The sequence below is a fragment of the Oryza brachyantha genome, chromosome 11 (assembly GCF_000231095.2).
Source record: "Oryza brachyantha chromosome 11, ObraRS2, whole genome shotgun sequence".
Classification (NCBI taxonomy): domain Eukaryota; kingdom Viridiplantae; phylum Streptophyta; class Magnoliopsida; order Poales; family Poaceae; genus Oryza; species Oryza brachyantha.
Genome location: NC_023173.2, coordinates 9,295,575 through 9,367,663, shown reverse-complemented (window position 1 = coordinate 9,367,663; position 72,089 = coordinate 9,295,575). Strand labels below are relative to the sequence as shown.

Sequence of the window (72,089 nt, the reverse complement as noted above, 5' to 3'; positions counted from 1 at the left end):
GGATGTTGCGAAGCTTGTGCACCAAAAGTAGCAATGTAAGGATGATGACGATTTCTCCCATGACCTCGATTAGCTAACCAAGAACTTACTCTAGGAGGCATAGCTCTAAAAACAAAATGGTAGATACAATGAGCTTAACCACAGGTTCAGTAATCATAAAGGAGGAAACACAATTATTATATAGATATGTAGTGGCAATAAATGCATAGAATGAACAATGGACCCCATCCTATTGTGCACAAGTGTGTCAAGTTGTTTAAACATATCTCATTGATTGGTTATGTAACCTATTTCACACTTCTTAGATACTCCTCATGGACCTACAACCCATAACAAAAAGCCTAAAAGCACTAAGACTTCATACTTTTTAGAAATTTCAGCAGTCTCCCTCTGTAAGTAGGAATATCCAAGCATGCAGTTATAAGAAAATAAAGCAGCAATAATCACCACATAACTTAGTTCACCACGGACACCACCACGACCATAAATAACATGACCACACACTTTATACGCCTTATACAAGCCCAAACCACAGCTACTGCTAAACAAAATTATAAACTGAATCTAAGTTTGAAATTGTGATGTAAAAGGTGAAGATGAATGGTGCTACGCTCAACCCATACATGTCTTTGTCATTTTGTATCTAAAACCAAATGAAACACAAGGACGAGTAAAGAATACTCAGCAAGTACAATATGGAACTTGGAGAAAAACTAGGACATCACATTTACAAGGAGAAACAAATTAAATTAAGATGTATTCTTTTGGAAAACAAGCCAAGAAATAGTAGTTCTCCTCCCGGGCATACATGGACATCCTTTAGCATTACCGATAAGCTGAGTGCGGGCCCGTACTTACTTCTAGGATCATGAATGAAGAATCAATTGAACAAATGATAACATATTAAAGAAACATATATATAATGGAACATGAAGTATAGCATGGTCGATAACCGAGAATTTATCAAACCATTGTGATTACATGCACACAACAAAGGGAAAACACATAAATTAAATCAGAACATACATCACAACACAAAGTTCATCATGTACTTGCCTTAGCCCTTTTGATAGTCTGGTTCAACACCTCCTATGTTGGAACCCTCAACACCTTTACAGCAAAACTATATATAAACTTCTATACGTGACTACCTACTGGTAATTAGAATTCTTAACGTATTTTGTTCACAATAAAATAAAAAGAAAATCTATTTATTCCATCGACCCGTAACTAACTGCCCGTACTGATACCATCACTATTTTATACATGATTTGCAAAACATACAATGAAAAGCAGCAAATGATATCACTTTGGATATCTAGAAAAAAATTTCTAGAACTTTTATTTTGGGAAGAAAATCATGAGGCCTCTATCCATCTCAATTAAGACGAAACAAAAAATACGCTCCACCAGTTTCGAGCAGCAGCACTATTTTTGGCGTTTCTCCTAAACCGTTTATCAGAATCGAACAAAATCAACGGCATTAGAAATATATAACTTTATTTAGGTCACCTAGCCTGATTCTTGACCAATAAGTCCCATATTTTAAAAAAACAGGTTCAACGCAAGATGAAAATTATATACTCGCACAACTGATAAACCGATTGGTGTTATATTTAAAATTAATTTAAACCAACATGAACTAGGAGGAATTTAAACTTGCGGAGCGGAAGCTCAAAAGGTGCAAGCATTTGAGGAACTCACAAGAAAATTCCAAATTTCTTTCTCTTCTCTTCCTCTTTTCCTTATCCTTTGCCTCGATTGTAAGCAGCAACAATAGATTACCAACGTCAGCCGATCACATAATAGTTCAGCAAACAAACGCCTACCGGTAGGAGGAGCAACAGATCGGCACGACGGGTGGCAGATCGGCAATGAGCGGCGATGGAGTAGGAGCAGAAACGACTGCTTGGGCTGGCTTCTACAGTCTCTCTCCCTCTGTCTCTGTCTCTCTCTTTTTGGTCAGCACCGATCTCTAATTTGGCTGATCGCTGATCGATCTATCGATCACATTATTAACATGGCAGGATCGATCTCTGAACTTCACGTAGCAGGATCAATCTCAAATCCATTTTTCCTATTTGTTAAATAGGAATATTAATGAAAATTCAATGGTCTAAATTAATTTGATTAATTTGATGACTATTAATTCATCTGAAATCTCATTTTGGTATCAGAGCCACGACCGACTGTAGAAAGTCCCTAGAAAGAATAGTCGTAAAATGGTATTCTCAAAATTATCTTGGAAAAAAATTATTTATGAAAACCCTATTTCTAGAATTCCTACTCCTTCTACGTGATACTTTATTTTGAAAAACGGTTTTCTCTCCTCTTGATTCTATAGGCTACGAGAATCTCATATACATGCTTCGATCTGCAAATATAGCTCTCATTCAATATAATCAACTTAAAACAAGTGCCGACTTAATTAGAAACTGAAATGAAAAGCTTATGCAAAACCCTCCCATGAGAGACGTTTGTTTTTACCAAAAATGCTTAGGTTACTTAGTTAAGCATAGGTTTTTGAATGGCTTGAGCAAATAAAATTTTGCTAAAACTTCTAGGATGAGACGCTAGGTAGGCCGTCTCAGGTTCAGCAATGAACCCTCACAAAAAGAATTCTAAATACCGAAATAAAAACCGTCTTGACCTAGCATGGGTAGAATGGGGCAGGACGGGTATCCAGGATTTTGTTTGCTTTCTGTAACTTTCAACAATACTCACCCCTGAACCAGATTAGCTTAGTATCAACTTAGCTTCATGTAAAAAAATTTTCATGATTTTTGGGCAACTAAAACATGGCTTAGTGAATTATCTAGCAACTAACAGTTATTTGTCAGGATCTGGAGTCAGCAGTTTTAATCTTTTTGTACAGGATAGACCGTAAGTGGGAAAATTATGAATCTTGGCCAGTTGTTACAAGACCCCTGAAGGATGTTGCTTGAATATTTGTGTGATTTTATCTTCAGTTTTACATGGTCTAAAAATTTGAGCCACCCACTGAACCCCGGGAAAAACAGAGCTGCACCCTTTAGCTTAAAATTTCTTGTAAGTCTTAAAACTTGCTTAAAAATTTGAGGGGGTAGATAACCTATGCAGAAACTTAGTTGTGCAAAAATTTTCTTTTTAGCAACCACCTAAATAGGCTTTTTACCCCTGTTGTTGCTGTGGTTTGCTCTTGTCCAGAACCTGAAAACTAAGTTTTCTTGTTCCTCCCTTTCACTTAAGGTTTCTAATCTAGATAATCTTGTCCTAACCTTGTAGATGGCTTCCTTGGAACCCTCTTACTATTCCGGAGGCTTCATGGCAGGCACCATGTAGCAAATACTCTGGGAAATGATGCAGCACGCCGGCTATACTCGGCGACCCCAGTACACTGTCTTCACGCGAAACTATAGCGCCTCTCAAAGGAGCTATCAGGTTGAGCTAGTCCTTCCATCGAGGGGCAATGACAGACACCACACGATGGTGTATGGCACTGGGTCGACTGCCATGGGAGCCATGAATGATGCTGCCTACACTGCTACCGACTTTCTCCATGACACGAGCCCGGAGTGCGCTGTTGTCACACCCGGAGTTTCGTCCTAAGCCAAAAATCGTAAAAAGAAATCCGTAATTAACAATTGGCTTAATTAACTCAGGAAGAATCCCTCTAAAAGAAATTTATTCAATTAAATCGAGGCTCGCAAATCGACTAACTGGATTTAAATTTAAATTGCAGAAGTATAAAATTTGGCCAAACAAATTAACTTAAAACTCGGCAAAAGTGGGGTTTTTCTTTTTCCTCCTTTTTCCTTTCTTTTTCCCATCCTTCTCAAATTGGGCCGAAGTCCAATTTTCCTCCCTCCTTTTTCTTTTTCCTTTTTCTTTTTCTTTTTCTTCCTTCCCGGGCCGGCCCAGCCGAGCCGGCCCACCGTTCCTCCCTCCAGGCCGGCCCAGCCGAGCCAGCCTCCTCCGCCCGCGCGCGCCCGCCTGGGCCGCCGCCCGGCCCAGCTCGCCGCGTCGCCCGCGCCCGCGAGTCCACGCCGCCTCCCTCCTCTCTCACGCCACTGACAGGTGGGGCCCACCTGTCAGTGACTGTTTCCCCGCACCCGCGCCGCGCCGGCCGAGTCCGACTCCGCGCCGCCGCCACAATGGCCGCCGCCGAGACCGCGTCGTCCCCGACTCGGTCTCCAACCTCCGCCCGCCCTAGCCGGTGCCGCCACCCTATAAATCCCGAGTCGCCGCGCGCCGTCGCCCACTTTCCGCCTTCGCCCGAGTCGCCGCCATGCTGTCGCCGTTCGACGCCGCCGGTTGACCTCGCCGCCAGCCGCCGGTCGTCGTCGTCCAGCTGCGTCACCACCCCGCCTCGCTGTCGCCGACTTGCTGCCGCCCTCGTCGTCACCAGGGAGCTTCCCCAGCGCCGCGTGTTCCCTCTCCGCCGGTCGCCGCAGCGCCTCGTCGCCTCGCCGTCGCCCGTCAATCTCCGCCGCCGTTGCCGATCTCCCGCTCCTACCCGCGTTGCCACCTTCGCCTCGATCTCGCCGACCCGTCCGCGCTCTCGCCGCCACCGGTGAGCGTCCCCATCCTCCTCCCCTCTCTCTCCCCCTTCCCGGCCGACCGCCGCCGAGCCGCACGCCGTCGCCGGACGGGTGCGAAGCTCGTCCTCGCCGCCGACCGCTGTGGTCGTCGTCGCCTTCACGACGCCGTCGTCTAGCCGCCGTCACCTGCGCTTGGGCGTGCCCGCGCTCGCCGCTCGCCAGTCGTCGCAGCGCCAGCCGTCGCCGCTGCTTCGCCGGGTAGCGCCGCGTGCGTCGCCGCCTCGGCCGTCGTCGCCGTCGCGCCATCGCCGAACGCCGGTCGTCATCGTCGTCGCCGTCGCCGTGCGCCGTCGTCGCCGTCGCCGTGCGCCACCGCTGCCGCGCCGCCCGAAGCTCCTGTCGCCGGCCGCGCTCGCTGCTTCCTCTCTGTTCCCCTCTCGCTGACGAGCGGGACCCACCTGTCAGTCACCCCGTGCCCTCCCTTCCTCTCCCCCTCCCCTGGGCCCGCGTGTCAGTCTCTCCCTCCCCCTCTCTCTCACCGACAGGTGGTCCCCACCTGTCAGCCGTCAGCCTCCTCTCTCCTCGCTGACGTCAGCAGCCCCATTAATTGCGCAATAATTGATTTAGGACTTTTCTGTTTAGCTAAAAAACCTAGAAAACTTCTAAAATTAATAAGTAATTCATCTAGTCTCCGTTTAGGTCCATTCAAATTTCATTAAATTCATAAAATTGTCAAGAATCCATTAAAAATAGTTTCTTTTGCTGTTTCAGTAGAGTTTGTACCTGTTTTATTTATTTTTGTGCTTTGTCGCTTAGATTCGGACCCCGCCGAAGAGCCGGTTTACTTCGAGATCGTCGCTGAAGTTCCCCAGGGACCAGAGCAAGGCAAGTGACACTCATCCTTGAACATATTGAACCCATTATTGCAAATTCCCCGCTTTATTAATTCAAATATGCATTGTGTTGATTAAAGTATTTACTGTATTTATTTTCTTCGGGTAAACCTTATTATCATGCCGTTGTTTATCCAACTTTATTCACTGCTGGACCAGGGGTAAATTGATTAGAGTTAGGCCTAGGTTAATGCTTAGCCATGCTTAGAACAAGTAGCTCATGGGATCACATTTAATCATGCTTAGTTCTGAATAGCTGAGATATTGATTCACTACCCGGTTCGGGTTAATGTCAACTAAAATATTGATAATGGTGGGCGGTGGGTGCATGGTTTTGAGAGTCGCACCCATGGCATTTAAGGACCGGTTTACGGGAAACCCTGGAAGTAATTAAGTGCTAACCACATGCCGAAATGGGTAAGGTGGGATTTGAAGCATGACTTCGAACTATTTGACGTACCCAGGCAAGGGTCTCCATTGTCTTTTTGTGTACCTTGGCTGGTCTTGGACAGGGATTTAATACACAATTAAGTTCAGAAATTCGTGTGAGGAATTTCTGGGCGTGACAAGTTGGTATCAGAGCCACCTTTGACCGTAGGATCAGCCCAATGGAGACCCTAAGAGCCCTCTGCTTTTCATGTTTGTGCATGGTTTGCGAAAGTTAGTGTTTTGAAAATGGGTTAGTGTTTTTCAAAAGCGTGAGTGATTTAAAAAGACAAAACCCGTTTGGTTGAAAAGTGTGAGTAAATCGATTTATGGGTAAAACTTTATTTACTTTGTTTCTTTTATGATTTATTTATCTTGAAATAAAATTTTGCATCTATTGATTCCAAATCCTTGTGCTCTTTAGATGGCTGACCACCCCTTGTACCATCGTGGAAACGGAATGGCTGGATTCGTGGCAGAGTTGGCAAGAGTCTCGTTCACGGCAGGATACCCCTATGAGCCGGAGTACACTACGATCCACCCTCTTGAAGGCGAGTTTCCCCACCGAGTCAGATTGGAGCTACATGGAATCCCCGGTTTCCTCCCTAACTTGGAAGCAGAAGGAGCCGGAGGCTCGCATGAGCATGCCTGCCAGGAAGCTGCTTACAGTTTGATGATAACGCTCAGGGCTAGGCACGACCTGACGTTTCGGCATTCGGCTTACCGGTATCACCCTGGTCGTGGACCCAATTCCATGGTCAGTAGGTTTCGGTCTGCCCGAAGTGAGCAAGACCCTACCTTCGGTAGGATGTGCACGGTGCTGCAAGGCCTCAACCAGATGCATCACGATCTCCACGAAGCGTCCAAGGCCTTGAACGACGCCAGGCTCACCCAGATCGTCCGTCTGCACGATGAGATCGACCGGTTGAAGAAGGAGAACGCTAGGCTTAAAGGACTCCCAGAGCCTGGTGGTGCAAGGCTTCGCACTACGGCAAGGAAGCGAACCCGTGGGCCGCCAAGAGTTCAGTCTTACCCCGGTGCCGCAGATGAACCAAGACCCTTGATGCAGATGGTGCCAACCTCTCCGACCCCAGTGCCCGAGGAAGGTGTCTCCCCGTTCAACACAGCAAGGAACCGCAACAGGATTGTCTCGATCTCTAGCAGCAGTGAGTCCGCTTCTGGTGAAGATGAAGATGGTCTCCCCAGCATTTCCAGGAGCCGCTCTGAAGACGAGGAAGAAGATCCGTCTCCTGTCGTCGATCGTCGCTCTCCTTTCGTGCCCTAGACGTCGCCCTTAGTTTCGTTCTTAGTCGTTGTGTGCTAGCTTTGGTGTGTTAGGTTTGCTTCGCTTGGGGCTAGTGGTGAACCATAGCAGTAGTGGGGTTATGGTCGTACCGCCAGGAGTTGTGTGGTTTTTAAGTGTGTTTCTTAAGCAAGACAACTACAGTTCATTAATTAAATAAAGCCCCTGTTTGCTTAGCCGTTTCTTTTTCTTCTTTCTCTTTCTGTTCCCTCCCGCTCCTGCAGATGGTGAACACCCGCCACGCAACCGCGACACTGACCAGTCCAGCACCGTAGGACCGCCCCCACCGCCTCCACCAGAGAACCCGTCGCTCGTCCAGATTCTTGCTAGCCAGACTCAGATGCTCTCTTGGATGATGCAGCAGATGCAACAGCAACAGCAGCAACATCAACAAGTGCTACAACAGCTCTTGAATCAGAATCAGAATAACCAGCAACAGCATGGACCACCCCCAGTGCAGTCCAAGTTACCAGAGTTTCTCCGTGTTCGTCCCCCGACCTTCTCAAGCACTACCAACCCCATGGAGGCAAGTGATTGGCTCCATGCTATCGAGAAGAAACTCAACCTACTGTAGTGCACTAACCAGGAGAAAGTCTCCTTCGCCGCGCATCAACTAATGGGTCCCGCCTCTGCTTGGTGGGATAATTTCCTGGTTACCCGCACCGCTACCACGGAAGTGACTTGGGCGGAATTCTGTCTTAACTTCCGCAAGGCCCAAATCCCTGATGGGATAGTCACTCAGAAGAAGCGTGAGTTCCGCGCTTTGCAGCAAGGTACCAAGACAGTGACAGAGTACCTTCATGAGTTCAATCGCCTAGCGCGATATGCTCCCGAGGATGTCCGCACTGACGTCGAAAGACAAGAAAAATTCCTCGGAGGTTTGGATGACGAGTTGAAGAAGCAGTTGCTTTCGGGCGACTATGCTGACTTTGAAAAACTAGTGGATAAAGCCATCCGTCAGGAGGACCAGCACCTCCAAATGGACAGAAAAAGGAAGGCTTCACAATTCAGGTCTAACCAGCCGCCTCCTCAGAAGCCCCGGTTCCACACCAGCTCCCACCCTCAGAATCAGCAGCACGGGCAATCAACCTTTATTGTCCGCCAACATCGTCCCTACAACCCTAGCAACTTCTCCAGTGGTTCGTCCCAGCGTGCTCCACCTCAACGTGCTCTCCCAGCACCAGCTCCCCGGCAACAGAACGCTCCTCCACCGACAGCTCAACCTCCTCTAGCCAGGAAGGATGCAGGTGCAAAGCCTGGAGTGTGCTACAACTGTGGCGACCCAGGTCACTTTGCCGACAAGTGCCCGAAGCCGAAGCGCAGCGGGCAGAGGTTTGTACAAGCTCGTGTGAATCATGTCACCACCGAAGAAGCACAGGCTACGCCAGAAGTAATACTGGGTACGTTTCCTGTCAACTCCGTACCTGCTACAGTACTTTTTGATTCTGGTGCTACACACTCTTTTATTTCAAGAAAGTTTGTGGGATTGTTTGGGTTAAGAAGGGAAAAGTTAAGAGACCCGATGCGGGTTAGTACTCCAGGGCATAGTATGTTTTTGGACCTTTATAGCCCTAATGTGCCCATAGAAATCCAAGGGACACCCTTTCTAGCCAATCTCATCCTTCTCGAATCTAAAGACCTAGATGTCATTTTGGGAATAGACTGGCTTACCAAGCATCAAGGAGTGATTGATTGTGTCAAGCGTACAGTCACCTTGACCAGTGAAGGTGGTAAAGTGGTGACTTATCAGTCGCCGGAGTCAGTGCCAATCAGGACTTGTTTAAATCAGATGGAAGCCGAAGAGCAACCCTCGGAAACAGTCAAAGATCCGAAGAAGTTGGAAGACATACCAGTGGTTTGTGAGTATCCGGAGGTGTTCCCAGATGATCTCACAACAATGCCGCCAGAAAGAGAGATCGAGTTCCGTATCGATTTGGTACCAGGAACCGCACCGATCTATAAGAGACCCTACAGGATGGCCGCCAATGAGATGGCAGAAGTGAAGAAGCAAGTGGATGAATAGCTTCAGAAAGGTTACATCCGACCGAGTACCTCGCCTTGGGGTGCCCCGGTTATTTTTGTTGAAAAGAAGGACAAAACTAAGAGAATGTGTGTGGACTATCGAGCTTTGAACGATGTCACCATCAAGAATAAGTACCCTCTGCCAAGGATTGATGATCTGTTCGATCAGTTGAAGGGAGCCAAAGTTTTCTCCAAGATCGATTTGAGATCGGGGTATCACCAGTTGAGAATTCGGGAAGAAGATATTCCCAAGACGGCATTCACTACTCGCTATGGCTTGTACGAATGTACAGTAATGTCGTTTGGACTTACCAATGCCCCGACATTCTTCATGAATCTCATGAATAAGGTGTTCATGGAATACCTGGATAAGTTTGTAGTTGTCTTCATCGACGACATTCTTATCTACTCCAAGTCAGAAGAAGAGCACGAGCAACATTTGCGGATTGTGCTAGAGAAGCTAAGAGAACACCAGTTGTATGCCAAGTTCAGCAAGTGCGATTTTTGGCTGCACGAAGTGAAGTTCCTTGGCCATGTGATCAATGCGCAAGGTGTAGCAGTGGATCCCAGTAATGTGGAGTCAGTGACAAAGTGGACCCCGCCTAAGACGGTTTCCCAAATCAGGAGTTTCTTAGGACTTGCGGGCTATTACCGCCGGTTCATTGGGAATTTGTCGAAGATAGCCAAGCTAATGACACAGTTGTTGAAAAAGGAAGAGAAGTTCAAGTAGTCAAGTGAGTGCAATAAGAGTTTCGAAGAGCTCAAGCAAAGGTTGGTTTCGGCACCCGTGTTGATTTTGCCGGATCAGATGAAGGACTTCCAGGTTTACTGTGATGCTTCCAGATCAGGACTTGGATGTGTGCTAATGCAAGAAGGAAAGGTGGTTGCTTACGCCTCTCGCCAGTTGAGACCACATGAGGGTAACTACCCGACTCATGATTTGGAACTAGCAACTGTGGTGCATGCCCTAAAGATTTGGCGACACTACTTAATTGGTAGCAAGTGTGAAGTGTATACGGACCATAAGAGTTTAAAGTATATCTTTACACAACCGGATTTGAACCTTCGCCAGCGAAGATGGTTGGAATTGATCAAGGATTATGATTTAAGTATCCATTACCACCTAGGCAAAGCAAATGTAGTTGCAGATGCTTTGAGCCGAAAGAATTACTGCAATGCTGCGGTATCAACGGAAGTTTGTGAGCAGTTACAACAGGAGTTTGAACGACTAAATTTGGGTTTAGTCGAAGAAGGTTTTGTGGCAGCCCTAGAAGCGCAGCCCACCTTGGTAGATCAAGTTCGCCAATCCCAAGCAAATGATCCAGAGATAGCCGAGCTCAAGAAAAATATGCGAGTCGGTAAAGCTCGAGATTTTTCAGAAGATGAACATGGAACAATCTGGATGGGAAACAGGTTGTGTGTACCAGATAACAAGGAGTTAAAGGAGTTGATACTCCAAGAAGCTCATCAAACTCAGTACTCTATTCACCCCGGGAGTACCAAGATGTACCAGGACCTCAAAGAAAAGTTTTGGTGGGTCAGTATGAAGAGAGAAATTGCAGAATATGTCGCCTTGTGCGATGTTTGTCAACGAGTCAAAGCAGAACACCAAAGGTCAGCAGGACTATTGCAACCTCTCCAGATTCCAGAATGGAAATGGGAAGAAATTGGGATGGATTTCATCACTGGTTACCAAGGACCGCTGCCGGTCATGACTCGATTTGGGTAATCGTGGACCGATTAACAAAGGTCGCTCATTTCATACCAGTTCACACAACCTACTCGGGGAAAAGATTAGCTGAGATTTACTTGGCTAGGATCATGTGTCTACATGGAGTACCGAAGAAGATCGTTTCTGACCGAGGAAGTCAGTTTACCTCAAAGTTTTGGCAGAAGCTGCAAGAAGAATTGGGAACCCGACTGAATTTCAGTACGGCTTATCATCCCCAGACAGATGGTCAGACAGAGAGGGTAAATCAGATTCTTGAAGACATGCTCAGAGCTTGCGCTCTCGACTTTGGTGGAACTTGGGATAAGAATTTGCCGTATGCAGAGTTCTCATACAACAACAGTTATCAAGCCAGTCTGCAGATGGCACCTTTTGAAGCATTGTATGGGCGAAAGTGTCGTACACCCCTCTTCTGGGATCAAACAGGAGAACGTCAAGTTTTTGGGACTGAAGTTTTGAGTCAGGCGGAGTAAAAGGTCAGAATAATCCGTGAAAGGTTGAAAACAGCCCAAACCCGACAGAAGAGTTATGCAGATAATCGTCGAAGGGACTTAGCCTTCGAAGCAGGAGACTATGTGTACCTCCGCGTCACACCTTTGCGAGGAGTACACCGGTTTCAGACCAAAGGAAAGTTGGCACCACGTTTCGTGGGACCATACCGGATAATGGAACGTAGGGGAGAAGTTGCGTATCAGTTAGAGCTCCCCGCTAACATGGCCGGAATCCATGACGTGTTCCATGTGTCGCAGCTCAAGAAGTGCCTACGTGTGCCTGAAGAACAGACCAACTCCGAGCAAATCGACCTACAGGAAGATCTAACGTATGTGGAGAAACCAGCACGGATTCTAGAAACCAGTGAAAGGAAGACTCGGAACCGTGTGATCAGATTCTGCAGAGTTCAGTGGAGTCACCACTCAGAAGAAGAAGCAACATGGGAAAGAGAAGATGAGCTCAAGGCCGCCCATCCGCACCTCTTCGCCAGCGCCTCCGAATCTCGGGGTCGAGATTCCGTTTAAGGGGGGTAGGTTTGTCAAACCCGGAGTTTCGTCCTAAGCCTAAAATCGTAAAAAGAAATCCGTAATTAACAATTGGCTTAATTAACTCAGGAAGAATCCCTCTAAAAGAAATTTATTCAATTAAATCGAGGCTCGCAAATCGACTAACTGGATTTAAATTTAAATTGCAGTAGTATAAAATTTGGCCAAATAAATTAACTTAAAACTCGGCAAAAGTGGGGTTTTCCTTTTTCCCTCCTTTTTCCTTTCTTTTTCCCTTCCTTCTCAAATTGGGCCGAAGTCCAATTTAATTCCCTCCTTTTTCTTTTTCCTTTTTCTTTTTCTTTTTCTTCCTTACTGGGCCGGCCCAGCCGAGCCGGCCCACCGTTCCTCCCTACAGGCCGACCCAGCCGAGCCAGCCTCCTCCGCCCGCGCGCGCCCGCCTAGGCCGCCGCTCGGCCCAGCTCGCCGCGTCGCCCGCGCCCGTGAGTCCGCGCGGCCTCCCTCCTCTCTCACGCCACTGACAGGTGGGGCCCACCTGTCAGTGACTGTTTCCCCGCGCCCGCGCCGCGCCGCGCCGGCCGAGTCCGACTCCGCGCCGCCGCCGCAACCGCCGCCGCCGCAACGGCATCCGCCGAGACCGCGTCGTCCCCGACTCGGTCTCCAACCTCCGCCCGCCCTAGCTGGTGCCGCCACCCTATAAATCCCAAGTCGCCGCGCGCCGTCGCCCACTTTCCGCCTTCGCCCGAGTCACCGCCGTGCTGTCGCCGTTCGCCGCCGCCGGTTGACCTCGCCGCCAGCCGCCGGTCGTCGTCGTCTAGCTGCGTCACCACCCCGCCTCGCTGTCGCCGACTTGCTGCCACCCTCGTCGTCGCTAGGGAGCTTCCCTAGCGCCGCGTGTTCCCTCTCCGCCGGTCGCCGCAGCGCCTCATCGCCTCGCCGTCGCCCGTCGATCTCCGCCGCCGTTGCTGATCTCCCGCTCCTACCCGCGTCGCCACCTTCGCCTCGATCTCGCCGACCCGTCCGCGCTCTCGCCGCCGCCGGTGAGCGTCCCCATCCTCCTTCCCTCTCTCTCCCCCTTCCCGGCCAACCGCCGCCGAGTCGCACGCCGTCGCCGGACGGGTGCGAAGCTCGTCCTCGCCGCCGACCGCTGCGGTCGTCGTCGCCTTCGCGACGCCGTCGTCTAGCCGCCGTCACCTGCGCTTGCGCGTGCCCGCGCTCGCCGCTCGCCAGTCGTCGCCGTGCCAGTCGTCGCCGCTGCTTCGCCGGGTAGCGCCGCGTGCGTCGCCGCCTCGGCCATCGTCGCCGTCGCCGAACGCCGGTCGTCGTCGTCGCGCCGTCGCCGAACGCCGGTCGTCGTCGTCGCGCCGTCGTCGCCGTCGCCGTGCGCCGCCGCCGCCGCGCCGCCCGCAGCTCCTGTCGCCGGCCGCGCTCGCTGCTTCCTCTCTGTTCCCCTCTCGCTGACGAGCGGGACCCACCCGTCAGTCACCCCGCGCCCTCCCTTCCTCTCCCCCTCCCCCGGGCCTGCGTGTCAGTCTCTCCCTCCCCCTCTCTCTCACCGATAGGTGGTCCCCACCTGTCAGCCGTCAGCCTCCTCTCTCCTCGCTGACGTCAGCAGCCCCATTAAATGCGCAATAATTGATTTAGGACTTTTCTGTTTAGCTAAAAAATCTAGAAAACTTCTAAAATTCATAAGTAATTCATCTAGTCTCCGTTTAGGTCCATTCAAATTTCATTAAATTCATAAAATTGTCAAGAATCCATTAAAAATAGTTTCTTTTGCTGTTTCAGTAGAGTTTGTACCTGTTTTATTTATTTTTGTGCTTTGTCGCTTAGATTCGGACCCCGCCGAAGAGCCGGTTTACTTCGAGATCGTCGCTGAAGTTCCCCAGGGACCAGAGCAAGGCAAGTGACACTCATCCTTGAACATATTGAACTCATTATTGCAAATTCCCCGCTTTATTAATTCAAATATGCATTGTGTTGATTAAAGTATTTACTGTATTTATTTTCTTCGGGTAAACCTTATTATCATGCCGTTGTGGAATTTCTGGGCGTGACAGCTGTGGAATACCGCTTTGTTCCCTCTAGGCCGGGTGCTCGTCGCTTTGTCACCTACCTTGGTCTAGAATCTCCTCAAGGGGAACCGCCCTCCCCTCACCTCTGTTTGGGCTACTTCGTTAGGTCCCAGGAGAGGATCATCGAGGATCTGATGCATGAGCTCCATTGGGCGAGGCGGCGCATCGCTACTCTGGACCGTGAGGTGGAACCCCGAGCTGGGATTTGGGGCATCCCACCTGAGGTTGTGTACGGCGAAGACGCCATGCTACCAGCTGAGGAGGAGCTGCCCCCTCCATCAGGATACTTCCAGTTGATTACACCTCCCCTATGGTCAAAGGGCATGGTGGTAGTCACCGGGTTGTTGCTGATCTTCCACCCCCTTCCGGCCTTCTTGTTGAGGGGCCAAACCACATCCAATATTACCACGGGAGCTGTTACCGTTCGGTGATGCAGGCACCTCCACCTCTTGAGGATGGTGCGGAGATGACTTCTAGCTCTTTAGGTTCTCCTGGACCTTCTGACAGCACGTAGGCTTGTTTTAGCTAGGTGACTTAAATAGTTCAGTAGCATGAGATGTATGATGACCTCTGATGTACTCCCCTTAGCCACATTTTGGATGTTTGTGCGTTTTGTAAACGTGTTTTGGTGGCTATTTAAGCTCTTTTGTATGGAACCTTTAATGGAATGGATGGCGCATAATAAGCACGCTTATGAATCATTTTCTAGTATCCATGCTTGCTGTCCAGAAATTCTAACTGTGATGATTTGTTGTTATCAAAGTTATGTTAGTGCTTAAATACTTGCTTTTAAGTGCCTATACCTTTTCGTACTTTTGGATTGGGTTTACTTATTGCAATTCCTTTAAGCACTACTTTTATATTTCTATCCTTCCTTTCAGCTTAAATCATGCCAAGTCTATCAATCTCAACAACCTTTTCCACTTCCGTGTTTTGTGTGCAGAATGCCCGTTACCCGCTCTAGGAGCATTATAAAGGCAATCTTAGCAGGAAACCAAAACAACGACCACAAAAACTCGCAGCCTCCACCATCTCCCCCTCGGAATTCAGGAGCGAGCGGTAGCCATCCAACCGGCGAGATGGATCCCACTTTGGCTCAGATTCTCGCGGCGCAGAATCAACTTTTCGACCGCTTGGTCACAACTCAAGAGTCCTTAGGCAGTGCTCTCCTCTAGAACAACCGTCAGCCACAGTCTAAGCTGGCGGAAGTGCAGCGGACACAACCACATGTGTTCTTTGCTTCTGCTGATCCTCTCGACGCAGACGACTGACTCCGCGATATCGAGAACAAGCTTAACTTCGTCCGTTGTGATGATGAGGAGAAGGCGACCTACGTCGCATACTACCTTCAGGGCACTGCAGCTGCCTGGTGGGAGACTTATAAGTCTACACTTCCCCAGGACACCGCCATCACCTGGAACTGTTCAAGCAGGGCTTCTGCGCTGCTCACGTCCCAGAAGGGCTTATGAAGGCCAAGAGAAAGGAGTTCCTCAATCTCACCCAGGCGGACTTGCCTTTCATGGAGTTCCTCAGTCGCTTCAACTACCTTGCACGGTATGCGACTGATGAGCTAGGTACTACTGAGGCGAGAAAGGTGCAACTTTTCCTTGATCGCCTTAGCCCGGAGCTGAAGCACGGTCTCTCTACCCATGAGATCAACAGTATGAAGACCCTTGTTGACAAGGCCCTCCATTGGGAGGGAAGTGAGAAAGAAGTAGTTGTGGATCGCAAGCGCAAGTTCATGACGCGCAGAGCTACTGTCAGCCGTCCGAGTCGCCCACGCACTTGGCAGCCTGCTCCAACTGCACGTCCCACTTCTGTTCCACCACAGCGTCCCCAGTACGCTGCTCCACGCCCACCTGCCGCTGTGCCACTACAGGCCAACCGTGGTGCACCGCAGCCCGAGGGCTACAACCTTGCTGCAAAAGTTAACTGCTTCAACTGTGGGAAGTTGGGACACTACTCCAACAACTGTCCTTACCTGCATCGCACCAGTGCTCCTCCACCACGCCCCACAGCACCGCAGCCTCGTCCTCCACAAGGCTGTGGTGCCCCTACTGCTGCTCCACGTGGGGGCCGAGCCGCTCCCAAGCCGGCTCAGAACTTTGGGCGCGGTCGTCTCAACCACGCGACCGCAGAGGAGGCTATTGACGCACCCGATGTGGTGCTAGGTATCTTTCTTGTTCACTTAGTTCCTGCTTTGGTGTTATTTGATTCTGGTGCATCTCATTCCTTTATATCCACCAAAGTAGCGAAACAAAACAACATACCCACCACCCTTTTAGACACCCCCATGATAATCCAATCTCCTGGGTCAACCTTCAAAACCAAAACAATATGCAAGGATGTGACTATTGTCATTGATGAGGTAGAGTTCACAGCCGACCTAATCCAAGTAAGTTCCTTAGGATTAGATGTCATTCTAGGCATGGATTGGCTTTCGAAAAACAAGAGGAATATCAACTGTGCTTCCAAAACCATCTCTTTTGTCAACACCGATGGGAAAATAGCCACCTTCACTTCCAATAAAGCCACCACCTCAAAACAACTATGTATCAACTCTCTCATCAAACTTGAGCTTGAATCAATACCAGTGGTGTGTGAATATCTTGATGTCTTCCCTGATGAGCTACCAGGAATTCCACCCGATCGCGACATTGAGTTCGTGATTGATCTTGTTCCTGGTGCGGCACCTGTCGCTAAGTCCCCCTACCGTATGACCAATGAAGAATTGGTTGAGCTCAAGAAGCAAATTGATGAGCAATTAGAGAAGGGTTTCATTCGACATAGCATCTCTCCTTGGGGATGTCCCGTTCTTTTTGCTCCAAAAAGTGATGGTACGGTTCGACTATGTATTGACTACCGTCCACTAAATGAGGTGACAATCAAGAACAAGTATACACTCCCCCGCATCGATGATCTCTTTGACCAAATGACCGGTGCGCAAGTATTCTCCAAGATTGATTTGAGGTCTGGACATTTTCAACTCAAGATCAGACTGGAGGATATTCCAAAGACAGCTTTCAGAACCCGCTATGGTTTGTTTGAATACACCGTGGTTACTTTCGGCCTAACCAATGCTCATGCAACTTTTATGAACTTGATGAACAAGGTTTTCATGGAGTACTTGGACAAATTTGTGGTGGTGTTCATTGATGACAGTCTCATTTTCTTGAAGGATGAGGAAGAACACGCACAACATCTAAGGCTACTGCTTGACAAACTTCATGAGCATCAACTCTATGCAAAATTCAACAAATGCGAGTTTTGGATGAACGAAGTGGCCTTTTTCGGTCATGTGATATCCGGGGGTGGTATCGCAGTTGATCCAAGCAAAGTGGAAAGTGCGCTTAACTGGGTACAGCCTAAGACTGTAACAGTGGTTCGAGCTTTTCCTGGCTTAGCTGGTTATTACCGCCGGTTCATTGAGAATTTCTCTAAGATTGTTAGACCACTGACCCAACTTCTCAAGAAGGAGAAAAAGTTTGTATGGTCAGAGGCATGCAAGGCAAGTTTCCAAGGGTTAAAGAAAAGGCTCACAACGGCCCCAGTGCTTATAATGCCCGATACCCACAAGAATTTCGATGTCTATTGTGACGCATCTCACAATGGCCTCGGGTGTGTACTGATGCAAGAAGGAAAGGTTGTGGCCTATGTTTCACGTCAGTTGTGCCCTCATGAACTCAATTATCCGACCCATGACTTAGAATTGGCAGCCGTGGTTCATGCCTTGAAAATCCGGTGCCACTACCTTATCGGTAAAAGATGCGAAATCTATACCGACCACAAAAGTTTGAAGTATTTCATCACCCAACCAGATCTGAACCTAAGGCAAAGAAGATGGTTGGAACTCATCAAGGACTACGATCTTAGCATCCATTACCATCCCGGTAAAGCCAATGTTGTAGCCGATACACTCAGCCGAAAACTTAACCACATTTCTGCTTCCGAACTTGTTCCACAACCGGAGTTGTTATAGGAATTTCAGAAGCTCAATCTTGGTGTGGTTGAAGAAGGTTTGGTTGCTGGCCTAGCACTTCAACCGACCCTCCTTTCTTAGATAAAAGAGGCTCAACTCACTGACCAGGAGGTAGTTGAAATTAAGAAGGAAATGGCAAGTGGCAAGCCAACTATCTTTTCCTTGGATGATGATGGTGTTGTTGTTCATGGGAAGCAATTGTTTGTCCCCGACACTCAACATCTTCGAGAGCTTATTCTTACAGAGGCACACGAGTCTCCCATGTCCATCCATCCAGGTTGCACCAAGATGTACCAAGATATCCGCTCTCTTTATTGGTGGCCTACCATGAGGCATGATATTGCTGCATATGTTGCTATTTGTGATGTGTGTCAGCGTGTCAAGGCTGAGCACCAATGTCCCGCAGGTTTGCTTCAACCCTTGCAAATTCCTGAGTGGAAGTTCGATGAAGTTGGAATGGATTTCATAACAGGTCTTCCTAAGACTTCTAATGGACATGATTCCATATGGGTCATCGTTGATCGCTTGACCAAGGTTGCCCATTTCATTCCGGTGAATGTCTCCTACAATGGTGTAAAGCTGGCAGAGCTCTATTTGACTCACATCGTTCGCTTGCATGGGGTACCGAAGGCCATTGTATCAGACCGTGGTCCCCAGTTCACTTCTCGGTTTTGGGAGAATCTTTATGAGCTCCTTGGTACTCAGTTGTTCTTTAGCACAACTTTTCACCCACAGACTGGAGGTCAGACTGAGCGCACCAATTAGATCTTGGAAGATATGCTCAGATCTTGTGTCCTCAGTTACAACACCAATTGGGAGAAATGTCATGCCCAGAAATTTCTCACCCGAATTTCTGAACTTAATTGTGTATTAAAATCCTTGTCCAGGACCAGCAAGGATATACAAAAAGACAATGTTGATTACATAACCATCGTTCTTAGAAACAACTGAAAATAACATTTATTCTAACGAAAATGCAGCGGAAAGAAAGGGCAGACTAGCTCCAGCGGGTACGGCTCCAGTCCACAGGCAAAACTTCGACGGTAGACCAGCTCACTCCTGAGAGTCTCCTCCATCAGACTCAACTCCTAGCTCTGAAGGGGGAAAAAGGGCAAGGCTGAGTACAAACCACCGTACTCAACAAGCAGCACGAAAAAGAGGGTAACAAATGATACATAGGGATAATCAAGGGCAGGCTAAGAGCAAGGCTAATAATATAGCCAACAAGCCGGCTATAAGACTCCTTGTAGTCTTCTTATAGCCCATTCATATAATGGTTAGCTCTTCATCTTTAATACAGGACCCACATGTCTCTCTCACATGGTGTTTTGGTTCTTGTGTCTGAGTTGGCTATAAGCTTATAGCCAGCTTCTCTATCTCTCCTCCCTTTTCTCTTCCACGTCAGCATTTAGCTGGCTTATAGCCAGCTATTATGCTTGCTCTAAGGATAGTTGCAATAAAGCAACATTTAAATAAACAACAGAGATTAAAATTGAATAAAGGTAATTAAATAACTTAAAGAATAAGTAAATAACAATTGTAGAATACCACAACACTGTCTAACGTTACACCCCGTTGCGACAGGCCCAACCACTACTCAACGTTACACCACGTTGTAGTAGTCCCAAGTGAAAACCAGTTTACCCAAGTCATTAAAGGTTCACTAATCACAGTGAAGCTGGGAGTTCGCCCGTAACCGTGGGCACGACTATTCGAATAGATTTACTCTGATCAGAGGTGTACTACTGTACCCACAAGACATAGTCCGACTACACTTAAACGTGCGCCGACATACCACCATGGCATACCGGAAAGGGAACTATGATAGGACCCGTCGCATAACCCTCCCTATTCAATCGCACCACACTTCAGGTTTTGCCCCCTCCTTTAAACCAAGTCGGGCAGCCCCCTCTTGTGCTTAGGTGAATCTGGAAGCAGCATAGGCCATCGTTACACCACGACTCCCATCCATACTCCATTACGCTCACCCTTGCCTGGGTACGTCGAATAGTTCGTGATTACGCCCCAAATCCCACCGTTGCCCAATCTGGCTTGTGGTTAGCACGGAAATAACTTCCAGGGTTTTCTGCGAACCGGTCCTTAATTACCATGGGCGTGACTCTCAAAACCATGTACCCACGGCCCACCATTAGCAATATTTTAGTTGGCATTAACCCGAACTGGGCAATGAATCCTTATTACCGCTATTCAGAGCTAATCATGATTATTAAATGATCCCATGAGCTACTTGATCTAAGCATGACTAAGCATTAACCTAGGCCTAACTGTAGTCAAGTTACCCCTGGTCTAGCATGAATAAAGTTGGATAAACAACGGCATAATAATAATGATTACCCGAAAAATAAATACAGTAAATACTTTAATTAAAACACTGCATGTTTGAATAAATAAAGTGGGAAATTTGCAATAATAGGTTCAATATGATCAAAGATGAGTGCTACTTGCCTTGCTCTGGTCCTTGGGGAACTTCGGCAACGATCTCGAAATAAACCGGCTCTTCGGCGGGGTCCAAATCTAAGCGACAAAGCACAAAAATAAATAAAACAGGCACAAACTCTACTGAAACAGTAAAACAAAGTATTTTTAATGGATTCTTGACAATTTTATGAATTTAATGAGATTTGAATGGACCTAAACGGAGACTAGATGAATTACTTATGAATTTTAGAAGTTTTCTGGGTTTTTCAGCTAAACAGAAAAGTCCTAATCAATTATTGCGCAATTAAATGGGCGCTGACGTCAGCGAGGAGAGAGGGAGGCGCTGACGGCTAACAGGTGGGGTCCACCTGTTAGTGAGGGGGAGAGGGGAGGAGAGGCTGACCAGCGGGCCTGAGGAGAGGAGAGAGGAGAGAGGGGGGAGAGTCGGGTGGCTAGCGGCTGGGGCCCGCACGGCAGAGGTGGAAAATAGGGGAGGGGAAGAGGAGTTCGGCTGGGAGAGAAGGGAGGCGGCGGCCGGCCGAGCGGGCGGCAGAGGGCGGCGACGGCGACGGCGATGGCCGGCGGCGCGAGGGCGACGACAGTAGGAACAAGCGACGGGGAGGGGCGACGGCGGCAGACAGCCGGTGTCAAGGCGCGATGACGGCACGACGACGCTCGGCCGCATGGCGGCGACGACGCGAGCGACGGCGGTGCGGTGGATGGCGGGCGCGCTCCGGCGGCGAACGGCGGCAACGCGGCGGTGATGGCGAGGCGACGAGGATGGTGGGTGATGACGCAGCGGCGACGACCGGCGACTCGCGGCGCCCGGCGTCGGCGACGCGGCGAGGGCACGGTGGCGACGGTGGAGGGAACAGGAGTGGGAGGAGGGGAAGCGCTCACCACCGGCGACGGAGACGGTGGCGCATCGGCGAGAGCGAGGCGGAGGTGGTGACGCGGTCGAGTGGCGGCTTGCGGCGTTCGGCGGCGAGATCGGCCGACGACGGCGAGACGACGGGGCGTGGCAGCGGCTCGAGCGACAGGCGAAAGGTGGTGAGGCGGCGCGGGAGAGGGGAATTTATAGGGGAGGTGGCGCTGGCTAGGGCGGAGGCGGCGGTTGGGGAGGAGACCGAGTCGACGACGGCCGGATTCAGCGGTAGCGACGCACGGAGCTCGGCCGGGACGCGGCGGGGAGGCGACGCAGAATTGCACGGTGCGAGCACGGGCGAGCTGGGTCGAGCAGCTGCCCAGGAGGGAGAGAGGAGGGGGCACGCGCGGAGAGGGGGCGGCCGGTCGGCGGGGCCGGCCGAGCGGGGGAAGTAGGCCGGCTCGGCTGGGCCGGCCCGGGAAGGAAGAGGGGAAAAAGAAAAAGGAAAAAGAAAAGAGAGAGGAGGAAAATTGGACTTTGGCCCAATTTGAGAAGGGAGGGAAAAAGAAAGGAAAAAGAAGGGAAAAAGGAAGGCCCTACTTTTGCCGAATTTTGAATTAATTTGTTTGGCCAAATTTTGTAGTCTGCAATTGAAGTTTAAATCCTGTTAATCGATTTGGAACTTTGATTTAATTAAATTAATTCTTTTAGAGGGATTTCCTGAGTTAATTAAGCCAATTATTATTTACGGATTTCTTTTACGAATTTAGGCTTGGGATAAAACTCCGGGCGTGACAAGAAATGTCTGTCCTTTGCCGAATTCTCCTACAACAACAGTTACCAAACTAGTCTCCAAATGTCACCCTTTGAGGCTTTGTATGGAAGAAAGTGTAGAACCCCACTCTTCTGGTCAGAAGTGGGAGAAAGACGACTCTTTGGTCCTGCCGTTATCAAGGAAGCCGAGCAAAACGTCGCTCTCGTCAGAAACCGGCTAAAGGAGGCACAGTCACGCCAAAAGAGTTATTCCGACCGTCGCCGTCGCGAATTGAGCTTTAAGGTTGGTCACTATGTCTATCTAAAGGTCTCGCCGTTGCAGGGCACTCGTCGATTTCAAGTGCATGGAAAATTGGCGCCTCGATACATTGGTGCATATCAAGTTCTTGCCAAGAGGGGTCAAGTTACCTACAAGTTGCAGCTGCCATCTCAACTCTCAGATGTGCACGATGTGTTCCATGTTTCGCAACTCAAGAAGTGCCTTCGAGTTCCTACGGAGCTCACTCCATTAGAAGACATCAATCTCCAACCCGACCTCTCCTACCAAGAGTATCCAATCTGATTCTTGAGGAAGCCGAGCGACACACGCGAAGCCTCTCCATCAAGATGCTCAAAATTCAGTGGAGCAACCACACTCTCGAAGGAGCAACATGGGAAAGGGAAGACCGCTTTAGAGCCAATTTTCCTAGTTTCTTCTCGTAGATCCTATCAAATCTCGGGGTTGAGATTTTGTTTAAGGGGGTAGTTTTGTAACATACCCAAGCCCGTAAACCCCAGAACTAAATTTAACTTAAATGCATCATGTGGTTGTTGAGTGGTTTTAATTGTTTTTGGATCTTAATCATCTTATCATCACATGCAATAATAGGCCTAGAGTCACAAAAATAATTAATCTGGTATTTATATGCATCCAAAAATTCTACAAAAATTCTGAAAAATACCTTGATATGTCAGAAATCAACCCTCAAATTTTCAAAAATTTTCTTTAAGGTTTGCTAACTCTTTGATTTATTTTAATCTCTCCAAAATCCTGAAAAACTGCTTAGTAGATTCAAACTTGCTATATTTTTGAAGTTTGGTTTCAGCCAAAGTCTTCTACCAACTTTCTTCTAACACCCTGAGAAGTGGCACACCTGGGATCACTCTCTAAACCTTTCTTCTCTCCCTCCAAAAATCCAATCGGCTACTAACTGCACTGTCAATTGCTGCTAATCACGCTGTCAACTCATGTTCATCACTTCATTAAGCCTAAACCAGAGACTTCTAACCCAAACTACTTTAGCACTTTTACTCTCCACATCACCCACGACCAAGAGGATCACTAGTCCATGTTTCTCGCTGCACAAAATCTCTCTTCAATCCCCTCCAAAGATCCTTGGCAGACAGCCTTCCTTAACTTAGCCTCCAAGCCAGTTTTCAAATTTCTTTCAATGACAAGTGGGCTCCACACCCCCTAGGACCCACATGACAGCCTCCCACTCTCTCCTCACAGCCTCCACTGCCCTCCATGCCCAATAGAAGCCCAAGGAAAACCATGATTGCACCAGCCACCTTCTCTCCCTCTTCCAGTCCTTGTAAGAATTTCGTCGAACACCTGGCGGGCGTCTTCTTTGGAAGTGGAGAAACAGCACCCCTAGCCTACCACCATGCCAAGCCGGGCCTTCTCCGAAGCTATGATGTTAGCCGACGCTACTGGTGGGTTTAGACACTGTGTCTCCAAACCCATCGTCCACCTCGCGCCATTCTCCTCAATCACTACCCGAGTATAACTCCATTGAGGGTAGACGAGGCTATTCCTACCAAATCTTCTCCTCCACTACTATTCCACGGCACGCTGCATAGGTCCTGACGTGCTCCGCCGCCCCGTTCCATCGTCGCACGGCTCAAGAACGCAGAGACAGAGCTTAGGCCATGGACCGAGCTCACGGGCTTTGCGTCCAAACTCCACCTTTAAACCAGCCCATGCGCCAATAGGCTCTCCTACCTCACCTCTTCACGTTCCAAGCGAACTCCGGGAAGGAAACCCCTTGCCAAGTGTGGAGACAATGGCAAGATTCTTAGATGTAGTGTCTCGCCATTTCATCATGTCCTGAGCATTCCATTTCTCTATCAGGTCTTGCCGTTGTGGTTGGAAGAGTGCTCCTGAGACACATAACTTCACCACTAAGCTTACCTGCATATTGATTAATGTTTAAGCTAATTGAATTCAATTTCAATTTGGATAAACAATTTTTATGTCATGAAGAAACATAGATGCAGTTACCATTGAGTAGAAAGCTTTGCAATTTCTGACAAGGTCAGCAGGGGTATGGCCTGCATTGTTCATGATGTTAGTATGCACCTTTCCACTTGATAATAGCATAGAAACAACCTTGTACCCCCCTGCAATCACAGCTAAATGTAGCGGCGTGTTACCCTCCTTGTCTTGGGCATTCAGAAGATGCTCAAGCATGTCGTTCTTCACGACATGTGAGATGATGGAAGAATGGCCGTTCATAGATGCTGCATGTATAAAGCTTTGGCCTTGGTTATTGAGAATGTCTGCGGAGGCAGGAGAGAATTGCAGCAGCAGGCGGACTGCTGCCGTATGGCCCATTAGTGCTGCAACGTGCAAAGGTGATAGGCCCTGGTTGTCTTGCATGTGTGGAGCATAGGGTGGCGAACAAGTTAAGATTGCTTCGATGATGGATAAATCCCCATCTGATGAAGCAAAATGTAGTGGGTTGCTCTTGTTGCTATCAATATCGATGGCAAGTGTTGCTTTCCACTCTAGTAGCAATTTAACCATTTCTACAGAGAAAAGGGGTGTGTCATAATTATGTTATTTTAGATTTTTGATATATACATCCATACCACAAGAAAATTGAAAAGTATAAATTAAGAAAATGAACGGCAGCACATTATAAAGTTGTGAGTGATCTGCATACTTATCCTTGTGTTTTCATATTAAAGTAGTGTTAAAAGAAATTGTGTAAGGAATATCTATGTCTAATAAAAGCATGTAGTATAGACTTGATCTATTTAATGTGATTAGTTATCAACCATGTTGCTGAAAAGATTATGAATGTGGGGTTGTCTTTAGTTATAATGGACAGAAAAGGCACAACCCTTGCAACAATTTTATATTATGTGAGTTTATTTCTTTCGTAAATTTGCTTAATTGTCGTTGACATTTCGAATGCCACATGTCACAATACAAATTGTCAACATCTCACTATGAGTAATTTATGATTGTTGTTCTATCGTACTCTACACTTCGCTACTAGTTTTCTTCTTTCTAAATTGACTAAACTGGTTTCTTTACTCAATTGTTTTTCAGTTCAATTCAAAACAAAAAATTACAGCTTGTTAAATGTGTGAGCACAAAAACTACACTGTTTTTAGTCAACTGTTATATTTCATCTATGTAAGATTTTGATTTAAATCATATGGTGGATGCAACTCAATAAAATACCAAAGGCAGGGATCACAAGTTCAACCTAGTCGGAATGGAATTAAATTAAAATATTACTCCCTTGGGTCAAAATTATTTGTCACTTAGAAGAAGATTTGGTCAAACATTGAAAATTCGAACCAAGGACAATTTCTTAAATATGTTGTTTAAATATAAAAGAAATTGATATCTGCAGACCCTTGCTGAAAAATACTATTATAAAATCATAAACTTATTAGGTTTTCTAAATTTATTTTATCCCAAATTACTTGTCAGAATTTTAATTTAAAGTTTGACAAAATCTTCTCTTAGACGATAAATATTTTTGATCGTACGGAGTGCATTTTACTTCCTTTTCATGCTGGAGGGCCGAGGCCGCTGTATGAAAAGAGAGTGTTGGAATATAGTGATTTATTGGTCTTCGTGTTAGTTCAACAAGGTATACAAGGTATATAAAGTTAGTACCAATGAGGAATTAAACGTTTGCTCTGATTGGAAAGAGCTTGTTCTCGTGGATGGCAAATTTTCTAATCGAGATCAGCTCGCCAATGAGGAATTATAACATTTGCCATAAAGTTAATTTAACATTTATATGTTCCCTCTCCGAATTATCTTTATAAACTGTAGTTTTGTTTTCCTTCATTAATTTGCACTTAACTACGTATAAAGATTAATTAAAAATTTGCGTACACGTAATAAACACAAACTGACGGCTTTTTAATGAAACACTACCCTTCAATGAAAAAAAAAGAAAAAAAGATGTTGGCGCAGATTGAAATTGCGAGTTTTTTTTATTTTTTTAGAGAAGGATATTAATTTTTACCCAGCCTCTATATCTAATCGGTATGCAGCCATTTTTTATGATTCGTGAACTTAGCTTGAACCCAAGTAGCAAACTTAGCTCCTCAAATAACCCAATCTGATATAACCGGTGGGGCAATTTTTCCAGTCGCCACCAAAAGCCGCCCGCATGTAACCTACTGACTTTCTCGTACAGGAAAATGATTTCTGTAGTAGTGAATTCACACTCCTATAAAGATTTGAACTCACGACATTGGGTGATACTCATGAAATTACGAGTTGAGCACCCTATCAAACAAACAAGGTTCAACAAGCTATATGTCAAATGGCAGTGATTGGACAAAAAGTCAAACAAAACGTTGTTCGATAGTTCAAAGTGGATGCTAATAAAATTTGTGGCTTCAGTCGGCAGTTCTCTAATTTTGTTATTTATACTGCTATTATTTATTTTGAAAAAAAATTCTAATCACCTGAACTCTGGAGAACTGCAGCGTGCAGCGCATTCTGAGAATTAGGGCCAGCGGCGGACGCATCCTTACAAGAAAGAATCGCGCTCACCGCACGCACCGACCTGCTCATCACCGCCAGGTAGAGCGGCGACACGCCGGCGCCGTTCACCTCCGACGCGGTCTCCGGCGCCACCTTCATCAGCTGCTCCACGGCCTTTCCACGGCCATGCCTCGCGGCGAGATGTAGCGCGGTGTCCCCGTCGACGTTCCTGCTGCGCAGCAACTCCCTCAGTCTGTGCTCCTCCACGTTGTCGCGGGCCAGCCTGGCGATGGCCCCTACCGCGCCGGCGAGCCCCATCCTCGCCGCGCAGTGCAGCGGCGTGTCCCCAGACGAGGTAACCGAAGAGCTGAGGCTGCTGTCCCGGCGGCACAGGTGGGAGATCAGCTCGTGGTGCCCTCGCCTGGCGGCAATGTGGAGAAGTGTGCTGCGATCCGCGGTCACCTCGTGAATGTTGCACGCTGCATGGTGATTAGCTGAAAAAAATGCATACAATAAAATTCACAACCATGATTTGCTCAAAAGAACTCTTTTTTTTGAAGATTTGATGACTTGCATGGCAAATGATTTGTTCAAAATATCTTGTTTATAGGATGATTGATGCTGAAGATGCTTGAAGTACCAGTTGTTTGCGCTGCCGGGGATGGCCGGCTGCTCGCTGCATCAACGGCAGCGCCGCCACTGCTTCCTTCCAAGAGACTGATCACCTCGTCGGTGTGCCCATGAAATGCTGCCATGTAAAGTTCAGGGCAAATGAACAGGTGTTCAGGAATCCCATGGTCGCCATCGCAGCCAGCAGGCGTGATCTCCATTGTTTCGTTTTCACATGTACTTGCAAGTCTCTCTGTTATCCACATGTACCCTACTCTGCTATCCACGCCGGCCAAGCCCTGCTCTGCCTGTGACTCACTGTCCTCATCGGCTCACTAGTCATGCCGCAGCACCAGGGTTCGCACTTTCGGTTATCATTTTTCTACCAGGGGGGGTGGAAAAATTTCTGGAGAATTTTTTTCAGATTATTTGAATGAAAATTTTCAATCAAATTTGAAAATTCTGCCAAAATTTCTAAAAAATTCTGAAAATTCCGCACATGTTCAAATAATTTCATCAGTTCAATAGCATAATACGCGTTGTAATTCACATATAAAAGTCAAAATCATACTTTCCATCACATAGTACCTTTAATTTACATATTATGCATCACATATCCAAAATAGTATAACTCCCATATAAATATATAATAATATAACATCACATATCGAAAATAGCACAACTCCCATGTAACAATATAACATCAGATACCCCAAATAGCATAGCTCCCATCACATAGTCCAAAATAGGAACTCACATATAACAATATAACATCACATATCCAAAATAACATAGCTTCCATCACATAGTTCAAAATAACGGTCTAGCACCTATAACAATGTCGGACCATCACATAGTCCATCACAGTCCAAATAAAACAATATCATAGTCCGAATTTTTTTTATATGTCATTGGTTACTTCAATTTTAAACTAACCAATGTCATATATTTAAATAAGGAGAGAGTACTCCCTCCGTTTCATAACGTAAGATGTTTGACTTTTTTTTGATAATGTTTGATCATTTGTCTTATTTAAAAAACTATAAAAATATCATTTATTTTGCTTGTGAATTCATCGAATGATCAAAAGTTGCAGCCAAAAAAGTTAAACATTTTACGTTACGAAACAGAGAGAGTACATAATGGTCTTCCTTGCCCTACTCCGCCATCCCCACCTTCCTCGCCCTACTCCGCGTGTGACTCCGGCCGTGTTCGTCGGTCTTCCTAAGTTAACTTATCACCCTCGTTTTTTGCGTGCACGCTTCCCGAACTACTAAACCGTATATTTTTTGCAAAATTTTCTATAGAAAAGTTGTTTAAAAAATCATATTAATCTATTTTATATTTTTTTAATAATTAATAATTAATTAATCATGTTATAATCTATTACTACGTTTTCCGTGCCGGGGTAAGTTAACTTGTCTTCACTCCAACGAACGCGGCCTCACTGTCCTCACCGGCTCGACCGTGATGCCGCCGTACTAGCGCGGCACTGCACGGAAGGGATCATTGTGCTTGCTCAATGTGAACGTCAAGTGAAGTCCCATAGAGTATTAATTTTAATGTTTCGGCTAATGTGTTTCGATGTTTCTTTGTACTAGATTGAGATGTTCCACTCGTACAATATTGATATTGTTTCATAGTTACAAGAGAGAAGGAAGAGCCAGAGCTGAAATGGTACTTTTTTTTGCGATTTTTTCAATGTTCTAGTCAATATATCAATGTTTCCTCGCGTTAAAACAAAATGTTGCAGTGATATTTTTGATGATTTTCTTATTTTTGACTTTTAATGCAGAAGGCATGTTGTTTCAATAGATGAAAACTCATGTTATATAATATATAGAAAAATTTTTTAAAGTGTGTTTTAATTGTGTTCCACCATTTTCAATAGCTAATACATTTTTAGTGAACAATGAAATATTTTCGATATAAGTGCAATTTGTAGGGAGAAGGGTTGCTAAGATGCTTGGGACACTGAAATGGTGAGAGAAGGGATGTACCGTGCTGCCACCACATCTGCTGCATGCCGTGTAGTGTTGCCACTGTGGATCAAATTTACAGTTAGATTGAAGCAAAACCGCCATACCACTAAAATCTACTTTTAATATAAAAATATATACACATATTTTTCTTTATACCAGTATTATGTACACTATGCAATTTTGTGAGATATATAGGATTCACATAGAACGATAGGACAAATACTTTAACCGAACTAGCCATGGATATGCATCCCTCGGTATTGGCTAATGAGTATCTCCCATAATATGAAAGATCCTATACAGCTGAGGTCTCCCCTACTATGTACTACTAAAATATATGAAGGATCGTGGATTATTTTTGGAAAATTAAGGGAGAAAGCAAAGACTAAATGACATCCATGTGGCGGGAAATAGTCATAACTTGGGGTTAATGTCGGGTAAACATTAAAGGACTAACTATATTTTGTGTCTCAAACTTTATCAAAATTAAAAATTTTCAACCTGAACTACCTAAGTCTGCTTTAGCCCTTTTAAAGCTTGTTGTATTATTGTTTGTAGAAGTACTTGCATGGACCAAAGAAATAGGAGAAAGCCCATGGAATGCTCGATTGATCAATGATGTTTTCATGAGCTACCACACCATTTTTCGACCACAAAAGGCAAGAGACAACTACTAGAAGTTTTGGATTTTGATTCAACCCTCCAGAAAACTTTATCGTCAAACAGACTTGGCCACTAATCCAGTTCTTAGGGCCTATGAGTACTTGATGGAATTGTATTGGAGTCAACCTACGTGGTTTTGGTTACACTTCAAATTTCCTCCCAAGCTATGTAGAATCGTCGGCACAAGCCATGTACCCTATGCAATCCAAATATGTTTTGGTCCTTGAGTGTTGTAATTGCACTATGCACTAGACCAAGATGTGGGTCTCATTACACTGACTGGTGTTCTAAAGAAGCAACTTACTGATTGGACCGAGGCACGAGCCTCTTTCTCATCGATCATTGTGTTATCACTTAGATTTTATAATTGCTATGAGCTTTTCTTTTAACTCGTTGCATGTCAATTAAATCTCCAATGGCTTGCTGAGTACTCTTTGTCCTCATCCCGGCTACTATAAATATAACCATTCGGTAGTGGGTGGAAGGTTGTGCAAGACACTCAGTTGGTGTAGCCCAATTCTAGCACACAGATCCATTGTGATTCATGGATATATCTCAATGTTTGCTTAGTGGCGTGGAGTTAGTTTTGTTGTATTATAAATATACTTGTAATAGCCAATTTACCAAAATTACCTATGCAAAAACCAATCATGGTTGCCCGTTTGGGAGCATAGTGCAAATAACTCAATCGACCAACCATTTTTTGTGTGGTTTAAACAAAAGAAATGGTTGGGATAGTGTTAACCACCTAAAATGGATGGTTATCGCATGTATCAACTAAACATGCCGCTCAGGCCACAAAGAAGGCGGCGCGTCGGCGAGGGCGAGGCGGAGGTGATGACGCAGACGCGCGGCGGCTGGCGACGCGCGGTGATGAGATCGGCCGACGGCGTCGAGACGACGAGCACGGCGGCGGGAGGGACGAAGGGGCGGCGACGACGCTCGGGTGCACACCGGCAGCGACGGAGGCCGGCGGGAGATCAGCGAGGTAGGGGCGGCGGTGGTGGCGCGGGTGGGCGGCGACGTCCGACGGCCGACGAGGAGATCGGCGGCTGGCGGCGACGGAGGGAAGCTTCGGGCGGAGAGGGGAAAAGTGGCGGTGGGGCGGCGGCGCGGGGATTTTGTAGGGTGGTGGCGCCGGCTAGGGCGGAGCGGCCGGTGGAGATCGAGTCGACGACGCGGCGAACTCGGCCGCGGCGGTTGCGGCGGTGGTTGCGGCGGCGGCGCGGCGGGCGGAGGTGTCGGGGCGGAGGCGGACTCGGCCGGTGCGGCGCGGCGCGGGTGCAGGCGAAGCCTGGTCGCTGACAGGTGGGCCCCACCTGTCAGTGGCACGGGGAAGGAGGGAGGCGAGGCAGACTTCGCAGCGAGCGCGGGCGCGGACGCGCGATCGAGCTGGGCCGACGGCCCAGGCGGAGGGGAGGCGCGCGCGGGAGGGGCGGGAGGCCGGAGCCGGTCGGCTGGGCCGGCCGAGGGGAAGTGGGCCGGCTCGGCTGGGCCGGCCCGGGAAGGAGAAAAAGAAAAAGAAAAAGGAAAAAGAAAGAGGGAGGAAAATTGGACTTCGGCCCAATTTGAGAAGGAAGGGAAAAAGAAAGGAAAAAGGAGGGAAAAAGGAAAACCCCACTTTTGCCGAGTTTTAAATTAATTTGTTTGATCAAATTTTATTGTTCTGCAATTTGAATTTAAATCCAGTTAGTCGATTTAGAACCTCGATTTAATTAAATTAATTCCTTTTAGAGGGATTTTTCCTGAGTTAATTAAACCAATTGTTATTTACGAATTTCTTTTTACGATTTTAGGGTTAGGACAAAACTCCGGGCGTGACAGCTGGTCCTGGACAGGGACTTAATACACAATTAAGTTCAGAAATTCGTGTGAGGAATTTCTGGGCGTGACAGTAGTTGGAATGGATTTCATAACAGGTCTTCCTTAGACTTCTAATGGACATGATTCCATATGGGTCATCGTTGAACGCTTGACCAAGGTTGCCCATTTCATTCCGGTGAATGTCTCCTACAATGGTGCAAAGCTGGCAGAGCTCTATTTGACTCACATCGTTCGCTTGCATGGGGTACCGAAGGCCATTATATCAGACCGTGGTCCCCAGTTCACTTCCTGGTTTTGGGAGAATCTTCATGAGCTCCTTGGTACTCAGTTGTTCTTTAGCACAGCTTTTCACCCACAGACTGGAGGTCAGATTGAGCACACCAATCAGATCTTGGAAGATATGCTCAGATCTTGTGTCCTCAGTTACAACACCAATTGGGAGAAATGTCTATCCTTTGCCGAATTCTCATACAACAATAGTTACCAAACTAGCCTTCAAATGTCACCCTTTGAGGCTTTGTATGGAAGAAAGTGTAGAACCCCACTCTTCTGGTCAGAAGTAGGAGAAAGACAACTCTTTGGTCCTGCCATTATCAAGGAAGCCGAGCAAAACATCGCTCTCATCAGAAACCGGCTAAAGGAGGCACAATCACGCCAAAAGAGTTATTCCGACCGTCGCCGTCGCGAATTGAGCTTTGAGGTTGGTGACTATGTCTATCTAAAGGTTTCGCCATTGCGGGCACTCGTCGATTTCAGGTGCACGGAAAATTGGCGCCTCGATACATTGGTCCATATCAAGTTCTTGCCAAGAGGGGTCAAGTTGCCTACAAGTTGCAGCTACCATCTCAACTCTCAGATGTGCATGATGTGTTCCATGTTTCGCAGCTCAAGAAGTGCCTTCGAGTTCCTACGAAGCTCACTCCATTAGAAGACATCAATCTCCAACCCGACCTCTCCTACCAGGAGTATCCAATCCGCATTCTTGAGGAAGCCGAGCGACACACGCGAAGCAACTCAATCAAGATGCTCAAAATCCAGTGGAGCAACCACACTCCCGAAGAAGCAACGTGGGAAAGGGAAGACCGCCTTAGAGCCGATTTTCCTAGTTTCTTCTCCTAGATCCTATCAAATCTCGGGGTGGAGATTTTGTTTAAGGGAGGTAGGTTTTGTAACACACCCAAGCCCGTAAACCCGAGAACTAAATTTAACTTAAATGCATCATGTGGTTGGGAGTGATTTTAATTGTTTTTGGATCTTAATCATCTCATCATCACATGCAATAATAGACCTAGAGTCACAAAAATAATTAATTTGGTATTTATGTGCATCCAAAAATTCTACAAAAATTCTGAAAAATACCTTGGTATGTCAGAAATCAACCCTCAAAGTTTCAAAATTTTTCATTAAGGTTTGCTATCTCTTTGATCTATTTTAATCTCTCGAAAATCCTGAAAAACTGCTTAGTAGATTCAAATTTGCTCTCTTGGTAAAATTTATTTCAAAACCTCTTTTTGAAGTTTGGTTTCATCCAAAGTCTTCTACTAACATTCCTCTAACACTACGAGGAGTGGCACACCATAGATCACGCTTTAACCCTTTCTTCTCTCCCTCCAAAAATCGAATCAGCTACTAACTGCACTATCAACGGCTGCTAATCATGCTGTCAACCCATGTTCATCCCTTTATTAAGCCTAAACCAAAGACTTCTAACCAAAACCACTTCAGCCCTTTCACTCTCCACATCACCCCCGACCAAGAGGACCACTAGTACACGCTTGTTGCTGCACAAAATCTCCTTTCAATCCCCTCCAAAGATCTTTGGCAGACAACCCTCCATGACAGCCTCCAAACAAGATTTCAAATCTCTTTCACTTGCAAGTGGGCTCCACACTCCTAGGACCCACATGGCAGCCTCCCAATCTCTCCTCACAGCCTCCACCGCCCTCCATGCCCAATGGGAGCCCAAGAAACCCCATGATTTCACTAGCCACCCCTCTCTCTCACTCCCCCCACTTCATTTTTTCTTATTTCTCAAGCCAACGCGCCAGCAGCAAGGGCATCCTCCCCCCATCACGTTCCAAGCCCGAGCAAAAGCATCCCATGCCCAGGTTACTCGGAGCTTCGCCGTCTTTCCCGGCACCGGCAACTTAGGCATCGTCGTTCTCCATCCCTGGTAAGTCCCTCTCACTTTCTTTCTATGGAACGTGATCTACGTATCACGCCGAGCTCATCCGTGCCTCTTTTGCCCAAGAAGAAATCTATCGAACACGTGGTCGGCGTCACCGACCTCGCCGCCGGCCAACGTCTTCACCGCTCCCGTGGACATCGTTTCATCCGTTTCTTCGCTTGGTGAGCACCCTAGTACCTTGAGACATCTCTGGCGCTAACTATTTTGCACTAACCGAGCCCTTGCATGCACTAACCAAGCCATTACAAGCACATGCATGGCCATACCAAGACATACCACTGTTGTTGCTCGTGTTCCATGGCTACGGACCACCATTTCCCTCAACACCACCACTCACGGATGCGCAAGGACCCCCTCTACATTTTCTCTTTTGCGCTCGAATCGATTCAGGCCACCGATCGTCGCCGGCGAGCTGAAAATCCAACTCACCCATGGCTGCCCCTTGCTTGAGCCGACGAGGGACCTCCTTCGGAGAATTCGACTAAAGCTAGGGTCCTATCCGAAAACTGCCTAGACACATATTACTTTAGCAAGGGAGTGCGGGTTGATTTCCTATCTTCCGAGGGCCTTTCTGCAAAACACCCCTCACTTCAGAAAACGCCATTCACTGACATGTGGGCCCGGCTGAAATTAAATTATGAAAACTGATTTCTATTTTTTTTAGCTGAGAATGAGCAGAACTTCAAAATTTTGTAGAAAATTCATTTTAACTCCGAAAATTGTGAAACCATTTTTGTTAGATCCGTGGAACTGTGAACTATTTTAGATAAATATAAAACTTGGTACTTTTTGTACAAACTTTTTCTTTATTTTTGTTTTTCCCTAAATGTCTCCTAGAGATTGTTAAATCCATAACAAATTTAAAATAGCTCTAAAAATTGTGAAACCACTTCTGTTAATTTTCTAAAATCATGCTCTGTAACTTTGTAAAAGTAATTTTCTTCACTTCTGTACAAAAATGTTGCTTGATAAAACTTAGCCCTTTTTTAAACCTTTTTAATTATTAAATGCATATCTCTGTAAAACAAAGTGATAAAATAAAAATTTCTTCACTAGAGGCCACCTGAGACCAGCACACTCACTGCATAAGTCTCATGCATTTTCATGCATTTTTGGTTTTTACATTTTTGTATTTATCGTATACGCGTATTTTGAATAGAGGAAGAATACGTCGAAGAAGAAGAGGGTGAGTTTGTTGAAGACCAGGTTCAGGTGTTTGCGGACGAAGGCAAGTCAGCCTCTCCTTTGACGACTTTGATCCTATGTTTTATTGGGCTAAATGATTCTATTGCAAACATGTATACGTTAGCTAGTATTAATTTTAGTAAAAGAAATTATATAAATGTGGGAATGGTAGATATGACCAAATTGCGGCATAACCTACCTTGAAATATTGAATCCTTGCTGGTTGTAACCATAGGGTGCTCTTGGATACAATTATTGTGTTATTTGGGATTATGCTATGCTTATATTGCCGCTATATGCTTATATATTCGGTTACCGCCTTACAAATTACTCATTTTGATAAATGTTATATGTGACAAAGGTTATTTTGATGCTGCTGGACAGAATTTTAAATGTGTGAGTATTGTGAATAGAAAATGGAGGAAACTTGTTTTTAGACTTGGGTGGCGAGTGGTGTACATATGGTAGTAGATGTGCACCGATAGGGGGAGCGTTCGCCGGGTCGATTAAGGACCTCACTCTATGTCACCGACTAATGAAAACAGTACAAACCACATGTGCTAAGTATGGGCTGGCCTTAACCTATTAAGTTGTTTAGAGTTTAGCCTTGCATCTTGGTAGGCCAAAGAGTATGAGTTACCGGGTTTTGGTACCTTATCGGAACTTCCTATGGATTGTGATTTGTTGAAATTGATTAACGACATGTGGTATGTGATGATTTGAGCGGGCAGTCTGTCCAATACAACGGTGCCGTGCCTCGTGAGGTATTCCGGGTAGGGTTCCTTACGGCGCTAGGTTAAAGCGTGGGCCCGCTACCTAGTGGCGCTACTTTGCTAGTAGCGTGGCTAAAACACACATCGGGCTGGTGCAAGGCTAGACAATAAACAATATAACAGTTTTGTTATGACCTGTAGATCACACTCAATGTGTAGAATGTGGTGATACCGACGGGTATCAGACGAACTAGAGCGAACCATATCATGTGGGCTTAAAAGTTATACAAACTCTGCAGAGTCTAAACTAATCGATTAGCCGTGCTCACGGTCATGAGCGGCATGGTGAAGTGTCATGAGTATAGTTTGTGATTTTGATAAACTCTTGTGAACTTGGAAAATGGTTGGAATGTTTTGTTGGTGAATTTGGGTAAAGTTCGGTGAATGGTGATGATATGATGGTAAGTGGTGATGATTTATCTTGAGGGGTAGATGTGTGTTATTTATTCATTACATTACAAGCTTTACTTACGCTATACTATTGTTATAAAATTTCCGTTGTGAAACATGTTGTGAACTAAAATTGACATTTATGCAAAAATTTACCTATACACAGCTTATCCTTGAGAATGGCCAACATGTAGCATGCTAGGGTTGTCACCGACTTGCCAGTACATTAATTTGATTAATGTACTGATTTCTTGCTTTCTTTTACTTGTTTTTGGCTCAGACCCTGCTGCAGGTAATGACTGTTTGGATGAGGAGTTTGATGCAGCTTGTGATTTCCAGGATGGTTCTAACTAGGGATTTACCCTAGCCGGTTTGCCTATGGGCTTTTGGGTAGCACACTTACCGCATGAACCAATATGTATGGCTTGTCGCCAAGTACTACTTAGAACTTATTAAGACTATTTATGCGTTATACTTAGAACCACTTATGATTCGGATATCATGCTTGAGATGATTTATGTGAGGATATGTTACATTCCTGGGTGACTAGTCCCACATGAGGATGGGTTTGAAATGGTTGAGATAATCGGGGAATATGTCTTTGTTGAGATCAAGTCTCTGGGGTACGCTTTTGGTTGCCACCATCGAGTGGTTGACGGGCGTATGACGTACATGTCTGGTGTGGCTATTCCAATGGTTATGTCTTCTATTTCATATCCGATGGCTTAGAGCCTTTGTAGTGCCCTCTTCAAGACATGTCGGGGTCTGCGATGAGGTTGGATGGTTATCGTAATTATTTGGGTTTAATTTGAGGCCCCATTCATCCAGATATTTCGCGCTGACATGTCTCGGAGTATTGCACCACCTAGGCTTTGGGACGTCCTCACAAAAGTTACATAAATCATCAATATCTACAACTTTGTTTGTGTCATTTTGCTATATGACTATATTTCAATAATTTGAATTTGAATTTGAATTTCAAATTATAACAACTTTAAACAATATTTTGAAATACTAAATAATTTCAACTGAAAAAGTCATCAACAACAATGTTATATAAATCATCAATATCTATAACTTTTGTTATGGTCATATTTGCCAGCAAAGCTATAGAGCTTTTAGGACAATTGACTGCCAAGATTTTAGCTATCTGTCGTGAATGGGATTTGGCTTCTAGGGCAGGTAATTGTCGGGAGTAAAATATTTGCTGGCAGTAACCTTTCTCGACAGGACTTTAGAGAGTAGTTATAAAGGTCATGAATACATTTTCTAGGCAGATGAATTGCCACCTATATCAATTTTTAGGGCAGTTGAATTGTGCTAGATATAGTTATGGTGTAGTGTTTCTTCATCAAGTTGACTATGTACTAACAATATATCATCTTGCAGTCGTAACACTTGGTTGGTCTTATCTTCAAATTTGACTTTGAGCATTTGGTTGGCCTCCTCAATTAGTTGAGTTCTGCCTTAGATGAGATAATCCACCAAATCATCTACATATTGATAGATGGGGTCTTCCTAAAACCACACTTTGCAACCCTCCCGGATTGACAACAAGGATTTGGAACATGGATCTTGAACAAGTTAGTTCAGATATCGAACCCACCTTCTTTGTGCATTTCACAAAACGACGACTTGGATTGCGAGCAGTGTTCGATGTCCATGCAGCAACTAGCTCATCGCAACGACAATTCAATTTTGGTGAAGAAATACATGAGTGGGATGAGATGTCATGGCTAGAGGATGTGTATGTTGACGCCAATTCAACCCCAGGTGTGGAGATAGAGAACGTGGCTTGGAACCGAGAAGCCATTGTCAGCCGGTATAGAGAAAGAAGATGGGGGAAATGTTCTTGTGCTCTTGCATCGGTGGGAAGAGAAAAGGAAAAGAGGAAAGTTAGTTCTCTAAGATATGGCAGAAGGAGAAATGTAATATATGTTATAAAGTAATATATCTGTGAGCCCTATAGATAAGACATTTTATTGATATATGGGATGAGGAAATAGATAAATAAAACAAAATACTATGAATAAAAAGGACCGTGGGGACATACGCACAGATCGCAAAGCTTCATGGACGGTGATTGCTACGAGAGGACGGCCTCTTAAAGTATTAGATCAGTTTCTCCACTAAATATGGAAAGACTGCTCGACGGAATGATTTTATCACCTGTGAATTTACGGCGTAGTTTGGTGTCTCTCCTCCGTTCAAACCAACGACAATCGTCTCATCAACAGTGAAACAGTTAACACGTGTACGCATGCTATGCTAGTGAAACTAAAATGTGCTGAAAACGGAGGCAGTAGTATACAGCATGATGTGAAGATATGTGTTTTGTTCTCCCTTGGTGTTCTCGTTAATTCTGAGTGTCATTTGTATATAGCAGCGAGTATCCGTCAGTTGGGTAAGGTAGGTACGAGAGGGTGCGTGGCAAACTTTGTGAGCCATAAACACCTCTGACTGGAAAAAGCAGGAGGTACTGCCTCTTATACAATCGCTTTTATTTACCCTTAATGATTTTTTTATTTTTAATATTATATTTACAGTTTTTTAATCCAAGTTTATTTTTTCGCCGGAATTTTAGCTCCCTACGCGCATAAATATATATATAAATGTTTTATTTTTAAATTATTGTTAATTTGCTAATATATAATTTGGCCTTTTCGAATCAATCACTAACAAAAACAACAATACCGATGGTTCTAGCGAGGAAGTTAGTTGGCTCCCTGTCCCGAATCTCCGGCCATCCTCCATGGTCAACTTCTTTACCACAAGTAGTATATTAGTGTAGAATAGGCAGGCACGGGAACGAAATCCACAGCCACACTGACACTAACACTACACGCGGCCTCGCCAGCAGCTATGGCGTTACGGCTCACCAGCTTGCTCGTCGTCGTGCTCCTCTGCTTCGTCCCAAGCTTATTTCCTCGCCGTCTCGTCTCCGGGGCCGACCCCGACCACCGGACGACACATGTCGCCAGCCTCCCGGGCTTCGACGGCGACCTGCCCTTCCACCTCGAGACAGGGTGTGTTTGTGTACACGCCCATTTCTTCGTTGGTCCAACACGAGCAGATGCATCAACATCTCCATGCTCTACTGTTCTGATCAGGTACGTGACCGTCGACGAGGAGAGCGGCGCGGAGCTCTTCTACTACTTCATCGAGTCGGAGGGCGACCCCGGCGCCGACCCCGTCCTCCTCTGGCTCACCGGCGGCGACCGCTGCTCCGTGCTCAGCGCCATCTTCTACGAGATCGGTGAGCATGCTCAGCAGCTACCATGTCGAACGAACAGTTTATGGCACCGATGAATCCATGGATGTCTGATTCTGTTGCTACGTACGTATACCACTTGCCCTTGCCTGCAGGCCCGGTGAAGCTGGTCGTCGAGCCCTACGACGGCAGCACGCCGCGGCTGCGGTACCACCCCTACTCGTGGACCAAGGCCGCCAGCATCCTGTTCGTCGACTCGCCGGTGGGCGCCGGCTTCTCCTTCTCCCGGGACCCCAGCGGCTACGACGTCGGCGAGGTCTCCACGTCGCTGCAGCTCGTGAAATTTGTCTACAAGGCAGTGCTCTTCTGATGCCTATCTCATCAAGTTTGAGTCATTGACTATCTTTTTATCTTTTAGCTTCTTTTTCTATTTATAAGCAATTTAATTTTTTCGCTTAGATTTAGAATTGAATTTAATTTTTTTTGTTATAGTTTATTTTTCTTCCAATGCTTTTAGATAGCTAAAAACATGTATATATATAAAGGTTTTAATTATTTACAAATTATCTTTGCGTTCGTAAAAAGACCGTTAGGCAATCACCCCTCCGTACACTCGGTGGTCAATTAGCGCTCTTTGTTAGTAAAAATTGTCTCGTTTAATGAATGCTTTCAGTGGTTCGGTGACCATCCTGAATACTTGGCAAATTCGTTCTACGTCGGTGGAGACTCCTCCGCTGGAAAACTCATTCCGTTTATCGTGCACAAGATTTCAGAAGGTATTCGATCATGGCTACATGAACTGGTTGATTTCCTAATTTACTTTATCATGTGCTCCTATTTTACTACCGCGGTTAATTTCACCCCAACATTTTTGAGCTGGTTCAATTCTCAGATATTGAAGCTGGGATGGAACCGAATCTTAGTCTCAAGGTACTAATCCCTCTGGTCACAAAATGTGAGAGAGTATGCTTTTTTAAGAAGTTAAGGTTATAGCCTTGTAGAGAAAAGATTAGAATGGCTTTATTAAATAAGAGGGAGTTGAAGGTGGAAGGGTAATTCAGAGATAACATGGACGAAATTTAAATTGAGAATGACTGTGGAACTAGTAGTATATATAGCAAATTACATTATATTTGAGCTCGACTCTAGTCTGCTCTGTACTAATATTATTCTATTACTAGTATTATCATCGATATAAGGCATTATCATCGATATAAGAATCTTAACCATTTATTTAGAATTTTACAGATAGTAGAAAAAATATTCTGCTATCAATAGTTGATGTTTCTGTCAGTGGTTGATGTAGTAGTATAAATAAATCTGATTTATTAGATTAGAAAAACAAAACATGTCAATAGTTGTACTGCTAGTTGAGAGCTTCATAAAACATTTATTATATTTGTGGATAATATAGAATATGCATGTTGCAATTGTTTAACGGATAAAGATTAAGTACCACCAGCTAATTTTACTTCACCCATCTCTACATTCTAATAGGCGCTTCTAGTGCTATTATTTATTTTTTATCGAGTGAGAGAGACCTGCATACTATTTTTTTTCTTTCCACATGAGACTATGGGTCCAGGATTTTTTTTAAGTCTCTGTCATATCAAATGTTTAGACACTAATGGTAAGTATTAAATATAGATTATTAATGAAACTCACCCCATACTCTAGACTATTAAAACAAATCTATTGAGCCTAATTAATCCATGATCAGCGAATGTGATGTTACAGTAAACATTTACTAATTGTGGATTAATTATGCTTAAAAAATTTATCTAATGAAATAGCCTTTATTTATGCAATTAGTTTTGTTATCAATCTATATTTAATACTCACAATTAACGTCTAAGATGAGTGACTTAAAAAATGCTTGATTTTTTTAAAAAAAGAAACAGGCAGACAATGAAACTGGTGAACACTGACACATGAAATAAAAAATATGTGTATGGTAAATTTATTTTGCTGTCATCAACCCTGCGCATGGCATGAGACCCACGTTGCAATGTTAATGACGCTTTTATCCCATATAAAAAATATAGATGAGCCACGACAATAATAGATGTACTTAAATTCATCCTCCATTCTGTCAGAAATATTTTATGTTTTAAATTAGATTAGGATAAAATGTTGGTATCCTGGCATTATATTACAAGAACTTTGTAAATCTAAAAGTCTATGGTATTACGTTACCAGTTTTTCAAGTCACATATATGTATACAAATTCTTTTGTTTTAGATTTAATATTTTCAGCTATTATTTGTGCGTGGAATTTTAAAGATTGGCATACCCTTGTTGAAAAGGTCAAATATTTAGGGCTAGAGGCTAGGCATTATGTTATTAGTATACCCTATTTCTGAATTATCCATTGTACACCAAGAATTAGGCATGGGTGAATTGAAAGTCTAATGTAAATAAGATGGCATATACATTTATGTGGGCCGGCAAATTCAACAGATAGAGCACACGAGCATTTTATTTCAAGATGGAGTGTGTTATACTAATAATTTATTTGTATTAATTCGATCATGATGCATGGTCAGGGCTATCTGTTAGGTAACCCAGGCACAGGTGAGCTGCAGTTTGACGTTGGATCAAGAGTGCCGTATGCTCATGGAATGGGGATCATCTCAGACCAAAGCTACGAGGTACGTCCGTAATTAATTAGTTAATTAACTGAACAACGCTTCTAATCTGGCTCAACCATGCACCCATGGTTCATTTACTTCTGATTCCATCATGTGAGCTCACATAACTTTGTCTGCACGTAGACGAATTTTTCTGAGAAATATTATTATTTTAATAAAAAATCATAAAATTAGGAGCCGTCCGTGGAAAATTACAAAATTAGCAACCTATCGAACGGCCGGAGATCGATAAGGTACATATCGAATGGCCAAAAGTCGACAGAGCCTATCAAACAATGGAAGTTCAACGGGGGTTAAGAGATGGCTGTTGGAGGGTCCAATCCAATCGATGTTTCCTAGTTCGATAGGGGAGGATAGGGGAGGTTGGGTGGCCTATCGGCCTTGTGCTGTTCGACAAGCCACCAGTCGAACATTAGGTGTTCGACAGGTCCCCTGTCGCACGTCCGTATTTCGACAAGCTGTTAATAATGCGATTTTTCGCGGATAGCCTCTAATTTTACGATTTTTTATTAAAATAATAATATTTCTCAAAAAAATTCCGTACTTGATCATGTGATCGCTTTGTCAGACCATAACGAGGGACTGCCAGGGGGATGAGTATTACAACCCCAAGAATTTAATTTGCAGCCAGCAAATGAACAGGTTCTATGATGTAAGGAGTTCTGCACCTGCACTCTTCTTTGTTGTTTGTTTACGCCTAGGAACTCTACAATAATTATATGAGTTTTCTTTGCCGTAAAAAATTTTAGTGTAAAATTTTGGTAGCTCAAGATACCATATTTTTACACTAACAAATGCTGTACCTTCGGGTGCTAAAAATTTCAGTGTAAAATATTGGTACCTCGAGATATCATATTTTGCACTTAAAAAATTTATACCTCAAGGCACTATTTCAAGGATGTTAAAAAAGTTCTAGTTATATATATACAATGGTACTAGCCCTAAAGGTGTATATATATCTTGGCTAATGGTGTCTAAAGTTAGCAGATTGAGTTAATTAGAAAACAGCAAATGTTTCACATTGTACTAATTTGGATGTATTTAACAAGATTATTTATGTAGGTAGCATAGAAAAATTGTGTGAATCTTTTTGCATGCTAGGCTGGCCAATATCTTCACAATTATGCAATAAACATCAGGCTGAGCAATTTTTTTAACTATATGATGCTTAAGTAGTACCCTCCATATTTCATATTTTAGTGTACAACGTTTTTATTTTTTTAAACTTGACATTTGATCATTGACATCTTATTTGAAAAATTCCCTTAAGATTAAAAAATATATAGTGTGCTTAATGTACTTATAAAGATAAAATAAGTTCCAACAAAATAAATGATGTTTCATTTTTTAAAATAATACGTATGGTCAAACTTTATATCCAAAAGTTAAAGCTCCATACATTTGAATATAAAGGGAGTACATTAATTCACATGGATTGATGACACGAATTTTCGACAGCTGCTCAACGAAATTTCGACAGAACATGTTCTTTACAAGAAATGCATTGAAGTGTTCCCTGGGCCAGACGACAATACTCATAACAGAATTATGCTGGAGGGAACTGCAGAACTTGAGCATCTGGCAGCAGCTCCCCCCTTGGATTGCATTGTAAGTCGATCTTATTAGTACTCTCAAGTCTTAGTACACATATTTATGCTCTTCAAAAATACATGTTATTGCCTGACCATTTCGAACGAAGAAAAAAACACAATACTTTTATCGCAACAAGGTGGATTTTATTTGTTTCATTACACATCGTCTGAATTGAAACGGGAAGATACATAAATAAACATCTAAACAAGTGAAAGCGATGTATGTAAGCACCTATGCTAGATAGGTGTATGTAAAAATAACTGAATGTAAGTAGCAGACAAATGTACTTATGCAAGATCCTACAAGATGTGCTCATGCTTTATCATGACTACTGCAACTTGAAGGTGGCTTATGAGCGCATTGAATTTACAGACCCTAGTGTATAAATTGTAAGATCTTACACAAAGTGCTTGTGCTTTAACTTGACTACTGTACTTAATGCAAACATTTTGCTAAACCATATATGTATCCAAGAGTTGTATTTGAACTGAGTTCATACTTCTTGCTTGTACAGACATATGGATACTATCTTTCATATTATTGGGTTAATAGAGACATTACTTGGGAGGCTCTCGGGATCAAGAAGGTAAATTGATAAAAAAAAACTAGCTTAATTGCAGTTTGCAGGTAAGTCCAGCCGCGTTTGTACCGGTTTTAGGAAAGATATAATGCACAGTTTGATGAATGATAGGAAGCTTTGCACCAGGTGAAGTCAAGTGGTGGTAGTTCATTGCATTTGTGTCATGCAGTAAGAACACAGCACACATAATTGATGTGCTAAAGGAAGCTAGTGATATTTTCTAGCTATAAGAGCATTCGCAACCCAATGACTAGGATGATATTTATAGCATTAAACAAAATTGCCACATAGAATAAAAAATGATGTGGCAAGTGAATAAATGAGGAAAGAAAATGAAAGCATGTCTTGCATGAGACATGGTTTCTACACAACATCCAAAATATCATATGAGATAAGTAGCATTAAATTTATATGTGGAATAGTGGTGTTTGCATTGGAAGAGTAGTGTCCAGTACTAGTTTATTGATGATGGGAAGTTTATAGAAACCATATCTAGTGTTATGGGTTGGGAATGCCCTAACTATTGCGGCAACCTGGTGTAAATTAGAAGTAGTTAATTAATTGCAACATAAATATACAAGATCAAGTTTGAACAAATATTACCTGACACAAAAGATGCAGTTTTCAAGTCATAGATTTTGGACTCTATGCAGAACTTTCAAATTTCAAATCACGTCAAAACATTAACTTACCCTTCTTTAATTGGTAAATTTGTTTGAAAACCCAGGGAAGCATCAAGAGGTGGGTAAGATGTCATCAACGGGATCTACCCTATTCAGAGGATATGGGGAGCACCATAGAGTACCATCGTAATCTTACATCGAAAGGTTATCGTGCTTTGATATATAGGTATGTATTTAAGGGTTGTATCTTAAAATATATTTGTTGTTTATCTGTATATGTGCATTAATTTATAGTGTAACATATATAACGAACAATTTTATGACGCCACTAAGAAAGAAAACAATTACGCATGCCTTCAAAACATACAAATTCATAGGTTAGATGAGTTATTGGCAACTTCAGAAAGAAGCAATAATTATCATACAACCGGAGATATGGCACTCGAGAGATTCTTAAAACTTGTAATGATCATACATAAAAGTATATAGTTGTATTACACATGTTCTAATCTAATATGCAATTAGAATTTCCAATTCTGCTATACGTACGGCCAACCGTACTTCTTGCGTACGACTGAAACACTGCAACATTAATTAGGTAAAGGGGTTCAGTGAGTGACACTGTAGCCGTTGATTAATTGGGTCATACGTAAGTCGGATGGTTTAGTCATACGCATAACAACTTCCTAGAATTTCTATCTTAATTGATCGTTATTTTAAGAGTGCATTTAATATTAGTTATAATTTCACACAAATGATCGAACTACTCATTACGTATTTTAATAAATGATGTCATTTACTTTTCGCCACACTTTTGACCATTCGTTTTGTTGAAGCATTTTGTGAAAATATAAGAAAATAAAAGATATAATTAAAATACATTGTGTAGTAATCCAATTATAAAAATAAATAATAATTGCCTAAGCTTTTTGAATAAGACAAATGATAAAACTGGTCCAATGTATTAAAATATGGAGGAAGTTATGATGGGACTACGACCTCATCTTTTAGTTTTTACTTATATTTATAAGATAAATTTTGATTTTTTAACTTTAATTTTAGAGCTGATTTTGGTGTTCTTCATCGTAGCTTATTTTCAACTTTTGCTTTTAGATAACTAAGAACACGTATATGAAAGTTTTATTCATAAATTATTTTTGTTTGCAAATAGAACGTTTGAATTTTCCTAAAAAAGGGAAAAGATGACTCCCTAGTATTTACGTATTTACAAATTGTATCCGACCTTTACCTACTACAAATTTATGGCATGATTTGCATTTATTATCACATTTATTTCTCGCTGTCACAATTGACAAGTCGTGTATTCTTTGTCACCAGTAGTACCTCATTTCATAGTTTACAATGCTGTAACAGTTTAGTGCCCCACTATTGCCACTTTGTTGTTGATTGCTAGTGCTGATACAATTTTGTTCCCACTGCTGCAAGTTTGTACTACCTCCGTCCTATAATAAGTTTATTTTTCGTTTTTCCGTGCTCAATATTTGATATACAAAAACTTAAAAAATTAGTCACGTATAAAGTACTATTTATGTCTTATCATCTAGTAAGAAAAAATATTAATCGCAAAAAAAATTCAAATAAGATAAAGAGTCAAAACATTGTATCATAAAATTAAAAAATGATCTTATTACGGGACGGAGGTAGTACGTGATTTCTACGGATACAGTTGAAATTTTGATAGTTTTGAATCCCCTAAAAATATATGCATTTGTGTGTACAGTGGCGACCATGATTCTCTTATACCCTTCGTTGGCACACAATCCTGGGTCAGATCGCTGAACTTCCCCATTCTGGATGACTGGAGATCATGGCATATAGAGGGACAATCTGCAGGGTGAGATTATTTATAAGTATTTGATTAAACGGTAGTCATATATAGTTTTTCCTGCCAGCACTAGAAATACTTTGATCTTTTGTACTCGCTATATTCAAAAGCTGCACTTACATTCCGAATTTTAATTGCTTTGCAGATTCACCATAACATATTCAAACAACATGACTTTTGCAACTGTTAAGGTAACAGTTTGTTTAGCATTCGTTTTGCTTCAGTTTCATACTTACTCTTTGTGGTTACAATATGGTACAACATAGAGGCCGTTATCTTTTTATTTTGTTTATATCTTTTTGTTTTTTTTATACTTATAAGATAAAATTTAAATTTTGAACTTTTAATTTAAAATTGATTTTTGGGTTTTTTCCATCGATTTTAGTTTATTTTTAGCCTTGTCTTTTAAGATCGTTAGAAACATGTATATAAAGAATTTTATTTATAATTTATTCTTTATTTATAAATATACCGTTTCACGTTTTCCGTGTGTCATGCCATGGAAGGGACTCCATGACATTTTTACAAAAACAAGTTCATCCCCCTTCGCAGTTCTCTCGTGGGACAAACTGGATTTTAGATAAATAATGCGTGGTAATAAATTAACAATTTAAAACTGGTTTATGTCAAAAAAAAATTATGAAGACTTGTTTTTTTTTCTAAGAACTCGGTTTCATTCCGCTCATCCAAACAACCGCTTTACAATACCGATGGGAGAAAAGGCTTTGTCCATAACACCAGTTGAGACAGCGCAAACTACCGGTGGCATACCACAAGTATAGTTATACACTATATATAGTACTATGGTTGAAACAATAGCTTGGCATGCCACCTAGGGTGGAATGGCAAAAAGTTCTATTTTACATAATAACAATCGGGTGTCTTTTTTAATTTAATTACAAATATTCAGAAAAATTGTGATGCAATAGTTTGTTTGTTTAACTGAAACATTGGTGCCCATCTTTTGGATTAATCTTGGAATAAGTGAAACGGTATATTTGTAAATAAAGAATAATTTGTGAATAGAATTTTTATATACGCGTTTTTAGTGATCTAAAAGGCAAGGCTGAAATATAAACTATGGTGAAAAAACATCAAAATCAACTCTAAAATTTATAGTTAAAATTTTAAATTTTGATTTATATTATAAACATAAGTGAAAAGATAAGGATTTTTTCCTTTTGAACGATATTTGAAATATGGATACCGAGGAAATTCATATACATATTTGGCCAAAGGCATATACTTGGCAGCTTTCTGTCAACCGAGCTGCACGTTCTTCTCAGAAGCTGAAAACATCAGGAAATCAAAGAGTCGATGAATGATTCAAATGGAAATTTACATTCCATAAAACTAAAATTAACTCATGCCAGTAGATGATATATACCCATTAGAGAGCCGAATAACAAACTATTCTGATATATAATCCCAGGGTGGTGGACACACTGCACCGGAGTACCAGCCAGAGAGATGTTATGCCATGTTCAGGCGTTGGATCTCCAACGAACCACTTTGATCAGTTGATTATATAATGGTTACATTGCATCTCCAGGTAAAGTTGTAGTAAACATTGTTGTATTTAAACTTGCATGCTTGGCAGATTAGAGTCTGGAAAAAAGTATGCTATGCAATTTAATCATCTGAAATACTAATGATCTGGCTGAGTGCTGAGGGATTGAGCCGAAAACATGACGGGACCAGTTCCATTGCAGCCTGAAGAGATATGGTAGCCTGCAGAGATACATAGAATGTTTGTGATATATATTGTTCTTTCTATAATGGTAGCCTGCAGATTAGTGTTTGTGATATAATGGATTATTACTTGAAAAATAAAATTTTCAAAATAGTAATCCTATCAGGGTGTTGCAGCACTAAATAGTTGTGAAAAGATACATATAACTGATCGTTTACAAGGTTTTTACAATAGAAGTAGGCATTATTTATTTATAATCCCAATTAACTTAGTACAAACCTAATTTACATAAACACTACTTGTAGGAAACCTTCATATCCAAAGTATATGTGGTTTGGTTCTTCTGGTTCTAGTGGGATCTCAGGACTGACCAGATAAAATATGTCATCTGGCCTAAGCTGCAGAATAGGGGGACCACAAAATCGACTAAAAATTAAGATAGAGCAAGAGGTTGAGTACAAGCTGTACTTTGCAAGTTAAAAGAAAAAAAAAAGGTTCGATCTGCAAGAGCAAGTTTTCTAAAATAAGTTTTTAGGAAAATATCTCCTTTTATTTATGAAAGCTTTTAACCTATCCGCAGGTCTGAACATCCTATAGATCATTTTCCTGCTAAGAACCTAAGTTTAAATGCAGAAATGAAGGAATAAATATCAACATTTTATACTGCAGAGGGTACTACTTTACCCATAGCTTCTCTTATCTTTTCCGCCAACCAGTTGTCATGTTGCATCTAAATGTGTGGCTTAGCTAGCGCACAAAGCTATTCTCAAAGATTATGTTCATTAACTTTCTCCCAACATTCTCGTAGAATCCATGCATCAAAGGTAGAATACAAAACTAATATACTTTGTCTCAGGCTGGCTGTACCAAAACAATGGTTAGTACTTGATATATACAACATAATAGAAATAGGTCGAAATTGGTCTTAAGCTTATATTATGCCCATACATAGAGGATACTTTTTCACCCAATATTACTCTTGCCAATACCTCCTCTATCAAACAATATAATGAGTATGCACCTTCCTCGCCTAAGCTCTCAGCACAACATCTAGCAATTAAGTAAAATAAAAGTTTGAATGCATATAAAAATGTTGTATTTTAAAGGGAAAATAATTTATAAAACCATATGAAACTTGATCACTTACTAGTGCTACTATTGTTTGGTTCTTGATGGCGGATCTAGCTACCGATGCTAGAGGTGTTAAATAAATTAGATAGAACTTCAATCTCCCTTTTCTTCAATTTTTAATATAAAATTTTAGATGGACTTAATAAGAGGCGCCCATGATTTTAACGGGGCAGTGGATATTCGAGCCTCCACCTGTTATATCCACCTAACTTCTTTCGTGATTATATGATGTGCCTTTGTATGGTTGGGATACAAAGGAGGGGTGACATGTTCGTTGTTGGATATATCCATGAGCTCCTAAGGTTTTTGCTATTGGTTTTGATCAAAATCCATGGTTAAGCTTCGTGATTTTACTATAGCTGATTTGCCCCTGGATTGGTACCTTCTACTGCCTGCCTTCTACTCCCCTCTACCCTCTTCTACTCCATTCTACTCTCTTCTACTGTGTTCCTTAGATAAACCCTGATGAAATCTATGGTGGCTATTGGTTTTTGGGTTGAGACTTATGAGGTGCACAAGGTTTTGTACGTTTTCGGTAAGTTCTAGAGAATTCTAGAATTGAAATTGGTCAAAGCTAGCTTTGGTACGTAGGGCCTAGATTAATATTCCAAAATGTTCATGAGATATAAATTTTGAAAACCTAATCATCGAGTTAGCCAAATCAAACTATTATAATTGCTAGAGGTTAAGGATTTACTAACCTAAGGTTTAGTCACATTTCTTTGAATTAGTATTTATAGACAAATTAATTTAACTTCGTTAAGGATTGTATAAACAAACTGCGGTACACTGTTTAAACTTCTACTGTAGTGAGCAATTTAGTTCAGATTGCTTCATATAGCACAAGCATTACGACAACATTTCGGTTGGTTTTCATAGCAGATTTCCAAACCAGTGCATAAATACAGCACTTGATCAATTATTGTAGCAAATATATATGAGATTTGAAAGTTCAACTAGTTTATTGTTGTGTCACATGGGCAACGCTGTGATCAGAGAATAAAACATAGCACACATCTATTTACTGTGTCAAATCAGTTTTGATCTGTAAAAGTCTTTTTCCAGATAAGCTAGGAGGGGGAGCAAAGGATGTGTTGGAAGCGATGAAAGGGGAGCTGTTGAAGTACATGCCCAGTAACAAGTTTAATTTGTTTGTACTTGATGTGCAAATCAGCAAATGTACGGTTTGTACTATTTGTATAATATTGTACTGAAGTTTTCACTATGCATTGCATGGGAAATAACAGATCATATTGATAATTAATGTTGGAACTCTGCTCAGATTGATCATGTCAATTTAAAAATTTTCATGCTGACTAGCTAGATTTTTTTTGAGTTTTTGCACTGTTTGACCATTTTCAAGAAGAAATTAAGAAAATAAACCTGTTTGGAAATTATTTAAAACGTGAACCATTTACTCCACACAACTCCTGAGATGCGGAGGTTCTTTATCTACACGTTGGGCGACTGACGCGCATGTCTTTTTCTTCTGGATGGGCTATACTAAGTCAACATGGTTCGCACCAAGCCCTAGCGTGAAGATGAATGACCTTCAAGCAAAACGACTCTTTTTTAAATAAGTTCTGAGACCATTCTGTTTTGGTAATTACTTCTTAAAAAGGGTCAAATGGGGTAAATTTTGGTACATCTTTGGTGGTGTTTTATGATGTGGTAACTGTAGACCAATTTGCAACTTTTTAGTTTTGAAGTTATCAAGAGCAGTTACTACGTATATGTTTTTCTGCTCCACATGCACAATTTTCTCCCTTATCTATCTATTACAGATGTTTTTTGTCAAAATAATTAAGAACGGCATTATCAGTTTATTTTAATGGCTGCTGATGGACAATCTAAATTTTATTTGCTATGGACATTTTAAAGTTATTTTATATATTCTGTTAATGAAAACCTTTCGTGCTTGGTGCACCATGTGTCAATATTTTGTCCATTTGAAGGGGTCCCACTACTATAGAACCAAGTATATTTGGGATCAGGATTCTCTGCAGTCAGGAGAGTGGTGCCATTGTCACTGACAGGTGGGCCCAGTGGACCTTGGGCCCACCTATCAGCGACAAAGGCACGGTGCCTTCAACTGCAGAGAATCTGGATCCGTATATTTGATGGTCCATTCGTGACGAAACCCAATAGTCCATCACAATACATCTCTGATAGACCAAAATATGGTACATGATATAGATGACTATTCAATTTGGCCCGTCACCGAGGACACTCATTAATTTGTAAAGGGCCAAAATCAGTTCCTGTCACCGATGATACTTGTCACCGATGATACTCATCTATGATAGGCCATAGACTATGACCGATGATACTCATCTATGATAGGCCAATCAAGGATGAAACATGTCTGACGGGCTATCGTCATGTGTTTGTATGGATCAGATGACCTAAGTTTCCAAAAACATCACATCGAATCTTTAGACACCTAAATGAAGCATTAAATATACATGAACATTAAAACTAATTACACAGTTACACGAGAAATCGTGAGACGAATCTTTTAAACCTAATTAGAACGTGATTAGCCATAAGTGCTATAGTAACCACACATGTACTAACGACGGATTAATTAGACTCAAAAGATTCGTCTCGCGGTTTCAGCGGAATCTAAAATATGTTTTGTAATTAGAGTACGTTTAATACTTCAAATGAATGTCCAAAAATTTAATTTGATGTTTTTACAAAAACTTTTTACAAACTAAACAGCGCTTAGCCTGACCTTACCCAAAACACTCCCCATCCCCATCCTACCGCCGCCATCCTAGTCTCCCTTCGTGTCACTACCCTCACTGCCTATACTGCCACCGTTTCGTTTGCCGAGACCTCGTCGACTCCTCTCTGTTGTACATGTTTCATCACCCCGGCACTTCGCGTCGCTGACTCCTTCGCTGAGACCGTTGTCATCTCGTCCACCATGTTATTTGAAGGTTAGATGTGCTTCTCTGTGATAAACGCTACAAGGGAGCTAGCTTTTAATGATGAAATAAATCATCACTTTAAGTAAATTTTCATCAAATATATATGCATCCAGTGATAATATTTTCTGCACTTACGGTTAGTTAGTATCACTTTCTTGGTCACTATTGTACCATTAAGCAGCGATAAATTATTATTTCACAAGGCTTGTTTGTATGCCAATATTTTATTTTCAACGTGAGAGTGGTGCTGGAAGAACCATTTTTTGCACATATTATGGATGCCCTAAGGACTGAGTAGGTAAAGGCATCCAAAATGTGAGTCGACATTAATTCTTGTAACTCTATATAGACTACTTACCATTATAGAAGGAAAATTTGAAATAACTTAGGATGAGCTACCTTTAGTTATATAGACTATCCATATAAATTAAATTATATTATCTCTCTACTCTCTCTTCTCTCTTCTCTTCTCTCTTATAAGAGAGTTAGGACTATTGGATATGATTTATGGGTCCTATGTCCATTACTATTTTTATACATTATGTAAATTGAAATAGCAAAAAAAACTACCTATGTGGGTACCAAGGGGCAGGCCAGGCTATCTCAGGACATGTCAGGGCACAAACCAAACAAGTGCTTGTTGGAGCTCAGGAGCATCCTGGTGAAGCAAACAAGCGTCAGGACTCAAACCAAATACTCCGTTACAAGCCACAGAATGTGAATGAGCATGTGGTGCATGAACATAGGAGTACTGCTACCATTATTAACACGCAAGATATAAAAGCAGAACGATCGATCCCATTTAACTATCCATATATTTTCAAGAATGTTATTGTTTCAACTAGGTGTAAAGCCATGAATATATAACAATTGTATATTTTCTTCTATACTTCAACTTTGTATATGTGATTTTAAAACATTATAGCAATGCCAAACTTAGGTATTTTATATTCGATTTTTGTTATGTATGGTTAGGAAATGCCTGAACAACAACAAACCATGTCATCCAAAACTACTGCAACCACATCAGGCCATAATCCTAGGACACAAAATAAGCTACCCGAAACGATGTAAGCGATCACCGAAATAGGAAAACAAGCCAGCACGTTACTCTCACGGGCTAAAAAATCCGACATTAATAGAAGGGAATAAGAGAAAAAAAGGAAATGTATTTTTTTCAATCGGACAAGTACCAGGGTCTAGATGATTTTTTTTCCAATCGGACAACGACCTGATGTACGTTTCTCATTTTTTTCACTCGTACATGGACCAGGGTTTAGATAATTGTTTTTTTCCCAATGGATTCGGATGTACTCCCTCCGTCCCAAAAAAACCAACTTTTCAGTTTTGTGTTGAGCATTTGACCATTCATCTTATTTGAAAAAAATTTAATTTTTTTTTAAAAAATAGTTACACATAAAGTACTATTTATGTTTTATCATCTAATAAAAATAAAATTATTAATCATAATTTTTTTAATAAGACGAGGAGTTAAAAGAATCTATCAAAAACTGAAAAGTTGATTTGTTTTGGGACAGAGGAGGTACGTTATATCAGAGAAACAAAAGGAGAAAATAGCATTTTGTTTTGAATCGGACAATGAAAATCAAAGGAATATATTTTCTTTTTTGGAATCCGACAAGGAAATAATTTAAAAATATCTAAAATAATCAAATTAGAAATAATTTTTTTGAATCCGACAAGGGAATCAAAGATCAATCGAAAATAAAGAAAAATAATAAAAGGAATCCATGCGTACTAAAGTTTAAAAAAATCCAAATCATGGATAAATTAAAAAAGTCCAAGTGTAAATAAATCTCAGATTAAAAAGTTTAAAATAATTGATATTGAGGGAAGAGGCTATCTATAAATACAATTTGAAAATATCTAAAAGAATCAAATTAGAAATACAATTTCGGAATTAAAAATAAAGAAAAATAATAAAAAGAGACCAGGTGTAAATACAATTTAGAAAATTCAAATCTCGGATTAAAAATTTTGAAATAATTGATATCGAGGGAAGAGTCCATCTATAAATATAATTTGGAAAGATATAAAATTTTGGTTAAAAATTGGAAAATTAAGATAAAGAGTCAGATGATCAATACAATTTAGAAGTATCTAAAATTTGAATTTTAATTTGGGAGTGGATTTTAAACTCTCGAGGGAATGTTCCCTCATATATTGCATGCTATCTAAATAGTCATAAAAAAATTGAAAAAAATTGTGAAGATAGATTAATATAAGATATAACACTACACAAACATGCAAGTTCAAATACGACTTTTATAAACCATAACAAAAATAACAAATTGACCTTTGAATAGTATACATATACTCACAATCATATTTGTTATTTTTGTTATGTATTGTAGAAGTCATATTTAAACTTGCATGTTTGTATAGTGATATATCTTATATTAATCTATCTTCATAATTTTTTTCATTTTTTTAATAAATATTTAGATAGCATGCAATAAACGAGGTGACATCCCCTCGAGGGATTAGAATACTTTCCCTTTTTTCAATACTATATAGAAAAGAGTTTATGTACATCTTAGAATACAGGTAAATGGGGTTCCACGTAAACATATAATTTAGAAAAACGTCAATTCAAATTAAACAATTAAAAAGTAATTATTATCCAATAAAAGACATACAATACATTGAGGCACAGATCTCACCACAGGGACAAACGTGGGTGATAAGGTTTACATACCTCAGATAGTCATGTCACCGAATGACTCCAAATGGCCATTTATCATGAAAAGAAGGCAGTATCCCGTGTCGGTTTGCTTTGCGATGCCGATAAATAAGAGCCAAGGTCAGTCCCTCCACAAGGTTGGTTTCTACTTGGCTAAGCAAGTATTCTGCCATGGTCAACTATATGTGGCATTTTCTAGAGTGACAAGTAACGATGGACTGAAGGCATTGATCGATGATGATTCGGACCGTCCAGGTGAAGATTTGGCCAAAAACATTGTATACAAAGAGATACTCTAATTTTATTTCACATGCTAAAGCTTTATAGAGCACTCATAGTCCGCTATATACTATCACATGAATTTCATAATTGCTTTGTTGCTTAGGCGAGGTGCAGCGTCATGTACTCTACCACTCTTTTACTTTTGTGTCTCCCATTTGTTATTTTCATTTTAATTGTAGAATTACTTCGTTTAATATTTTTTTGCCAAATCCTATCAATACATGATAAAAAGTAAAAAGTCACTTTAAACATGTCTATGTAATGACACAAAATAAGGCTAGTCACGCAATCTGCGGGGGCCACCTTGCTAGTTCTATATGGTGTAGACCAATTTTTATTGCTTGTTTTTCTTTTTATTATAATGGTAACTTTATGCATAGCTAAACTAATTTAAATAGTTTCAATTCCATGATCTATATGCTATCTGTTTTACTTACGTTTGGTTACTTCTTTTATATTCTAACTCCATTTACAGGTATGCTAATTGAGGCGGAGAATTTTTTGTGATCGTGATTAGATATATGTATGTGAATGGATGGCTATATAAGTGTTTCGGCGGTTATGGGGAGTATATATATCTGCTTTATCATGTCATTTTTAAGAGGACATGGCTAGCAACAATATGAGGCTAGCCAATAATTTAAATCATGTTTTTAGTATATTATCATCCGTAAATGGTCTTAATATGTGACAAACCTTAAGAGGTTGACTAATTATCTTTGACGGCTTGTAATATGTGTCCGTCACAAATTAGTTATTCGTGATGCACCTTGACAGGTAAATGTATAATGTTACAATGTATTCTTAAATCTATAGTTTATGATTGGTGTTGATTAAAGTATATTTAGTTTTGTGAAGTCCACTTAAAAACTAATTGTATTCCTATTTATAGTCTACTCTATTAGATGAAGCCCAAAATTAAACAACAAACCTACTCCGACTACTCGTACGGACTATGAATCTTCAACTTGCAGCATTGAGGATTAGGGGCTACGGGCAAGGTGACTGAGATCATCTGTCTTCAAACGCATTATACCTTTCTCACTAACATGAGCCCAAGATTCGTTAGATCCACGTGTCAGTCATAAAAGTCATGTTAGTTTGAAGATTAATGAACCTGATCTTAGGCAAGGCAGTGTCTCTGGTATTCAGAAAGGAAGGGGAAGGAGACGAGAGGACAAGGGACGGAGCTGCAGCCTACAGTAGCCAAAGGTCGATAGAGAGTAGTGGATAAGCTTCATGGAGTTTTGGGGGAGAGAGAGTTGGGTACTAGGATAGTAGTACTACTATCTTAGTATATATCAGATTAGGTACACAACAATCATAATAGTAGTCCTCAAAAATCTTTTTAAAACTAATATAATCCACCTAATTTTCAATATATGACACTGTTCATATTTAGACTCAAAAATAACCACACCATTCATGTTGTTCAAAAAGATTGTGTAATCATTTATCATTTAGACTTGTTTATCATTAAAGCTGCTTTAAGAATGAATTATGTTTTTGCATTTTTATACAAAAAAATTGGAAATATATTTGTTTCTTAGTGCGAAACATTCCATGAAACACAATGGCAAGTCGGCAAATGCATGCGGAATACTTGAACAGATCTATGCAGCCATAGAAAGCAGGGCAAGCAGTTCATGAACAGCACACAAATTGTTACATCACCAATGCTGTGTAGTACCGCCCAGGTACTCATCAGAACCAATGCAATGCTGGTCACTTAAAAAAAAAAAACAGATGCAAACATACGGCAAATATGAGTGATAAACATCGCCGGCCTAAAAAAGATATGCATGATATCTGGCTCCGTTTGATGTCGTATATTGAATGAGCAATGTTTATTTTATCCTGGTAGTCGTGTTCAACCAATAACAGTATGTCAGACCAAAATCTACCAAGAAATGCTCCAAAGTAAAACAAATGATATGGTCATTTGGTGTCAATGGCTCAAAGCACCATGGTAGCCTATAGGCTAATTTTGTTTAATTATCTGATCCAATTGCTCGACTATGTACAGCAGAACTGTTATTATGTCTCAGGGGAGCGGAGCATGACCCAACCAACTAGCTCTTAAACGCCTAAACGCTTCTCGAACTTCTGGATCTCATTCAGAAATATCCAAGTCATCTGCACAAAAATGCACAAAAAAACTCATTAGTTGGGTATGGTACACCGTGGAGATGTGATGTTTTCTGATAAGCAGAGAATCAGTATGTAATATTTGCATTACCATGACATGTGGTGCAATCCTGACACAGTACACAGGAAAGCCAGTGTAGAACTTAAATGGGCCTCCACTTTGCAAGGTCTTCATGGCACAGTCAAGGGACCCAGTGTATGGATACTTCCCAGAAGCATCGGGCTGCATCTTTTGAATCTGTGTCTTCACATAATCAAAGGGTAAACTGCAAGCAGATGCAAAGAATCCTGAAACAGCACTGGCCCCTGCAAGCAAAATTTAAAATCAAGTAAGAAAATCAAACTTTGGATGCACAAACTAAACGACACAGTTTGTGACGAATCTTCAGATGCAAATACAAAGCCAGATATGAAAGGAGTTTTCATATCGATGTTATTAAGAAGACAGGTGAACTAGTGTCCCGACACCGATCGAGGTTGAAAGGGGCCACGTGCTACAGAACCCTGGCCACTACACATCGACAACGTGCAACTTTCAATTTTGAAAAACAAATTAACTTTTGGGCAGCGCTACTCAACGCATCTGATGCACAATGTAAGCATATGATAGGATACTTACAGAAGGCCTACTATCAGGCAGTTACTTTCAACAGTTCAGCAAGTTTTCAAAGTATAACTTCAAAGAGCATAACCAAAATATATATCATGAACAAAAGCTAATAGTATTAGTAGAATTATCTGAAAACATTTCATGTTTCCAATTGATCAACTTAATTCTTTTGTTCCCACCAGTCAATGATTTCATGCACTGAAGAAAAATGCAAGCATTATGCCACTATGGATCTACATTCCCAAACGCTTGAGAAATTATTGATAACACACATACATTGCATGAAACCAAAATTGGAAGGAATATGATCTTACCAAGTACAGTAGTAATTTCTCCAGCACCTAATTTGTCTTTAAATAACTCCACACTCTGGTCATATGATGCAAGCATGCCCATATTTAGGGACATAGCTCTCACTACAGTTGGACCTGCACCCTTCCAGAGTGCTAGAACACCTTCATCAGCAACAATACGGTAAAGTGCATGAAAAGCATTCTTATAGTTGCGTCTTTGGGCTGCTGGCAAGGTTGAATCAGCCTGCATTCTAATGAGTGCCAAATCCGCAGGACTACCAACACACGCTCCAATTGCTCCAGCAGTGAGGCCAATAACAGCTTTCTGAACTAGAGGTAGTGGCTTCCCATCATTTGCTTCAACTGCTTTGTTTGTTAGAACCCTGAAATACAGAGTGAAGAGAAGCAACCAAATAACACTACTGAAGTATTGGAGGATAAGATCAGATCAAAACAGGTTACAAGCAGTGCAAAAGTGATCATAGTCAAGGTAAAAGCCTAACAATTAACACATCCTGCTTGGCATAGAGTAATGTCAAAAAACTGTGCTAGTGCTAGGACTTTGAATCCAGCTGGATAGGAGGTTAAGCACCTCCTGCCCACAAGGCTAACACAGGTTTCCTTATTCTCAAGGATTCAATGGTTATATTTTGCTGCAACTTTACCTACACAGTGACCCCCACATGACAAACTGTTCAAAACGACAAGAAAATACTGAATTATAACAATAGATAGATTGAACGGTTACTACAAGTGAGGGGTCCTTTTGAGGAGCACTTACACTAAGTATGTCTGACATTCGTTAGCTGGACAACTGCCAGCAGGGGCATAGGGAAGTAATGCAGTTAGGCTGACTTTACTGGATATCAGGCAGAGGCATTGCCTCAAAAACAAATATAGGCATCTACAAAGAACTATACAAAATCCAAGATAGTAGTGCACTTTGCTATTGTATTATACCTACAAACACTGCAGGAATTCAATACAACATGATATCGTACACTGCTCTGAAAAGAACGGGAACACTATTGATTCCAAATTTGTAAAGCTAGTCAAAGCTATTAATTAATTATTTGAGAGTCAAAACTGGACTTACTAACCAAAGATATTATGGCCTAGGTAGCAAGCACAAACCTAAAGGATCCAAGACGAGCGGTTGTGTATGTTGCTTGTCTTAGCAAACCAGCAGACAACCCCTGCACAAAAAAGAATTTAAGCAATATTAATCTGTGGCAATAAGAAAACTAATGATTTACGATATTTTATAAACATGTTAATACATATTAAACTTCGGAATGTATATCAAGTGGTACAAAACTGCAAGGTTCAAATGAGATGAAGTAACGGCTTGTTCAGTACCTGTGAACATGCCATGGTACTGGGTTATTGCACAATCCAAATACAAGAATTTATAATGCACAGGCCTTAAGAGAAAAAACCTTATAGAAGGAACCAATTCCCTCATTAGCAAGCATCTTCTTGGTGACACTACCTGCTGAGCCCTCACCCAACTGGATCCTCACCTGCACAAACATCAATAAATTAGAAATTGCTTGGATCTTAAAACAAATACTATCCCAAAAACCTCAGCTGGAAACCCAAATTCAAGTGCTAATTAAGGGCAAGAAGCTCTGAACAAAAGAAAACCATTATCGTGAGAAGGTGTTGGTAGTAATGTTTTTTTAGTACCCTCTACGGACACAAAATATTCCATGGAGTCAACATAAATTCACTTTTGACCATAAGAATTCACCCCAATCTTTTCGCTTCTGCTTATGGTTATAAGACAAATTTTGAATGTTCAACCTTAGATTTTAGTTAATTTTAGAGCTTTTTTAACAAAGTTATTTTCCATGTCTTTTAGATTGCTAAGAAAACATATATAAAATTTATATTCACAAGTTATTTTTCATGTGCAAATATGTCATTTGGCTTTTTCCACAATCGCCACCATTGTTTAGAAGATAAGTTTTTGTGTACAAAAATGGCATGGCCAAGTTTGTGATGAGAATTAGATTTCATAATATTACACTAGTATGACTATTTTAGATTTATGCAAAATAATTAAGCAGTTAAAGTTATGTCTTACTTATTTTTTTTTTCTAAATGACATTCTATTGCAAATGGAGGGAGTAAACAATTTCGCACAAGACACACAAGGGAGCTCTATTGTGGCTATTCCTGGGACACAAAAAATAGGGAAAAATTGTGCTCTTGACCCTGTTTAAACTCTAAATACCAATCTGACCATGTTTTCTCAAATTTTCTTATTTGACCCTGCTTTTCGAAAAAAAATTATCGTCTGACCCTACTCCGTGAAGACAACTTAATAGTGTTAAACTCAAGGGAAAAATACCATTTATATCCTTACTTATTTGATAATACTTTCTCAAATTTTGTTTGTGGCAAGATTTGTACTAAATTTATCAAGGTACAATCAAAATTCTGTCAAACTTCTTAAATAAAAAAAATCTTAAGTAAGTAGTGCACAAATGATATTTTGGCCCTGATTTTAACACCGTTAATAACTTCACAAAATAGGGTTAGACAGCGGTTCTATTTTTTAAAAGTAGCGTCAAATAAGCAAACCAGACAATAGGAACACGGAGAGCCTCTTATACTAAAGAATGCGAAAACAGAATCCAAACCTTAAAATCACACAAACACATTCAGCAACTTAAATCCACACTCCCGAATTCAGTACGAAGTCGTTAGAATTCCATCTGGACCCAAGAACGCAGTGAATCGCTCCAACAGACGGAGACGGCAATGCATCAAACATCTCATCCGCACAAGCACATGCACGTGAGCCATTTCCTTACAAGCCTAGCAACGACCAACGAACACCCGAACCCAATCTCTAGCTGCGGCGGGCCTCCCGGCGGCCTGCCCTACCTACCTACCTTGACCATGTCGATGGGCTGGATGACGCAGGTGGCGAGCATCCCGGAGGCGCCGCCGTTGGCGAAGGGCTTCACCGTCTTCCACACCCCGCTCGACGCCAGCGTCGCCGCCGCCGCCGGCTGCTGCTGCTGCTGCTTCGCCTCCGCCATCTCCTCCTCCCCTCCTCCTTCCTGTGGCGCGCGGTGCAGGCTTGGGGGCGGCCTCACGGAGAGGAGGAAGAGGTGGTGGGAAGGAGGCGAGAGTGACGCTGTGCAATCTCCCGGATGGCTGGATAGATAGATACCCCGTTGGCCCTCTCTTTTTTATTATTATTTTTATTGTCGACGAGAGCTACGAATAAATACTAAAACCCATTTATCTCGGATTTCTCTTCTTATATTTTTATTTTGATTTGGATAGCTTCCGTGCGTTGGTTGTGTGTGTTGTTAGCGCTGTTCGGGCGTCCACATGCCTGCGGTATTGAGCCTGTCTGTATTGTTTTTTCTTTTACCGGATAGGCTAAGATAGCCTACCAAATATATTAAGATTAGGGGAAAAAGATACAGGTGGTTTTTACAATCTCAGCAGTAGGTTGCTTTTTTTTTAAGAGTAGCATTAGTTTGCTGAGTCCGGCGATGCCGGAAAGAAAAACCGAAAAAAAAAATGAGCTACAGTACCATGCCTGTCTAGCTACTAGCTGTTTGGAACAAGCCGGCTTGTAGCCAACTTACCATCTCCTCTCGGATGACATTGAAGAGCGCTGAGTTACTGACTGCTTTAGCCTGAAAGATTCTCGCATTGCGCTCCTTCCAGATAATCCAGTAGATTAGTACAAAAGCCGTGTCAAATGATTTTCGGTACTTCTTCTCAAGGTGTCTCTTTTGTCTATCCACCACCTTGCAGCGATTTGCCTGATTCGGACGGTGTTTGGAAGGGGATGTTTACCCAGGTTTTCCATCTTCTCCAGACTCTGTTGGTGTAATCGATACCGCTTAGGCAGCTGTATTGTTTTCCTTTTCCTTTAGGTTCGTCGATACCGCTTAGACAGCCCACAAGTCCCGGAAAGTAGAAGCTGTAGATACTCCCAGAATTTACGTCATTTGACTTCTCGGAAGAACAAAAATATATCAATTCCTGAACTTATCATGAAAATAAATCACTTTGCTTCACGCTACTCTTAATAATGCGGAGGTCTTGTATCAGGGCTTGGCGCAAACTTTACTGGCTGAGTGTTGCATATCCAGAAGACATGGACCTCCGTACCAATCCTCTGGCACAAATATAAATGACTTCCGTGTCGTTGGGGCGGCGCGAAGTAAAAGTTTTATTTTAAACATAATTCTTACAGACCCAATTTAATAATTTGTCAGTAAGACGCTTAAATAGAAAAAAAAAGGGTCAAGACTCCGCTGCTCGCTCAAATTACATAATCCCTCTTCCTAAAAGATCTTTTTAACTTTTAAGTATTTATCAAGTTTGATAACTGGTTTGACATCGTCTTTATTATTACTCAGAAACTGACGCTGGAAGGCCGAATCAGTTGCAACACAGATGGGAATGCATGCTACGAAAGACAGGGTCGAGTCTGATACATCAACCGTACCGTAGAACGTACGTCACCCGTTTACTGCAACAGATAACGAGACGGTTACTGCTGCGCTGTTAAATCATCCAGTGGTGTAGTACAAGATATTGTTGGAAATAAAGGGGTGAAAGTAAGGATATATCAAAAATAGTATATGAACAAAACTTTTATATATATGTTCATACTGATCTAAAAGGCAAAACCGAAAAATAGACTAGGATGAGCCTACTTTAAAATCTACTCGAGTTAATCTGGTCGACCACAACGGAAGACTTAAGGACAGAGAAATGAGCGGTGACTGGTGTACGGTTGGCAATTTCCCCCGCGAGAACAATGAAACATTATTCCGCGGGTTTCTATTGGGGACCGAGTAGGTTTGTTAGATTTTTAAATGTTTGGTCCATAGGACAAAAGCCCAATCAAATAGGGTGGGGGCTCGGGGCAGCAGAGCGGCGCAGAGCTCTGGCGTGGCGACCACCATGTTCATGCCCTCTCCGGTGAGTCTCTCTCTGTGTGCATGGTTTGTTGGGGGCGTTGGGGACCTGTCATGGTCAGAGACGAGGAGGAATTTCACCTGTTTTCGATTTCGAGGCTAGGGCCGGGAATGAATTTCGGGGTCAGGGCCAGAGCCGTTCTTTGTCCAATCCAATCCAGACCCGCCCTAGTTGCCAACCCTAGAATGATGAGATGACATGCCTATGGCTCGCCGCGGACACCGGCCACGGCAGCATGCATGCTTGGTTATTATGGAATGCACCGAGTACAAATTTTTCGGTTTATGATACCGTTTCTTTTCACGAATTATGTGTACTACTCAGTACTCACCAAACCGTGTTTTACATGGACTAATATTGCATACATGGTTATTTTCTGAATTGTAGTTTAGATTTAATTGGAGGCCATATCAGTTTCAATTTGCATGTTATTAATTTCAAGTTTTAATGACTAGTAAACTTAGAAATAGTGAATAAAAAAATACGGTGTGAACATATATAGGAAATTACTTACAGTAACGACATAATGCATGAACCATCTGAAACATTTCTTATCTCTGCTAGTTGTATAAAAAAAGGAAAAGCAAAGGTGCTTCCATGGTACGTCTTTGCTCGCCCGTCATCCGCACGCGTCGTCTGTTTAGAAAAAAAGATTTTAATTTAGGAAACATAACATGATTTCTTGTATTTTAATTTTGAAAAACAATTTGACTGGTGTTCAACGCACATTGTGCTAACTGGGGTCCTAGCACCCCCCTCAAAATTAATACTTAGTATATTAGTAATGTATAATTAAGTAAAAAATTTTCGAGCATACTAGCTGTTCTAATAAGGTGTCCCCACTCGATTTTTGGATAAGCCCGCCCCTACTGGGGTTGCTAACCGACCATTGGCACAATCGAGTGCACATATCGGAACTCTGATTTTTTTATTTTTAACTTTATGTAATAAATAATTATAAAAAACATATTATTATTTTTGAAATTAACAAATCGAACCTCCTACCGCCCTCATGGAGGGTGAAAAGGTGACGTGGCAGACAACATGGAGGGAGCAGGGACGGACGATGATGGCGTAGTGGTAATTTTGTAATTTTGCCCCTTACCGCCCTTACACCCCCTATGATGCACTTCTGACATGCTGACTAGAGGAGGGCAAGCACCAATGTTGACGGCAAGAGGCAAATTGCAAAATTGCTACTCGCGCTTGAGAAATTTTCGATTGAACCGCCAAATTGCAAAATTGCCACTGCGCGTCGTTATCGCCCGTCCCCGACTCCCTCTCCGCTATCTACCACGTCACCTTTCCGCCCTCTAGAAGGGCGGTAGGAGATTAGATTTATAAATTTCAGAAACAAAAATATAGGTTTGTAGATTATTTATATTAAATCAAATTAAAAAGAAAAGAAAAAATTCTCGGAACTCCAGCATGTCCGGACCGCGCACACCTTGTGACACGCCTAGAAATTTACACCAAATTTCAGAACAATAGCATGCATTAATCTCGATCCAGGAATCAGCCCGAGTACACACTATGACAAATTAATACACAGATCCACGACTTAAAAACAAATAAAAACAATTTTCTATCGAAATGCAGCGGAAAAGGAAAACAAACTAAACCATCTAATCTTCAGCTTCAGTTGGTGATGATGGCTCCACACCACAAGCATTCTCGACGGCAGACTGAACCTCACTTCAACCTTCGGAACAACCTTCTTCTGACACAGGCTCTGGCACTTGCTCTGGTGGGGGAAAATTAAGCAAGGCTAAGTACAAACCACCGTACTCAACAAGTAACACCCAAGAGAGGGAGAATAATGAATGCAATAGGGTATCAAGGGATAGGCTAAGGTTAAATTGCACAAAGCTACAGTAATTTAGCAAAACAGAAGATAAAATAGACTGAATAAAAAGTAAAGTAACATTTAAAATAATCATCCACTGTTCAACGTTACACCACGTTGCAACAGGCCCAGACCACTGTCGAACGTTACACCACGTAGCGACAGGGTCAACCCTCTGTCCAACGTTAAACCACGTTGCGACAGACCCAAACCACTGCCAACGTTACACCCCGTTGCGTAGAGTCAAACTGGTTCCAAGATTAATCCAATTATAAAAGGTTCAACTAATCCTAGTGAATCTGTCAGTTCGCCCAATAACCGCGGGCACGGCTATTAGAATAGTTTTACTCTGCAGAGGTGTATAACTTTACCCACAAGACATGGCTCCCAAGTATGTTACCATGCCCCAACGTATCATCACGATACCTCAATACGGAAACCATGATAAGACCTTTCACCTAACCCTCCCTAGACAATCGCACCGCACTTCAGGTTTCACCCCCTCCTTTACACCAAGTCGGGCAGTCCCCTCTTGTGCCTTGGTGAATCCGGAAGCAGCAGAGGCTTTCGTTACACTACGATTGCCTGTCCATACTCCATCACGCTCACCCTTGCCTTGGTACGTCGAATAGGGACAAGCTAGATTACGAGTCTCACCGTTGCCCATTCTGGCTTGTGGTTAGTACGTGTAAGACTTTCAGGGTTTCCCGAGAACCGGTCCTTAATTGCCATGGGCACGACTCTCAAAACCATGCACCCACAACCCATCGTAAGCAATATTTTAGTTGTATTAATCCACATCGAGAAATGGGTAATAATCACCACCATTAAAGGTCTATCAAGTCTAACAAATAATTAAATAAGAATTGGTGAGCTAGTTGAACTAAGCATGGCTAAGCATTGACTAACCCTAATTCTAGTCAAATTAACCCTGGGATGTCAATAATAAATGGGAATCAACGGATATATTGGTAAATGCCCAATAGATAAATACAATAAATAGATTTGCATAAAACAATGCATGTTTGAATGTAAAGCGAGGAATTTTATAAACATCGGAATATGATCAAAGAAGGGTGCCACTTGCCTTGCTTAGACCCACGAGGAACTTCGGCGACGACTTCGGGAACGAACGGCGCTGCGACGGGGTCAATACCTACAACAAAGAAGGCAAAACAAGAAAAACAGGCTATAAAACTACTAAAACAGAGAAAGAAACTATTTTTAATGGATTCTTGGTATTTTTTTGGATTTAATGGAACTTAAATGGACCTAAACGGAGACTAGATGAATTACTTATGAATTTTAGAAGATTATCTGTGTTTTTAAACTAAACAGGAAAACCTTACTGAATTATTGCGCAATTAATCGGAGGCATGACGTCAGCACAGGAGTGAGAGGATGTTGACGGCTGGGGCCCATTTGTCACTGGGAGAGAGGAGAGATTGAGGGGATGACACGTGGGCCGAGCTGTCGGTGGGGGCTTGCTGACAAGCAGACCCCACCGGTCAGTGAGTCAAAGCAGAGGAGAGGGAGGGGACTGCTTGGCCGAGCCGAGCGGTGCGCGGGCTTGGGCGACGAGGAGACGGCGATGCTGTGGTGGCGGACGGCGGCGAAGGCCGGCGACGGGGACAAGGACCGACGACGAGCGGTGCGCGGCCGAAGGCCAGCGGCGCAAGACTGCGCATGGCCGAGTGGGCGGGCAGCACAACGGCTAGCGAGCGAGCAGGGCGGAGGACGGCGTCCGGGGACGAAGCGGAGAGCGGCGACCGGCGGGTGACGCGGACCGGCGAGGGGCGGCACAGAGAGCGGCGTTCGGTGGGTGACGCGGAGAGGAGGGCGACGGCGGCGGCATGCGAGAACGAGAGGAGATCGCGCGGGAAGGCAGGAGCGGCACCACGACGGCGTGGCGACGGGGACGTCGGGCGGTGACCCGGCGGCGCGCGGCCCTTGGCGCCTGCCGACGGCATGGGGAGCCCGGCGGCGGCGAAGAGGATAGAGAGGGCGAGAGGGGAGAGGAGTTGCTCACCGGTGGAGGTAAAGGCGGGGGCGCATCGGCGAGGTGGTGGCACACGCGGTGACGGCCGGCGGTGAGCGAGAGCGGTGATGGTGCTGAGAGCGGCGACACCGAAGGGGGAACGGCGGTGGCTTAGGGAGGACAACGACGATGGCGCGATGAGAGGGCAACGGTGCTCCAGCGTCGGCGACGGCGAGGCGAGGGTGACGGCCGATGGAGGGGCAACGAGAACGGTCGGAGCGCGCGAGGGCACGGCGGCGGCACCGGCTCGGCGTCCACGGGTGGAGAGGAAAAGAGAGGGAGAGGGAGGACGACGATGGCTTACCGGTGACGGGGATGGAGCAGCAAGTCGGCGAGGCCGGGGATAGGTGGTGACTGTCGGCGGCGAGGTAGATCGGCGGCGGCGACGGAGATCGCTCGGCGGCGCGGGCGCAACCCGAAGGGGAGCGAGCGGCGGCCGAGGGGAGCAGGGGCAAGGTGAGGCAACAAGGGGTGCGGCCGACGGTGCGACGTGGAGAGGTCGGTGGCACGGCGTGGCAGGGAAAGCTGCGCGCGTGAGGGTGTGGCACGATCGGTGGCAACCGGCGACGGCGACGGCCCTTGGTGGCGCACGGCGGCGAGGAGGACCAACGGCGTCGACACGCGAGCACGAGCCTGGAAGAAGAGAGCACGAGGAAGGAGGAAGAGGCGATGGCATCGGCCGAGCGGCTCGGGTGATGGCGCGGGCTCGGCGACGGCGAGATCGAGAGCGGCGGTGGCGCGGCCAGATGGCGACAGGGATGCACGGCGCACGCACGCCCTCGGTGACGCGCGGTGAAAACAGAGGAAGGGAGAGAGGAGGAAGCAGATGCTCACCGGGGTGGTGGGACGGCGAGAAGCGGTAGTGATGGCCGGCGGTGGCGCACGGCGAAGGCGGCGTTCGGCCACGGCGATCGGCGGTGTGGTCCCGACGGCGGTGAGAGGGAGCGAAGGGGGCGGCAGCGCGGCCAGGGGAGGGATTTAAAGGTGGAGGCCGGCGCGTAGGGCGGGGAGGTAGTTAGTGGCGGCCGGCGTGGGCGCGGAGGAGGCGAGGAGGTTGTTAGGGTGGTGGCCGGCAGTTGCGCGCGGCGGTTAGCGGCGTGGGAAAAGCGGCGGCCAGTGCGCGCGACGGTTCTGTGGCGCGAACATGACGCGGTGAGGCGAGGTGGCGCGGCACAGCGCGGCGAGCCAAGGGCGGCCGGCGTGACGGCGGAGCACCACGACAGCAAGGCGAGGGCGCGACGGTGCTAGCGCGGGCGAGGCGCTGCCGGGCGTGGCGAGCGGCTCGGCGGCAGCGCACATGCGGCATGCCTCAGCGAGGAGGTGCGCGGCCGGAGGACAACGGGCAGGCAGCGGCGCATGCATGGCCACGAGGACGAAGAGGCGGTGGGGCGTGGCGATAGCGATGAAGGGAGGCCGGCAGCGTGGCGTGAAGGCGAGGCACGAGGAAGCGGCGCAACGGGGACGTGACGCGGAGAGGGTGAGGGGCAGCGCGGCACGGCGGGGCGCACGAGCGCTGGAGCGGCGAGGCGCGCGACGAGGCAGCAGCCACGGCGAGTGAGCGCGGCCCGGCGGCACGAGCGCTAGGGCGCGGCGTGACTGGGGGAGGAAGACGGGACTGACAGGTGGGGTCCACCCGTCAGTGTCCCGGGAGGAGAGGGGAGGCAGCCTGGACCTTGGGGCGCCAGTGGGCTGCCGCCTTGGCTGGGCCTCGCCTTGGTCGGCCCAACGCGGGAGGAGACAGGCCGAGCAAAGGAAGTGGGCCGGCTGACTGGGCTGGCGGCCTGCTGGCTGGGAGGAGAGGGAAAAGGAGTAGTGGGCCGAGGGAGGCAATGGGGACTTCGAGCGTGGGTTGGGCCGGCAGGGGAAAAGCGCGAACAGAACACGCACTCGCAAAACGGAACTAAAACGTGCACGAATTAGAGATTCGTATGATGAATTAGATCCAAAACGCGAAACCATGAACTGTTAGCGGAACAACGACAGGAATTAATGACCCGTTAAATTGAGATTTAACGACTCGCTAAACTAGAATTAGACGACTTTAACGTAAAACCAATCTATGCTTACGAAATTGAATTCTGCACCGTAGATCAATCTCACGCTAGCTAATAGATTGGAAAACCTAAGCAATTACATGGTAGATTAATGATAGATTGATTTGCATGAATAAAACGTATGCAAACCTGAGTTTGGTGGAGAGATCAACGATGGATTACTGTTGTTACTCGCTGTTCTGCTAGGAAACCTAAATAATTAAATGGTAGATTAATTTTAGATTGATTCGCAAGAATAAAATAGATGCGAACCTGAGATTTGGTGGAGAAAACCTGACGAACGGCTGTTGCGAATAGGAACAGCAGCGCTACCGGTGGCTTGCTGCTAGGAGAGGAGTGGCAGGAGGCAGCTCGAGGAGCACAGGAGAGGGAGACGGGGAAAAGAGGGAGGCTCTAGGGGGTATTTAAAGGGGAGCTAGAGATAGATCTTGTTACTCATCTCCTATTAAAAAGGAGTAGATAAGGTTTCAAAGGGATAAGAAATAGAATTTTAATTGATAGGAATTAGTTTTACCGTGAGAGAGGAGGTGGAGGCGCACGGCTTGGAGGGGGAGGGGAGATCGTACAGGGAGGAGAGGTGGAGTTCGGCCACGGGAGAGAAAAAAGGAAAAGAGAAAAAGAAAAGGGAAAAAGGAAAAAAAGGGAGAAAGGAAAAAGAAAAGAAAAAGGGAGGAAAAAAAAGAAATTGCCTTCAATTTTGCTGATTTTTATTAAGTTTATTAGAGCAAATTTTATTCTCTGAAATTCAAATATAAATCCTGTTAATAATTTAAAATCTTTTTGGGACATTTTAGAACATCCAAAAAGCTTCCAATTAAATTAAATTAATTTACACTGCTTTTCTCCTGAACTTTAATTAATAAATTATTTTTAATGCATTATTTAATTAATTTTTGGCTTGGGTAAAACTCAGGGCGTGACACCTTGGCCCGCTACTTGCTGCCGAGCTCCCACAAATAGGAAAAAGTCCACCAAATGTCACTAAACTTAGAGGCGAGTTTGTTTTCCGTCTCCTAACCAAAATACCAGAAATATGTACCCCTAAACTCGCATAATCTGTTCAAAAAAGGTTCCTCGATAGTATTGACTCGTTTGTTGACTGGTTTCCCTGACGTGGCGCACGGTGGGTCCTACATGGCAGGGTTTTATTTTTTTTCTTTGCTTGTTTTCTTGCTTTTCTTTTCTCTTCCATGTTGCTCTTCTTCGTATCTTCTCTCCTAGGCTAGGCACGGGCAGCAGCAGGGTGGAGCGCGGGTAGCGATGGGCGTGGGAGGGAGCGACGGTGACGCCGACCTAGGTGACGACTGGTTTCACGGGACACCGGGGCAGTGACGGACGGGTGGGCGATGACCGGTCTCGCGGGCGCGGGCGGAGCTGAGCGGAGTGGCTGCCTCCAGCTCCATCACCGGTTTCCTCGCGGCACGCCCCCGTCGCCCCAAGGCCGGTGGTATTTATAGCCGGTGGCCGCGCCATCCCAGCCGCGGATCGCCGCACGAGCGCGCACCGTCCCGGCGTATGAGGTGGCAATACATGGCGCATGCAGGAGGCCCATGTGTGACTAGAGGGCTGGCCGTGAACGGCGATGGCAACATCACGCCGTCTCACGTCGCAGGTGAGTAGGGTGCCCGGCCGATCGGTGGAGCAAGCTAGCAGCAATGGTCGCTATGGCGGTGGCGGAGGTGGAGGCTTACGTCTCGACGAAGCTCGTCGCCACTACACTGGTTCACATCATCTCTAACGGGCTCATACTCTTACCTGTGACGGGTAAAGTGTTTGGTCATAGATCAGTGGTCACTGATGACATTGAGGCACCTGTGACAGGTAAAGACCTGTCAAAGGTAAAATTCACCTTTGACGGAGTTCAACTAAAATCCGTCACTGATGACCTTCACCTATGACGGGTAAATATATTAATTCGTTGATGGTGATCCTTATCTGTGACGGGTCGAATGTGGCAAAAAAATTATAAGCATATCTAGTCCCAGACTTTCATTAGGCATTCATAAATCACAAAAGTAATCACATTCACAATCATTTGGACACAAAACAGAATCACAAGAAACATCACAATCACGTTCATCTGGCCAAAGAACAAAATCAGTTCACATTCACAATCATTTGGGCATAAAACAAAATCAAAAAAACCATCACACTGCCAGATCTAGCGGTTGGGGCCCGGATCCACCAAGGAGCTCCAGATCTGGTCGGCGCCTGCAAGCTTGGGCCGGTGGAGGTGTAGGCGGAGTTGGCGGAGCCCACAGTCAGACGCGGAGTCGGCGGAGCCCGCGGGTGGTGGCACAGGCGGCGGCTGGAGCTTGAGCCGACGGAGGTGGAGGGTGCCACTATCAGGCCGCCACCACGCCACGGCTCCAGATCCGTCCGGTCCCACCGCGCCTCCGCTCCCACCCCTACCGGATCTAGCGAAGGGAAGGGCGTCGCTGCCCCTCCCGCCCCTGGCTGCCCCTCCCGCGGAGAGAGAGGGAGAGATAGAGAAATGGGGAATGGGAGGGTGAACCGAGAGAAATGAG

At 43.6% G+C, this 72,089-nt stretch overlaps 3 protein-coding genes across 3 annotated transcripts; 1 reads left to right on the top strand and 2 right to left on the bottom strand.

The window, feature by feature from the left end:
• Positions 1-24,016: 24,016 nt before the first annotated feature.
• On the bottom strand, positions 24,017-27,576 carry LOC102715349 (ankyrin-1-like). The gene is made up of 4 exons (XM_040528528.1): positions 27,387-27,576; positions 26,728-27,240; positions 24,287-24,813; positions 24,017-24,196 (listed from the first exon to the last, which is right to left on the bottom strand). The coding sequence occupies exons 1-4, from the start codon at positions 27,574-27,576 to the stop codon at positions 24,017-24,019; spliced, it is 1,410 nt and encodes a 469-aa protein (XP_040384462.1).
• An 11,646-nt stretch (positions 27,577-39,222) lies between these two features.
• Positions 39,223-50,961, top strand: LOC102715066 (serine carboxypeptidase-like 7). The gene is made up of 14 exons (XM_006663334.2): positions 39,223-39,386; positions 39,471-39,616; positions 39,727-39,926; positions 40,245-40,347; positions 40,464-40,501; positions 42,118-42,222; positions 42,791-42,874; positions 43,681-43,830; positions 44,330-44,401; positions 45,123-45,244; positions 46,760-46,873; positions 47,010-47,055; positions 48,297-48,416; positions 50,754-50,961. The coding sequence occupies exons 1-13, from the start codon at positions 39,223-39,225 to the stop codon at positions 48,378-48,380; spliced, it is 1,428 nt and encodes a 475-aa protein (XP_006663397.1). The 3' UTR covers positions 48,381-48,416; positions 50,754-50,961.
• A 6,412-nt stretch (positions 50,962-57,373) lies between these two features.
• Positions 57,374-61,852, bottom strand: LOC102714784 (mitochondrial dicarboxylate/tricarboxylate transporter DTC-like). The gene is made up of 6 exons (XM_040529037.1): positions 61,565-61,852; positions 60,101-60,184; positions 59,796-59,857; positions 58,683-59,044; positions 57,850-58,064; positions 57,374-57,746 (listed from the first exon to the last, which is right to left on the bottom strand). Exons 1-6 carry the CDS (start codon positions 61,712-61,714, stop codon positions 57,690-57,692), a joined length of 930 nt encoding a protein of 309 aa, XP_040384971.1. The 5' UTR covers positions 61,715-61,852; the 3' UTR covers positions 57,374-57,689.
• Positions 61,853-72,089: the final 10,237 nt, after the last annotated feature.

Coding starts and splice junctions, on each gene's coding strand:
- LOC102715349 (XM_040528528.1), bottom strand. CDS start 27,576: ATGGAGATCACGCCTGCTGGCTGCGATGGCGACCATGGGATTCCTGAA. Junction 27,241..27,386: donor CCCGGCAGCGCAAACAACTG/GTACTTCAAGCA, acceptor CATTTTTTTCAG/CTAATCACCATGCAGCGTGC. Junction 24,197..24,286: donor GCAAAGCTTTCTACTCAATG/GTAACTGCATCT, acceptor ATCAATATGCAG/GTAAGCTTAGTGGTGAAGTT.
- LOC102715066 (XM_006663334.2), top strand. CDS start 39,223: ATGGCGTTACGGCTCACCAGCTTGCTCGTCGTCGTGCTCCTCTGCTTC. Junction 39,387..39,470: donor CCCTTCCACCTCGAGACAGG/GTGTGTTTGTGT, acceptor TGTTCTGATCAG/GTACGTGACCGTCGACGAGG. Junction 47,056..48,296: donor TGACTTTTGCAACTGTTAAG/GTAACAGTTTGT, acceptor ATATAATCCCAG/GGTGGTGGACACACTGCACC.
- LOC102714784 (XM_040529037.1), bottom strand. CDS start 61,714: ATGGCGGAGGCGAAGCAGCAGCAGCAGCAGCCGGCGGCGGCGGCGACG. Junction 60,185..61,564: donor AGCCCATCGACATGGTCAAG/GTAGGTAGGTAG, acceptor ATGTTTGTGCAG/GTGAGGATCCAGTTGGGTGA. Junction 59,858..60,100: donor GAATTGGTTCCTTCTATAAG/GTTTTTTCTCTT, acceptor TTTTTTGTGCAG/GGGTTGTCTGCTGGTTTGCT.